This window comes from Raphanus sativus, chromosome 8 (assembly GCF_000801105.2).
Source record: "Raphanus sativus cultivar WK10039 chromosome 8, ASM80110v3, whole genome shotgun sequence".
NCBI lineage: Eukaryota > Viridiplantae > Streptophyta > Magnoliopsida > Brassicales > Brassicaceae > Raphanus > Raphanus sativus.
In genome coordinates, this window is record NC_079518.1 from 23,271,209 (window position 1) to 23,340,932 (window position 69,724).

A 69,724-nucleotide genomic window follows, 5' to 3' on the forward strand; every position below is an offset into this window, starting at 1 on the left:
GAGGTCTAATTTTACAATAATTTGAGGGAAATCAATTCATCATATTCCCTAAAGCTAAATAATATTGCTTTATTTTGTCTTTTTTTGTTTCATAAATTGTTTTTTTTTTTTGGTTTTCAAGGTAACCTTATTACTTATATTTAACTCATATTAATTAAGATAACTACTATATATATTAGTTTCCTTTTGTATACTATATATCTAAACATGATTATTTTTTGGTGTTGTAATTGAGTAAAAATTAGGTGAGAATTTCAAAACCACAATCTTTGTGAAACATAGTGAAACATATCCACTATAAGGTTTCACTTGTGAACACTAAAGACTTGTCTTGGAACATGTGTATCTCTATGTCGACTTATGCATTTACTATCTAAATTAGAGGAAGCATATAGTTATAATTAAGAATATTTTCATTTCACTATATCTATTTTAATAACTAAATTGTTTCTATATTGAACCCCAGTACTCATCTCCCCCCACCAAAGATCACGCATATTAATCCAAACAATCTCCCCGATATGAAAAATTATGGTCACCAAATCAAGATTGATTCTCAAATCACACCGAAATATCCACATTTGCTATCACTTTCTATTGCTTCTTCTCTTACGCAAAGATAAGAAAAGGCTTAATTTGGTTTTCTTCTGTATCCTTAATGGCGCAGGGTCAGTTGGTTGGGTTCTCTGGAATTGGTACCAATGGTGAAGGGACTCGAAAGAGACTGAAGATTTCGGTGCCCCATTTTGACAACTCGGCCTTCATCAAGAGCTTCTCAAAGACTCTTATAGGGAGGTGCATGAACCCACCTGAGCAGGACATGAAGGCACTGTTTCAGAACCTGCCGAAGATATGGAAATTGGAAAACATGGTAACTGGATCGGACTTGGGTTTTGGCAGGTTCCAGTTTGTGTTTGAAAGGGAGGAAGATATCGAAGTGGTGTTGAGGAATCAACCTTACCATTTTGATTACTGGATGCTAGCATTGGCTCGCTGGCAACCTATGAAGGATCAAAGCTTCCCTTCGGAGATACCATTTTGGATAAGACCGGTGGGGGTTCCAATGGAGCTTCGTACAGCTCCCACTTTGGAGAGCATTGGGGGTGCTATAGGCAGGATACTTGGGGTTGATGCGGAGAATGGGAGGGTTCAGGTGGTGGTCGATAGCTCCAAGGAGCTTTGTTTTGAAACAAGTATGGACTTTAAAGGGGGTGAATTCTATCCTAGTGTCGAGGTTCCGGTTTCACTCCGCTATGAGAAACTCTTTGGGTTTTGTAAGGGTTGTGGTAGTCTTTGCCATAAACACAAGGCCGGAGAGAAATGCCCGTTACGCAAGAAGAGCCCGGAGAGAAAGCGAGATATCAGAGATGGGGCAGGAGGACGATACGATGGGGAGAAGCATGAAGATCGGGCTCGTAGTTACAAGGGAGTTCTGCTCAACGGTAACGAGAGTTCACAGCCTAAGGGGAGAGAGACTCGTGATCACTATGGGAAGGGGAAAGGCAAGGTGCATGATGATAAGGAGGCGCAATGGGTTAAGGTAGCAGAGAAGGGGAACAGGTCAGGTTACAATAAGAAGGTATTCTACAATGGTAGTGGTGAAGGCTCTCGTCACAATGTTCGTGATGAGGAGCAGAGGGGAAGGGATCAGGGCGATGGTGGTGGAGTGAGCAATGGCAAAGCTTACACAAGCGGGACTAAAGATGATGGACCGGAAGAAGGAGAGATCAAGCTGGATGAAGCTTCTCCACAGCGCAGGATGGCGCAGAATACCCCGTCGCAAGAGCTTCAAGACGCGCTCTCTAACACACAGGCTGAAGGCACCGAGGTAATTTCGAACCTGATTGATATGGAAAAGGGTCTACAAACGGTTAGGGAAATGGTAGAAGAATTCGAGGAGGTAACCGATGATCATGTGATGGATATGGACGAGATTAAGGCTAGCATGCTTGAGCATGGAATTGATATGGATGCGGAGTTTGATGACCAGGAGTTCTCAGAGAGTTTTCTGGAAGAGGAGAGTAAAGAACAGGAAGAGGATTCAGGGGTTTTAGAGGCGGTGCTCGAGATGGGAGTTCCGCAGGATAACTTGGAGACAGTGGGACTTGCAGGCTTAGAAGTGGCAAAAACGGAGGGTACTCGTAAGCGGCTGTTCAAGCAACAGGGTGGAACGATGGGAAGCACTAAACTGAGAAATGCTACTGCTCTGCTCTCTCCACGCAAACGCGCTGCGGCTAAGACGGGTCCCCGTGCTGGGGGAGGTAACAAACGTACGGATGGGAGGGGCACATCAAACCCGAAAGAAGGAACTCAAGGCTTTAAATGATAGATTCGCCATTTTATTTAATGTGTTGCCTGCAGGTGGTAGCCTGTGTTTCTGGCTTTTTTTTCATTTGGTTTTTAATAAGCTCTAGGAGCATTGCTGTTTTAAATGGTTGTCAGTTTGTTTTTGTTATCGTTTGGTTCTGTTTGTGGGCGTCGGGTGTTTCCCGGCTTGGTTGTTTTGCAAGGAATAAAACTGGATACGTTCTTTATTTGGTTTGGTCAGGTTATTATGGTTCATGGAATAGAACAAACCTATTTACTGCTTGCTGTAATTTTATTGTTATGGGGTTAACATGCTGGTTTCAATTTTATTATGTAAGGAGAATGGCTTTATTACTAGCATGTTATAGCAGATGGTTGATTCAGGTTTGGTACCAGGTTGCAAATAGAAGATGGTGCTGGGTCTCTTTAAACCTAGCACTCGCCAAGTTCACATGGCTTGGGTCATGGGCGACTGGTAATTCTGGAAAGGCCAGACAGGTGTGGAGGAAAATATGTAGGGGACGAATGGGCGATGCTATTTGGGTTATAGGCATAGGTTTATGGGTTCTTGTAGACACTGAAAGTATCTTTGGTTTACTGCGGGTCTGCAAAAACAATTATAGCTATTACCAAATTTTGGATCAGTGGAACGTGGTGGGATTTCAAAAGCAAAGTGGGCAGATTAAATTTCAGATATTTTTTCATATGAAATTGTACGGAAGGTCACGGACTTCTGTACGGATGAGTGAGGTTGAAGGCAATAGGGTCTCTTTATACCCGATGATAAGCTCGGATGAGCCAAATAAAAATAGTTTTTTATGAAAGTTTTAAGCTGGAATTGTAGAGGTGCAGGGAGTAAATGGACGATCAGTTATCTTCGTGAAATATGGCAAATTCACAAACCAGACTTTCTTTTTCTCTCGGAAACAAAGCAAGATTTGGTCTTTCTTCAGGGTTTTCAATCTCATTTTGGATATGATAATTTGGTTACGGTGGATCCTATTGGAAAGAGTGGTGGTTTAGCACTCTATTATAATAACGAGTATCAACTTAAAATTTTATACACGAGTAATCGAATGATAGATGTGGAGGCAGTAACTCTGGGAAAAAGAGTCTTTATGACCTTTGTATACGGCGAGCCGGTACAGAAACTGAGGGAGCAAGTATGGGAGAGACTGACCAGATATGGCTTGGCAAGATCGGAACCGTGGTTCATCATAGGGGATTTAAATGAGATAACGGGTAATCATGAGAAGGATGGTGGAAATTTACGGAGCGCGGAATCTTTTGTTCCTTTTAATAATATGATTAGGAACACCGGACTACTGGAATTTCCGGCTAGAGGGAATAAATTGTCTTGGCAAGGGAGGAGAAATAAAAAAATGGTTAGATGTCGACTAGATCGAGCACTAGCGAATGAGGATTGGCATACCCTATTCCCGTGCTCATATACAGAATATTTACGAATGGTGGGTTCTGATCATAGGCCAGTGGTAGCTTATATGGACAATAAATTCAAAAAGAGAAGGGGGCAGTTTCGATTTGATAAAAGATGGATAGGTCAGGAAGGATTATTAGACACAATGGAGAGAGGCTGACGAGAAAGGACAGGGGGAAATCCGGAGGGGACCGGGGATTTTGTATCAAAAATCACCAATTGTAGACATGAAATTTCTACATGGCGAAAGAATAATCCACCCTATGGAAAGGAGAAGATTGGTGAATTACAAAAGGCACTAGAGGAAGTACAAATGGATGATAATAGGACCCAAGAGGAAATTATAGACGTTTCACGGAAATTGCAAGAAGCTTATAAGGATGAGGAAGAATATTGGCACCAAAAGAGTCGCAACACGTGGAATACAGCAGGGGATCGCAGTACGGCATTCTATCATGCTCTCACAAAACAACGGCGGACTCGAAATAGGATTGTCGGGCTTTATGATAATAATGGAAATTGGATTATTGAGGAACAAGGGGTGGAGAAGGTTGCTGTGGACTATTTTGGAGATTTATTTGAAACAAATTCCCCTATTGAATTTGATGAGTTTTTAGAGGAAATAGTTCCCACAATTACGCAACCGATGAACGACCGGCTGATTAGGTTGGCAACGGAAGAGGAAGTGAGACAAGCTTTATTCATGATGCATCCAGAGAAAGCGCCTGGACCAGATGGCATGACAGCTCTTTTCTTTCAGCACTCTTGGCATATTATTAAAAAGGATATTTTGGATATGGTTAATAACTTCTTGACCACATGAGTTTTGGACGAAAGATTAAATATTACAAACATATGTTTGATCCCTAAAAAGGAGAGACCGACAAGGATGACAGAGATTAGACCCATCAGTCTTTGTAATGTAGGGTACAAGATCATTTCGAAGGTCTTATGTCAGAGATTAAAGGCGTGTCTGCCGGCTCTGATCTCGGAAACTCAATCGGCTTTTGTTCCTGGACGTTTGATTTCAGATAATATTCTTATTGCTCAGGAAATGTTTCATGGACTGAGGACAAATAAATCATGTCAGGGAAAGATTATGGCGATCAAAACGGATATGAGTAAAGCCTACGATAGAGTGGAATGGAATTTTATTGAAGCGCTCCTCTCTAAGATGGGTTTTGCTGCACATTGGATTCAATTAATGATGGGCTGCATCTCTACAGTACAGTACAAAGTACTTTTAAATGGACAACCAAAGGGTCATATTATTCCACAGCGGGGGCTTAGGCAAGGGGATCCATTGTCTCCATATCTGTTCCATATGTGCACAGAGGCTTTGGTGGCAAACATTAAGAAGGCAGAAAGGGGGAAATTATTGACGGGTATAAAGGTGGCGAGGGCTTGCCCACCGATTTCTCATTTGCTGTTCGCAGATGACAGTCTTTTCTTTTGCCGAGCACAAAAGGAGGAGTGTCAGACGATTCTTCGAATTTTGAAAGAATACGAGGCGGTGTCTGGACAGCAGATAAATTTTGAAAAATCATCAATTCAGTTTGGACATAAGATTGAGGAATCTATGAAACAGGATCTTCGGGATGTTCTTGGGATTCAAAATCTGGGGGGCATGGGATCTTATTTAGGAATTCCAGAAAACCTAGGTGGCCCAAAAACACAGGTGTTTGGTTTTGTCCAGGACCGCTTAAATAATCGGATAAATGGATGGACTTTTAAATTTTTCACCAAAGGAGGAAAGGAGGTTATAATAAAATCAGTAGCGACGGCCTTACTAAATCATGTAATGTCCTGTTTTCGTATTCCGAAAACAATTATAAAGAAGCTTACAAGTGCAGTAGCTCAATTTTGGTGGAGTCCTTCAGGTAACACAAGGGGAATGCATTGGCAATCATGGGATAAAGTGTGTAGCCCCAAGGAGGATGGTGGCTTGGGATTTAAGGATTTTACGGATTTTAATACGGCTATGTTGGGGAAACAATTATGGAGGTTAATAGAGAAACCAAATTCTTTATTCTCTCGTGTTTTCAAGGGACGGTATTTTCGGAATGCATCGCCCTTGGAACCAATCAGATCGTACTCGGCGTCCTACGGATGGCGTAGTATTGTCTCTGCTAGATCTCTGGTTAGCAAAGGACTAATCAAAAGGGTGGGAACAGGATCTTCTATATCTGTATGGAACGATCCTTGGCTTCCATCCACTCGCCCGAGACCAGCAAATAAAAATAATCACACTCTTTATCCAGAACTCACGGTGGATGCTCTTATTGATGCAACATCGAGAACCTGGAATGTTCAGGCTATACGGACACTGGTGGATCCCCTTGATGCGAAAATAATTGAGACTTTGCCACTGAGCAGATCAAGGTTGGATGATAGAGATGGTTGGCACTTTACTATGAATGGAAAGTACACGGTTAAATCGGGTTATCAAGTAGAACGGGTTTACCCGGACAGAGATAGAACACTACCAATTTATGGTCCCTCGATCTCTACTTTGAAGGCATTCTGCTGGAAAATAAAGTGCCCACCAAAGATGAAACATTTCTTATGGCAATTGCTCTCAGGATGTATAGCGGTTAAAAAGAATCTAAAGGCACGAGGTTTGAAGGGAGATATAATTTGTGATAGGTGTGGGGCGCCCGAAGATTCGATAAATCATGTTTTCTTCGAGTGTCCACCGGCAATTCAGATATGGGCTTTGTCGAAAATCCCAACAAATCCGGCGATTTTTCCAACACATGCACTGTTTACAAATATGGATCACTTATTCTGGAGAGTCCAACCGGCACTGGAAGATCATCAGTTTGCATGGATCTTGTGGTATATATGGAAAGCACGAAATAATAAAGTGTTTACTAATATGGACATTGATCCACTAGAGACCCTTAAATTGGCGGAACGAGAGGCATTATTATGGGCTGAGGCACAAGTTTCTCTGACTAAAGGTACATATAGTACTATAGCACCACCCCAGGTGACAATCCCAACCAATCCGGGTAGATGGTGTTTTACGGATGGATCATGGAAAGACCAGGATAATTTCTCGGGGCAAGGATGGTATAGTACTTTGGAAGGATTTGATGGACTTATGGGAGCCAGGAATACAAGAGCAACTACTTCTCCATTACATTCAGAAATGGAGGCTCTTATTTGGGCGATGGAATGTATGAGGAATTTACGACAATACTCAGTCACGTTTGCAACGGATTGTTCTCAGTTGGTGAAGATGATTTCGGAACCAGAAGAGTGGTCAGCCTTTGCAAGTTACTTAGAGGATATTAGATCCTTGAGAAGGAGTTTTACTAGTTCAGAGCTCGTTCATATATCTCAGACACAAAATAAAAGGGCGGATAGCTTAGCACGAAGTGCAAGGAAGCAAGCGTCTTTTGTCGTCCATATGGATGCGGTGCTCCCAGTTTGGTTTACAGAGTCTGTATGAGTCTGTTGTTGCTGACAAAAAAAAAAAAAAACTAAATTGTTTCTAAATAAGGTTTTTTTTTCCTTTTAAAGAATTCGCCACCTAAAGAAGCCAATGTAGTTAGCCTGTTTAAATGGTTATTTTCTACAAAATTATACTAAAACCATATTATTAAATCTTGTATTATCATGTTCTCTCTCCTCAAAAATTAATTTATTTTGATAGTTGAAAAATAGTTTAGAGTTTAAGCATATAGAGAGCCAAAATACCATCAAAACTCTAGAAATTGGTAGATTACCCCTGACTTCAAGAGAGAGCGAGAAAGGTAGCTATTTGGCTTAGACGGGAGATGATTTGAAAGAATAGTATTAAGGAAAAATAAAACTGTATACTTTAGACTAATCTGATCAGTTTTTTTCATGACTTAAGAGTCCACCAGTTATATGTTATTAATAATGTTAGTCTCATCGGTTTCTGCTTTGTATTATTTGAAAACAGGTAATTAAGTTTCACATAAAAGTACAAAGAGGTTTCTATGGCTTATTTCCTTTCAATATAAATAGACAAAGGATTGTACAATATGTTCATCAATCAAAATACAAACTCGATAAAGACTCATATATTTGAAGAAATATATCTTCTTTTTCCCTTTTCTCATAATGTCTATTAAACATGTCTGGTTCCTAATGGTGGTTGTGGGTTTTGTAGTCTCTGCCAATGCTCAACTGCCGCAGTTTCCCATCCCATTTCCTTTTCCACTCCCATTCCAACCAAGTCCCGGTATTCCAGGATTACCTGATGTAGCAAAATGTTGGTCTTCAGTGATGAATGTTCCAGGATGCATTATAGAGATTTATACATCCATACTCAGAGGAAAATTCGGACATATAGGCCCCGCTTGTTGCAAAGCATTCTTGGAAGCCGAAGCCAATTGCTTGCCAAAAGTTCCAATCTATCCACTTTTTCCTCTCAAAGAACAATGTTCAAGAGTTGGTAGCGCAGCTCCTCCTACCACAAAATAGATTTTACATTAATAGAAGTAATAGATATGTTGTTTTTATTTCACAGCTGATTTTCATATTTTAGCTAAATTCTACGGTGTTACACTCCAAACATATGATTCTATAAAAAGCATTTTAGAAGTAATAAATTTCCGGAATTTCCTTTTAAATTAACCATGTGGTTCATGCCTCTGAAATTTCAAAACAAATCTTAACTACAAAACATACTTGAATTAAACTACAAAATAAAACAATACTATTTAATATATTGGAAAGTACATGGGTTGCATCTAAAAAGTAATTATAAATAACAACAAAGGGAGGATCATTACATATTGAGGTCTAATTTTACAACAATTTGAGAGAAATCAATTCATCATATTCCCTAAAGCTAAATAATATTGCTTTATTTTGTCTTTTTTTGTTTCATAAATTGTTTTTTTTTTTGGTTTTCAAGGTAACCTTATTACTTATGTGCCCATTTAACTCATATTAATTAAGATAACTACTATATATATTAGTTTCCTTTTGTATACTATATATCTAAACATGATTATTTTTTGGTGTTGTAATTGAGTAAAAATTAGGTGAGAATTTCAAAACCACAATCTTTGTGAAACATAGTGAAACATATCCACTATAAGGTTTCACTTGTGAACAAAGACTTGTCTTGGAACATGTGTATCTCTATGTTGACTTATGCATTTACTATCTAAATTAGAGGAAGCATATAGTTATATTGAAGAATATTTTCATTTCACTATATCTATTTTAATAACTAAATTGTTTCTAAATAATGTATTTTTTCCTTTTAAAGAATTCGCCACCTAAAGAAGCCAATGTAGTTAGCCTGTTTAAATGGTTATTTTCTACAAAATTATACTCAAAACCATATTATTAAATCTTGTATTATCATGTTCTCTCTCCTCAAAAATTAATTTATTTTGATAGTTGAAAAAATAGTTTAGAGTTTAAGCATATAGAAAGCCAAAATACCATCAAGACTCTAGAAATTGGTAGATTACCCCTGACTTCAAGAGAGAGCGAGAAAGGTAGCTATTTGGCTTAGACGGAAAATGATTTGAAAGAATAGTATTGAGGAAAACAAAACTGTATACTTTAGACTAATCTGATAAGTTTTTTTCATGACTTAAGAGTCCACCAGTTATATGTTATTAATAATGTTAGTCTCATCGGTTTCTGCTTTGTATTATTTGAAAACATGTAATTAAATTTCACATAAAAGTACAAAGACATTTCTTTAGATTCTTTCCTTTCAATATAAATAGACAAAGGATTGTACAATATGTTCATCAATTAAAATACAATCTCGATAAAGACTCATATATTTGAAGAATTATATCTTCTTTTTCCCTTTTCTCATAATGTCTATTAAACATGTCTGGTTCCTAATGGTGGTTGTGGGTTTTGTAGTCTCTGCCAATGTTCAACTGCCCCAGTTTCCCATCCCATTTCCTTTTCCACTACCATTCCAACCAAGTCTCGGTATTCCAGGATTAGCTGATGTAGCAAAATGTTGGTCTTCAGTGATGAATGTTCCAGGATGCATTATAGAGATTTATACATCCATACTCACAGGAAAATTCGGACATATAGGCCATGCTTGTTGAAAGCATTCTTGGAAGCCGAAGCCAATTGCTTGCCAAAATTTCCAATCTATCCACTTTTTCCTCTCAAAGAACAATGTTCAAGAGTTGGTAGCGCAGCTCCTCCTACCACAAAATAGATTTTACATTAATAAAAGTAATAGCTATGTCGTTTTTATTTCACAACTTATTTTCATATTTTAGCTAAATTCTATGGTGTAACACTCTAAATATATGATTCTAGAAAAAGCATTTTAGAAGTAATAAATTTCCCGAATTTCCTTTTAAATTAACCATGTGGTTCATGCCTCTGAAAATTCAAAACTAATCTTAATTTCAAAACATAGTTAAATTAAACTACTACAAATTAAAACAATACTATATAATATATGGGAAAATACATGGGTTGCATCTAAAAAGTAAATATAAATAACAACAAAGAGGATGATCATTTTCATATTCAGGTCTAATTTACAGGAATTTGAGGGAAATCTATTCATCATTTTCCCTAAAGCTAAATAATATCCATGAAATAATAAAAAAATCACAAATATTAAAAATATAAATATTTGATCTAGGCAACTCACCCTAGCTAGGGCCATGGTAAACGCAGCTCCAACTATAGTATTAGGAAGGAGTTATAGTTTGACCCAAAAAAAGGAAGGAGTTATAATACTAAAAAAATATAAAATCAGAAGAATAAGAGAGACAATTGGTAAAAGTTCTAAAATATAAGTTTTTAGGACCTCTTAAGAAATTAAAGTAACAGATGTCACTTTGTTAATTTAAAAATAAAACTAACAAATAAATCTCCTAGACTATATTTGCGAAGTGATTTTGCTTTTTCTACAATCAATTTCACAAAACAAATATGACATTGCTACTAAAATTGACGACATGGCTTCCGGAAAAATATGACATGGATAATTTCATTTAATGTTTTATATTTTTGGCAAACTTATTAGAAAATGGTAGTAACTCATATATTACATTTAATATTAATATTTCTTTTTGGTAAAATTTTTTAACTATGGTAATAGCTTATACATCATCTATAAAATAAATATATTCTTATATAACATTTCAAATTTTGAAATATTATTATTTTGTATAATTATACACGTACTACTAAAACTTTCAAAAATTTCTACAATTTAAAAAAAATATCTAATCATAAGATTATTAGTTTCTTATATATCAACAAATTTTATAAATATTGTTTAGGATATTTTTTATAATTATACAATTTTATATCATTTTTATTAGTTTTATACAAATTTATTTAATATATATCAAATATATATTAAATATTAGTAAGAAAATTGTAAATTTATAATATTTAATAAAATATATTTTTAAATATAAGTTAGATTTATAAAATTCCGTACTGCACATGGTGTAGGAAAATACCTAGTAATATAATTATATGATTAGAATATTAATTTTATTTTAGGACTCTTCACCATTTTTCACGGTTAATGGTGTTTGTGAAATATATAGGGAAATTTGGAGACATAACCATTATTGGAAAAAAATTAACTCTATAACCATTACAAGGCATATGCTATGATATACCATACATTTTCTACAATATATACAGAAGTATCCTCACATATTATCAAGTTACACACGCGCTTCTTCTTCTTTTTTTCTTTTTCATCACAAATCATGAAGCGTTTAGTTTCGTGACGAACTTTGCATAGATTGAAACGAAGGAATCAAAGTAAGTCATGTTAGATTGCAGAATCTATCTCATCATTTTCGAAGCCATCCCACCGTGAAGATTAAGAAACAGAGAATACACAGAACCATTGGAGAAGATAAACAGTACACGTTGTATTGTATTATTCTATTTGGTAAACATAGAATAGAAATATTTTCTTAGTATTTCCTCCTCTTTCCCTCCCCTTCCCCTCCTTCACGGCCCCCTTCCCCCTCCCCTCCTTCGTGGCACCCCTCCCCAAACCCCCTTCTTCCCCTTCGCCGAGGCATGACATCACTGTCATTTTTTCTTAATCTATAACTGATTTACATTGTGATGTTTTTATGTATTAAGTTGTCTATACTATTTATTTACTCTAAATAGTACAGTATAGTATGTTAGTTATGCATAACTGTCAACTGACTACAACTATGTTTGGTTATATACGAGTGTGCCAATTGGGATCTCCTTATGGTTCGAATTAGTTTCATATGGTTCTTCTACCAGCAGATAACACACTCGTCAACCACATAATGGGTTAGAGTTAACTCTCTAGGTTTGGGTTTAGAGTTTGGGTTTAAGGTATATGGTTTGGGTTTAGGGTTTAGGGTTTGAGTTTAGGGTTTAGAATTTGGGTTCAGGGATTAGGATTTGAGTTTATGGCATATGGATTTGTGTTTGTATGTTTGTCTTTGCCTATACTATATAATATTTGTAAATAGTACAGAACAAATTATGGTATGGGTTTAGAGTTTAAGTTTTGGATTTATAATTTGGGTTTAGGGTATATGGTTTGGGTTTAGGGTTTAGGGTTTGAGTTTAGGGTTTAGAATTTTGGTTTAGGATTTAGGATATATGGATTTGTGTTTATTTGTTCGTCTTTACCTATACTATATGATATTTGTAAATAGTATAGAACAAATTATGGTATGGGTTTAGAGTTTAGGTTTTGGATTTATAGTTTGGATTTAGGGTATATGGTTTGGGTTTAGGGTTTGATTTTAGGGCTTATAATTTTGGTTTAGGATTAGGATTTGAGTTTAGGGTATATGGATTTGGGTTTAAGGTTTAGGATTTGGGTTTAAAGTTTGGATTTAGGGTTTATGGTTTAGGTTTAGGATTTAGGATTTGGGTTTAGGGTTTATGATTTGAATTTAGGGTATATGGGTTTGTGTTTGTTTTTTTATTTTTTCCTATACTGTATGATATTTGTAAATAATATAGAACAAATTATGGTATGGGTTTAGAGTTTAGATTTTGGGTTTAGAATTTGGGTTTAGGGTATATGGTTTGGGGTTAGGGTTTAGGGTTTGAATTTAGGATTTAGAATTTGAGTTTAGAGTTTAGAATTTGGGTTTATGGTATATGGATTTGGGTTTAGGGTATATAGATTTGGGTTTAAAGTTTGGGTTTATGATATGGTTTGGGTTTAGGGTTTATAATTTAGGTTTAGGATTTAGGATTTGGAGTATATGAATTTGTGTTTGTTTGTTTGTATTTACCTATACTATATGATATTTGTAAATGGTATAGAATAAATTATTACATAGTGTTATGGTTTATGCATTTGTTTCGAGTATTCTATACTATGTTATAATATGTAGAGTATAGTCATCTTATGGATGAAACACAACCTCGTAGTTAGTTGATTTCTTTGTCTGGGCTATAGTACATGGTACATAGTATAGTATCAAATTTTTTGTTGTGGAGTGCCAAAATCAAGCGCACGCGCTTGGAATGAGATTTCAGTCAAATTTAGGTACAAATTGTCCCATCCATTGCTTGCATCTGTAGCATGGCTATATTCTTATTTTTTCTCTTCCTTATGAATATACATCAAAATTACCCAAATATATACCCGTTGCAAAACAAATAATCGAATTTTAAAAAGAACGAAAAAGGCTATAGAGCGGGTCCCACTTGTAGATCTAAAACAAAAAAAGAGAGGTCCCACTTTAACAACATCAGCTTTCCTATATAAACACATGAAAAAATTAGCAAATTGGGCAAATCACAAGTTTGAAATTAGGGAATTGGGTGACCTCAAGTTTAAATTAGCCAATTGGGCAACTTTTTGCATTTGCCCATGTAAACTTATGTCTAAATATCCTTTGGGACCTTTGTCAGATTCATTATTTACATCTTTGCCATTTCAATTAAAATATATCTAAAATAAAATTTGTCACATCACCTCTCTCATTCTTTAATTTGTCACACCACCTCTCTCATTCTTTTTCTTTTTCCTTCTTTTTCTCTCTCCTTCTTTTCCACACCACCAACCATCATCTACGAAAATCATCTTCCTCTCCTTCTTTTCCTCTCATCTTCTTTTTCTCTCTCATTCTTTTCTACACCACCACCTTTACAATTAAATTAACTGAAGAAGAAAAATCATTTTTTCTTTAACTGAAGAATAAGAAACCATTACGCTCATGTACACTCCAAGCCCCTGTTTATGAAATTTATACATATGACACCTAAATGTAATATTTATACACTAAAAATGATTAAAATGAATGCTTAATATCATACAAAAATACTATATATCATTTATTAATTATTAAAAGTATAAATACTAAAAATGTTTATTAAAATTTAAAAATTGATTTCTTAAAAGTAATCTAATGGGAAAAATTATCTAGGTTAGATTTCGATTTTATTGAAATTTATTGTAACTGTATTACATATTACATTCTCTTAATTGTTTGGTTTTTAAAAAAATATTTCATTATATTTCATTATCTTTTAATTGTTTAAATTATATTTCATTATCTTTTAATAATTTAGTTTTTAAAAAATCTTTGAATAATACAAGATAATATAATGTCTATTTTCTATTAAAACATCTTATATCCATCTAAAATTCTAGTTTTCATGGCTGTGATTTTATTGAGAAAAACTAAACAATTAATAGAAAATGTCTTTTTTCTATTGAAAAATTATCTAGATTTTATTTCGATTTTATTGATTTTTTTTGAAACTGTATTATATATTTCATAATAAAAATATGATGTATTTTTTTTAAAGAAATCTTTCATTATATTTCATTTTAGGTGTCTTTAATGTCAATTATTTATTGTTTAATCTTTAATTGTTTAGTTTTTTAATTGTTTAGCTTTTTATTATAAAAAATATTTAATTGTTTAGTTTTTTATTATAAGATGTATTTCACTTATTTATTTCAACATTTCATTTCTAAACAATCTTAAATTTTATATGAAAAATTATGTTGTCTAAATGAATGTGCTTCACATATATGAAAACACAATTAAACTAATATGTTAATTTATTTTATTGAATTTAATGAAAATATTTTGGTATATCAGCTTTTACAAATGAAATGTTGTTATAAATTATTTCATTGTTTTTACCACCTTTTAGTTAATTAGATCATCTATAATGAGATTGACAAAATTTTAGATTATAATACCAATAGGTTATTAGCAAAATATTTAAATTTTATATAGATTAAAATGTGAGTTCTAAATAATTAACGTATAATTGTTTTGGAGAGCACTGTGCTCTCGTTGTATTCGTAGATGTATTTAAATTTTATACTTAATATGTATTTAAACTCTCCAATGCAATAAGGGATATAAACAAAAGGTATTCATAGATGTTATGTATTCGTACACCGATGTATTCGTATACCTTAAATATATGTATACTTATGTATACATATACTTGTGTATTCGTACACCTTAAGTATTCGATGGGTTATGTTGGTATTCGTATATTTTATGTATTTGTACACCTTATGTACACCTTATGTATTTGTACATCTTAAGTATTAGATGGGTTATGTTGATATTCGTACACCTTATGTATTCGTACACCTTCTGTATACCTTAGGTATTCGTACACCTTAGGTATTTGTACACCTAAGGTATTCGTACACCTTATGTATACTTATGTATACGTACACCTTATATATTCGTACACCTTAGATATTCGTACATCTTATGTATACGTATACTTATTTCTTGAGTTATAGTGAATTAGATTGTATTAAACGTTAGGCATAGGGTTCCGGATTTACCCAAGGGTTCTAGATTGTTTCGGATTCTGGATTTACCCAATGGTTCTGGATTTACCCAAGGGTTCCGGATTTAGGATTCAAGGTTTAGAGTTTAGGATTTTAGGTTTAGTGTTTTGTTGATGATTTTTAATATTTAAGATAAATGTAGACAAATTTGTTCTTCCTACCATTTTGACAAAAAATGAAAGATCCATGTAGGTTTCCAAGTTTATTAAATTTACCCAAATTTATGAAAATTACCCATAAATTTATATAATTTTATGAATAATTTATCATTTATTTGGGTAAATTTCATAAATATGAAAGTTTCTTTTATGGGTCAAAATGTATAATTTATTCGGATTCTGGATTTACCCAAGGGTTCCGGATTTACCCAAGGGTTCCGGATTTAGGATTCATGGTTTAGAGTTTAGGAGTTTATGTTTAGTGTTTTGTTGATGATTTTATATATTTAAGATAAGAAGTTTATGCGAGAGAATTTGGTCAAACTCAGGTTGAGTCTTAACTTTTTAAGACATAAAAATCACTAGATACTTGACATGGAGGCACCAAATTATCCTATATTTTTTGGACTTAATCTTGGTGTACCCCTAGAGTAAACCTTAAGGTTCACCAACCAATAGAAATCACTCATTTCACAATTGATATCTTTTAAAAAAGTAAACAAAATATTGTCGAATTATATTACATTTTTAAAATAAAAATATTAAAAAATAAAAATAATAATATATGCAAAAAAAAAGATTTTTAAAAAGATTTTAATTTTGTCAACAAAACACTAAACTCTAAACTCTAAATCCTAAACCCTTGGATAAATACTAAACCCTAAATTAAAAACATTAAACCATAATAGTATTTTTAAGATTTAATGTTTTAGTGTTTAGTGTTTTTGATTTAGAATTTAGGATTATCCAAGTGTTTATAATTTATCCAAGGGTTTAGGGTTTAGAATTTAGGGTTTAGGGTTTAGAGTTTAAAATTATCCAAGGGTTTAGGGTATACCCAAGGGTTTAGGGTTTAGGATTTAGGGTTTAGGGTTTAGAATTTAGGATTTAGGGTTTAGGGTTTAAAATTATCCAAGGGTTTAGGGTATACCCAAGGGTTTAGGGTTTAGGATTTAGGGTTTAGTGTTTTTTGACGATATTAAAAATAGTTTTCAAAAATTCATTTCTTGTAACGGCTATTATTTTTATTTGTTTTTATTTTATTTATTTTAAAAACATAATATAACTTGACAATATTTTCTTTTCTTTTTTAAAAAATATTAATTATGAAATACTTGATTCCTATTGGTTGGGTGAACCTAAATGTTCACTCTAGGGGTGAACCTAAGGATAACTCTATTTTTTGGGGTGAAATAGCACTATAGCGGATATATTTTTCAATAGATTATAAGCACGGCTCTACCTATGACTAATCAAGAACTTGGGATGATTGGAAATCTGCAGGTTGTACTCAATATGAGATTATATTGGTTCTAGCAAGTAGATATGATCCTTGAAAATTAAAGTTATTAGATCAGTTCATCGTGAAAGGTGTAAGGTTTGTCATTTTATTAACAAAATTGTCATTTCATTAACAATTTTTGTCATTTTATAAACATAAAAATTATAACGAATGCACTTTGCTGCCAGATCTCAATTTGTCATTTTATTTTTGGGAAAAAAATGTAGCATTTCGTGAGTGTTTCTATTTTTGGCAAAAACAAAAAGTGTGAGATCAATTTTGACCAAAAAAATGTAAGATTCACGTAGGTTTCCAAATTTATTAAATTTACCCAACTATATTAAAATTAAATGTAGACAAATTTGTTTTCCTGCCATTTTGGCAAAAAATGAAGGATCTATGAAGGTTTTCAAGTTTATTAAATTTACTCAGATTTATGATAATTATCCATAAATTTACATAATTTTATGAATTATCATTTATTTGGGTAGATTTCATAAATATGAAAGTTTCTTTTATGAGTCAAAATGTATAATTTATTGGGTAACTTTCATAAATTTTAGAGTTTACATCGATTTTATATTAATTCGTATAGATTTATGTTGACTTTATATATGAAAAATATGTATTATATTAAAAGTAGTTGCTGATATATGATTTTTAAATATTAAATATGATCCAAAAGTTTAATGAATAAAGAATGTTTATGGGTCCACAAAAGTTAGTTGTTAAAAGTTAGTGGGAAAAAAAATTATTTTTTATAGGCAAAGTGGATTTTGGGTCCCACGAAATTACTTTTCCAGCTTGCCAAGTTTAATAGGCAAAAAGGTTAAAAATGTCATAAATTTATTCTCTCTCTACTAGGTTGCCCAATTGCCTAATATAAACTTGAGGTGACCCATTTTCCTAATTCAAACTTAAAAGTTGCCCATTCCCCTAATTGACCCTAAACACATTGACTTGAGCCTACGGAAATAATTTTTTTACACACTCTACGCTCTCCCAAAAGAAACAACAAATCCGAGTTTTAGGGTTTCTTTTCCTCAAAAAATTGATTTCTTCGTTACTGCTGTTTCGATTTCGATCTCTCCCATTCTCTGTTTCAAATCCGAAAAACTAGGGTTTAGCAATGGCGACAGCGACAAGTCAGGGTCGTGATCCGCTGTTCGTGTCTTCTTCCTCCTCCTCATCAAAATCTGTTCGAGTGGCAGCGATAAGGATTAGGTTTGCGGATATCATTGTTAAGTCGAGTCGTAACAAGTCTGAGGCAATGACGAAGATCAGAAGAGAGAAGCAGAAGAAGCAGCTTCAAGAAAAATCAAGAATGAAAATCAGACAAGAGGCAAGGCTTGCGGTGCTGAAGGTGGAAGAAGAAGAAGAAGCAAGATCCGATTGTAAGTACCAAAATCCTCTGTCTGTCGAAAAAGAACTGTTAAGTCTCATTGGCGGTTCCCGTCGGGCAAGAGATCGATCTTTGCTTAAACAGTTTGGGTTGGTTTTAAAACACGATGTGGATGATGATGTTCTTGATGATCTTGAGGAAGGTGAAATATTTTAGAGTCCTCTAGTAGAAGAGTATCGTGACTAGTGAAAAAAAAATATAATCTTTTGCATAGAAACAGAGTTTGGGTTGGTCTTAACGAGTGATGATAATAATCTTGAGAAAGCTGAAGTCGTTTAGAGTCTAGTATCCTGAGAATCATCTGTTTCTTATTTGTTTTCTCTGTATTCCTGTGATCATTGTATAGAATTGTTTGTTGGCTAATGGGGTCTTTTTCTCTATAAAAAGTCTTGTTTCTTTTTACTTGTCTTCTCTTCTTTTCTTACTCTGCTTTCAAAGTTGTTAAAACAATTAGGAGTTTCATAGTCTTCTTGGCTTCATTATAACAATGTAAGTTACCCATCGTCTACTTCAACCAATTTTGACCATTCATCGCTGAAGGTGTCTGTCTACATTTATTCAATTTGATTTATTAGATAATTAACATCTACTTGAGTTCACTGCTCATGTCATTGCTTAAACTTCTCTGGATATTACACTGACACGCTAGTGGACATTGCCTTAAATTCTTTGTTTCTGTTTTTTATTTGGTCCTTTCATAAATCATCTCTCGTTGATCTTTCTTCTTTCTGTTTCAATGACATTTTTCTCGTGATTCTGTTACACTGTTACACTATCTTCTGTGAATAACCAACTCTGTTTCTTACGAAGAACAAATATGTCTGAATTCGCTTTGACCATTTTTAAATTTATTATTCGGCTTCTTTCTAACTGCTTTTTTGTTCATCAAATGCGTTGCAGATCTAAGGGATGACAAACTGTTCTTGATTGACCACCATGTTGCTGTACATGTTTCAAGTGCTCAGGTACACATAATTTTCTGTCATCATTGGTTTTGTTTTAACCCCATTCCTGGATCCTTTTGGTAGGACAAAAGATTTAACTTTGTTTCTCTGTATTCCTCTGTGATCATCGTATAGAATTGTTTGTTGCCTACTTCTTCTTAAAGTGGATGATCATCGTGTAGAATTGTTTGTTGGCTAATGAGTTCTGATCTGGTGGTGCAGGCCGAAAAGGTGTGAAAGGAGCTCAAACACTGTTTTCTACTTGCCTCTTTTCTCACAGTTGAATTCTAGAGCTTAAACATTGTTGGGTTATGTGTTTTCAGGTACGCAATGACTGGAACATTGAGCACAAAGAGCGACGTGTACAGTTTTGGCGTTGTTCTGTTGGAGCTCCTTACTGGTCGTAAACCAGTCGACCATACCTTACCTCGTGGACAACAAAGTCTAGTGACAATCTTGGTTCGAGAAAGCGAGCGCTTTAAGCGCCAAGGCGCAAAGCGACCCTAAGAGAGGACATCATCGCTTGCGGACCTCATGGCGAAGCAAGGTACATAAATCCCTCGCTTTCCCTCGCTTTGTATCGCTTTGGAGATATTCGTAAAGCGCTAAAAACGTCGCTTTGTTGTACCTGTAGAAAAAAGTAGATTTTATTCAAATTTGTGAAATTAACAAAACCGTTTAAGAAGAATATTTACCATATCTAAAAGTATATACTCTTTTCACGTATTAGACGTGTAGAGGAGGGTTTCCACGATCTCACTAACCTAGGATACAATCCCACTAAACCCTACTTATGCTCCTATATAAGAACCTCCTAACTTTAAGTTAAAATCATCAGCTTCTCTTCTCTTAAACACACAAACACACGGCAATAGCTTATTCTTTGCAAGGTTTTTACTTCTTATATAAGATCTTGTCTTGTTATATATGATCGTCTTCTTCTTACTTCTTAGTTATATATGATCCTTCTTCTTACTTCTTAGTTATATATGATCGTGTCTTAGCTTCTTATATATCAAGTTGTTCGTACGTCTTAGTGTTTAAATCAATAGCTTTTTCTTAAATATAATATATGATCATGTCTTGTACTCTTGTTTATCTAAGCTACTTCTTGTTAAATGTTTGTTTATGTTTATGTTTATCTAAGCGACTTCTCATTCAATGTTTGTTTATGTTCATGTTGTAGTTGTGATCATGTCTGACGTTGGAGCTGGAACATTTCAAGGAGGAGGGTCTCAAGGAGGACAAGGTGATCCGGGGAGAAAATATGGGATGATGGTGAACAACAACATCAACCACTGGAAGTGTATCTTCTGCACTAAGATACTAACTGCTGGAATCTCATGTTTGAAGCAGCATCTGGTTGGCGGGCACAGGAATGCAAAGAAGTGTTCTCTCTGTCCAGAGCATGTCAGAACCGAGTTTGGGAACTACATGGCCGCAGCAGATGCAGAAAGAGCAGCTCGCTTAATGAAGTATCAAGCGCTGGTGATTGAAGATGATGTGGAGGACTTGGATGGTGAACAGCCAGTACGAAAGGCTTGCAAGAGGAAGAACCGTGGTCCTTTGGACAAGTTCGTGACATCGTTGCCTAAAGACGTCCTGAATGGAAGAAAGGATATGAAAGCGGTGTTTGGAGCCTGTGACAAGGAGTTAAGAGACAAAGTGTGGGGAGGCATAGCAAGGTGGTTCTATGATGCTGGGATTGCTTTCAATGCGGCCTCACATGACAGCTTCAAGGAGATGCTAGAGCTGATCGGACAGTACGGGATGGGGTTAAAGCCTCCTTCGATGTATAAGCTCCGGTTCTCTTTGCTTCAAAACGAAGTGGCCAATGTTCAAGCTCAGCTGGTTCCTAACAGAGAGGAGTGGGCTGTGAAAGGATGCTCGATCATGTCCGATAGGTGACGCGATTCGGTGGTGCAGAAAGACATCGTGAACTTTCTGGTTAACTCACCAAAAGGCTCTGTCTTCATCAGGTACTTCTTTTCTCTTTTCTCGGGTCATTTTTTTCTCTTGTTGAAATTATAGCCTGAACTTTTTGTCTTTATCAGGTCAAAAGAGGTCTCTGAAGTCGTCAAAGATGCTACTCTTCTCTTCCAGCTACTTGATGATATGGTTGAGGAAGTTGGAGAGATGAACGTGGTTCAAGTTGTTGCTGATAATGCGTCCAACTACGTGAAGGCTGGGAAACTTTTGGAAGCAAAGCGTCCACACCTCTTCTAGACTCCTTGTGCTGCACACTGCCTTGATTTAATGCTGGAGGACATTGGCAAGATAGAGGTAGTGAAGAGTGCGATGAAGAAGTGCATGTTCATCAATGCTTACATCTATTGCCGTGTCCCACTTGTGAACATGATGAGGAGGTTCACAGAGCAAAGGAACTTGCACAGACCAGCTGTAACAAGATTCGCAACATCTTTCATCACCATGTCTCAGTTTCACCTTCAGCAAGCTACTTGAAGAAGATGGTGACCTCAGAGGAATGGAACCAATCGAAATGGCCTAAGGAAGCAGGGGCAAGGAAGCTGAAGCAGTATATTCTGCAAGATAGCTTCTGGAGGAACATTGCTTATGCCTTGAAAATAAGCTCTCCGTTGGTGAAAGTGCTCCGTATGGTGGATGGTGAGAAGAAGCCACCAATGGGGTACATCTATGCTGCTATGGATAGGGCGAAAGATGCTATTGCTAAGAGCTTCAAAGGGAAGAAGGAGAAGTATGCGAAGGTGTTTGAGGTGATAGACAAGCGATGAGACTGTCAACTTCATCAACCACTTCATGCTGTAGGTTACTTCCTCAATCCAGCTGTTCATTATGAACATACTGCTGATGTTTGTTGTGAGGAAGTGGAAACTGGACTGTACCAATGCATCACGAGGTTGGTTCGAGACAGTGTGACTTAATACAGAATCATGGTCGAGCTAGAAGTGTTTAAGAATGCCACTGGACTCTTCGGTCTTCCCATGGCTATTAGGCAGAGAGCAACAAAGTCTCCGGGTAATATTTCTCTGTTTTATTTCTGTCCATGTTTTATTTGAGCTTCTAAACGTTTTAAAAATGGCCGTGTATTTTTTTTTTTGTGTTACTAGCTGAATGGTGGTCAAGTTATGGGAGTTCAGCTCCTAATCTCAAAGATTTTGCTGTTAAGGTCCTAAGTCTAACGTGCAGTGCATCAGGCTGTGAAAGAAACTGGGGAGTCTTTCAGCATGTAAGTGTTTTAGAATCTCTATATAGACATATACACAAAGCTTTACTCATATGTGTGTTTGACTTACTTTGATCATATGCAGCTTCATACAAAGAGAAGGAACAGATTAGCTCAAAGCCGATTGAATGACATGGTCTTTGTCAAGTACAATCGTGCTTTGCAGCGTAGGATGAAGAGAAACGATGCAAAGGATCCAATTTTGTTGAACGAAATTGATGATAGCAATGAATGGTTGATGGGAAAGATGGATGAGAACTCCTCCAACGATGAAGATGATGATTTCGTCCATGATGATGAGGACCTGACTTGGAGTGTGGTAAGTGAAGCAGTAGGAGCTGAAGAACCAAGCTACACTACTAGGGGAGCAAAGACTCCACTTTCGGCGATGGACAAAGGAAAAGGAATAGCAAGTTCTTCAACTCAGAAGAAACGCTATGGTCCATCACCTTCTCATCTCGAGTTGATAGATGAAGAGGATGACATTGAAGGCGAGGAAGGTGTTGGCTTTGAAAAGGAGTTGGAGTATGAGGACTCTGAATCCGAGTAGAGCTTTGTCTACTGCTCTGTTTTAATTTGCTTTTGAACTTTTATTTTGGTGTTTGCATTTGTTATTTTCAGTTTGCATTTGGTATTTTCAGTTATATTTTAAGTTATGGATTTGGTTTTTTATTATATGGATTTGGTTTTTCAAGTTATGTTGGCTGATATACATATAGTGTTCTAGAGGTTACCTTTTGGTTGCAGGATACACAAAGCGCTCGCTCGCTTTATGTCGCCATGGTGCTAAGCGCTAAGCACCCATCTCCTCGCTTCGTCTCGCCATGTGCTTTCTCGAACCAAGGTGACAATATGCAGAAGTCCTCCAAGTCTGGCTGTCTGGCCGGTAGTTTTGTTTTAAGAAAGTTTAGCATGCTCTGTTTTTGAGTTTCTGCTCTGTTCAAAGTAGCTAAAAGCTGTAAAAACTACTTTTTCTGAATTAATTTTACATATAATTAAAAAAAAATGTTTAGTTATAACTTAGAAGCCACATTCTGTTTTTTCTTACCTTGTACTTGAAAATGCCAAATAAAAAAAAAAGCGATAGTTGTTGTTGTCCACATTCATCTCTTTGACAATCGAGTCTGGGGTCTTATATTTTTGCCATATGATGGATGATCAGCTAGCTGCAGTGGCTGCCCTGTGCGTGCAGTATGACGCAAATTATAGACCAAACATGAGCATTGTGGTGAAGGCACTTCAACCTCTTCTAAACCATCCTCGTTCTACTCCACATAGGAACCCTTATTGATCATCAGGTATCAAAACCACATCTCAGCCGCTGCTTCACAATGATTAATCAAATGTGTATTCATTTTGGTTTTGCATTTAAGTCCCACTTTTGAAGAGCTGTGTATGTATTTCTCTAAATTATCTGTATTCTGTTATGTAATTTCCGAGGTGGGAAAACTTAATAATGATTTCACAAATCTCACTATTATATCTTGACTAGAGAAAAAAAAATCTTGACTAGAGATTTTCTCTTTTAGGATTAATGTAAATTGTATTTAGCCAAAAAAATCATCTTTTACAACTCGTGTGACGTTCGCTTGAGAAAGAAACATATTACATCTGGAAGATTGTTCTTACATCATTTTGGCTCTGCATACACGGCGTAGAAGGAACCACCGTATGGAAATATTAACTTTTATGAAGACGAAAACTAGATTTATCTTAATTCAATCCTAATAGTGTTCTAAGAGAAAAAGAAAGAAATATTAACCTTGATCAATGCTTAGTTAGGCTTACCATGGATAAAACTCCACCAGTTGATCTTCTCTATGCATAACCTTTCATTTTTAGGATTATTTTGATGGAGAGGAATCAAACCTGTCTTTCTCTATTTGATATTGTAACGTTAGTTAATTACTAATGGAAACATGTCGTTTATATATTTATGCTAATAGTTGTGATGGTTCACGACAATTACCATGTAACCACTTTTTCTATGTAACACCCTTTTATGTAATGTATTTGGCATCATCTTTATATAGTTAAATATTAATTAACTATAAATACTATAAACATATAATAAATATTAGAGAAATACATTTATAAAAATAATAAGGTAATAAAAAGGGTTATCAATACACCCGAATTCTAATGACTTTAATTGAAACCAATTCATCATATTATCATCTTTAATTTTAGAATTTATAAACATTTTAAAATTTGCAGTGAACTTTCAAAAAAATTTATAAACTATAAACTTATTAAAAATCGTACTTTGAAAATTTTGGTATCGATGATTTAAAAAATTGTTATAAGAGATACGAATGATTATAAAGTCTCATGTCATATTAAAATATACTATATATCTATGTTAGTATCAATTAAATTTAAAATGATACAAAATAGATAAATGTGATTATTTAGTGTACTTACCATAAAATGATAGTAAGTAAACAATAGTGCTTTGTCTGGTTTATGTGTTTACATATATAATTAATAATTAATGTTTCTCAATTATTCAATATATAATTATTATGTTTTTATTACATATGTAAAAGAACGTAAAATAAGTAATAATATATAAAATAATTTGTATATACAACGTTCATCCCGCTCAAAAGTATATATATATTGGTTAACTATTATTAAAATGCAAAAATATAGTAGAGTTTATAATTACCAAATATAATTGTTTTATAAATTTATCCCGCACATGGTGCGGGTTATCACCTACTATCTAATAAATCAGAAATTTAACTTTAATTGAATTCCTAGGTGTCAAAATGAGCATTCCTAAAAATAATAGAAAGTCTTTATCAATAATACTATACACTCTAAATTACCATTGAACACATTGGGTGGTAACGCATTGGGTGGTAAAGCTTTAGTTTGCGGATCCGCTGTCATTATATTCTTTCTTATGTGCTCAACTGACACTCTATGTTTCCGAAATTCTTCTTAGATAGTTAAGTACTTTAATTTAATGTGATTAGCACCATTCTTATATTTTTCATAAACTCTCAGCGTCTTGACTATAATTAATGTCGACAGTTTAAAATCTTCAGATAAATCTTCGAAGGCACTATTCATGAATTGTGGTCTCAAAGTATGCCACAATTCAACCTTAATAGTGGAAGTAGCAATGACAGACTGCTTTCCACTTTTCTTTATATTGTTCCCTCAAATAATATGAACAATAGCCAAACATGGAACTGCAAAAGTAACATGAGACTACTTACATAGAAGTCCTCTAGTTAAATGTAATATTGAAGTTCTATTTTTATGGTGGAAGACTTCATTGTAAGTCTTCTATAAAAAGTCAAATTTATGACACAATTTGGTCGATTGCAAAACTAACATTTTTATCCTAGAAGACTTACCGGAAATTATTCTCTGGTATTTTCAAAAAAAATTCAAAAATGAAAGTAAGCCAGTATTTACGAAGGAATATTTCCATGTAAATCTGCTGTAGAGTACACTTCTCTAGAAGTTTTCTTTTGTAAATTTGCAATTTCCAAAAAAACCTAAACGGAAGACTTCCTAGAAGTCTTCTGCCGAAAGACTTCCGTATAAGCCTTCTAGTAGAAGACTTTCAAGGTCAAAGCTTAATAATTTTTATTTTCACTAAAATTATAAGGAACTTTAATATTTTCTTATTAATTTATGTATATTAGTCAATATTGAGACTACTTAGTGAAACTGATAACTTAATTGGTAACCTCATAATTATCACCAATTAGATTTTGTAATTGACACTAATGTGGAAGATAAGAACCATGTGACAAAAAAAATTACAAAAACAAGATAAATTAGTAAGAAAGACATGAAACAAAAAATTAGAAATTAATGTAAATTTTGGTGTTTTCAAGACCAAAGAGATAAGAGAGAGATTGGAGAGTTTTAGTTTGGGCAAAAGGTAAGAACTTTATGCAACAAAAGCTTACAAAATGAAGAAAATCAGACATGAAAACTTACCAAAATACTCAAATCTGTTATGAAAGAGGATACATGCTCAGAAGACTTCCAGGAAGTCGTCCATAAAGTCAGAATTCTTCTAGAGTCTAACCAAGATCTAAAAAAATCTGCATATTCAAACCCATATTTGAAAGACCACCATATTTAAAAACGTTCAAATAGCTTCAAAACAGAGAAAATGAGTGGAAGATTGGATAGATCTACTTTTATGGAACACACAAAAATATATATCTGAAATTTATAGATCTACCTTTAAGAGAGTGGAAGATGGGAACCATGTAATAAAAACCTGCAAAAACAAGATAAAGACATGAAAGAAAAAAAATGAAAAATTCATATAAAGTTTGGCGTTTTCAAGTTCAAAGAGATTAGAGAGAAGTTGGAGAGCTCTAGTTTGGGAAAAAGGTAAGAGCTTTAAGCAATAAGAGGTTACCAAATGAAGAAAAATCAGACATAGAGACTTACCAAAACACTCACATCTGTTATTAAAGAGGAGGCATAGGAGAAGACTTCCAGGAAGTCTTCCAGTAAGTCTAAAGACTTCTATGAAGTCTTCTAATGCTGTATATTCTAGTGTTGAGTCTGACTCAGATTTGAAAAACATGCATATACAAACCTATATATGAAAATCCTGCATATCCAAAAATGTTTAAATGGCTTCATAACTGAGAAAATAAATGTAAGTTTAGATATATTTATCTTTATAGAACACACAGAAATATAAATCCAAAATTTATAGATCTATCTTTAAAGGAGTGGAGATGAGAACCATGTAATAAAAAAAATTACAAAATAAGACAAAAAATGAAAATTTGATAGAAAGGTTAGTGTTTTCAAGTTCAAAGAGATTAGAGAGAGGTTGGAGTGTTTTAGAGTGAGAAGCATTACATTTTTGTTGTAGCCATTTGAGAGGAAAATAGATAGTGTACAATTTTTCATTATATATGAAGACAAAAATTTCCATTTAGGTTAAATATTTCCGATTTAGAAGACTTTCAGAGCAGTCTTTAAAAGACTTCCAGAAAGTCTTCTAACCCCTAAATATACTACTCGCCCAGAAGACTTTCAATAAGTCTTATAACCCTTAAATATATACCCTAAATTCAAATAAGTAACTAAATGAAAACAAACACTTCATTAAACTTAAAATAAACATTAAAAGTGTTTAATATACACAAAACTAATCACATATAGGTCAAATTTTATTTTTCTAAGAAAATGTTAAGGTTCCAAACTCTAACCCTAAATATACAAACAATACTACAACATATGTCACCAAACCCTAAACCAAAGAATGCAATGACTCACTACATTCACTCATTTGTGCTTAAAACTTTTCAATTTTATTACATTTTGATTTATATCATTTATAAATATTTATAATTACATGATTTAAATTTTTCACCCATCAAAATGTTTTTTATAAAATTTATAAAATTATTTTTAAAATATATGAGAAGACTTCTTGGAAGTTTATCGCAGAAGACTTACAAAACCTCAAAATACTTTCAAGGGTTATTCCATACAAGTACATTCTTTTTTTTATCATAAGGAGCTACTTGTAATTTCACTAGCCTTTTGAGTTAGTTTTACATTTGATTCAATTTGGAGTTTATATTTGTGTTTAAAATTTAGTCGTGGATCATATTTGACAATTTCCCCATATATTTATGTATTTTTATATTATTATCCCACCCCTAGTTTATACAAATAATAAGGTAAGAAAAAAGATTATCAATACAACTGAATTCTAATGACTTTAATCAAAACCAATCCATCACTATGTCATCTTTAATATTAGAATCTTATAACATCAGTGTAAACTTGAACTTTATAATTAAACGAAAGATATAAATGTCACAGAAGAATATAAATATTCTTACATCTACGACAGTGAATCAGGCATAGAGGAGCAACACACTAAGCTGAAAAGTGAGGCCGAGTACTCTATCTGGAAGAGCTCTCCAGATTAGTACAAACCAGTTTCAAAACTAAAATACTTGGAATCTATTACGCCAGTAAGGGAACATGCTTGACTGGTGAAAAGGGTGCATACACCAAATTTTGCCTTCTTTACTTGGTGACAATTCAGAACCTTCTCACCACATGAGATTGTATGCTTACTTGGAACACAAGTGTCAACTCGTCATGTGTTTTCTGCAATCAACTTGAAACTCGTGACCACTATTTTCCTTATGTCTTTACTCAGCTGCAGTCTGGACACAGCTGATGAGTGGTTTCCTTGAACCTCCTTCCACGATATTCTGGGAAGAACTAATGGTGCTCACTATAGATAACAGCCAGGATATACTCACCATGTTCCTTAATCGTAATGGTTTCCAGGTCTCCCTCCACTCTTTATGGTGTGAAAGGAATGATAGGAAATACTATGCTACTCCAACCACTGTCTCACCTCTTGTTACCATGCTGGATAGGCATATCCAAAACCGCTGTAGCTCATTTAGAGAGTTGGGTGACCAGAAGTTCGCAGCAAGTTTAAGATTTTGCTTGCTTGCCACACGATAAAAAAGTATCGACATTAGGGTGAGGGTAGGGGTGGGCACGGATAACACCATAATTTTCAGGTGATTTTCTTCGTAGTTTACAGATATCTGATTTTTCGATTTACTTTGATTCGGAAAACTAATATCCAGTTTTCTGGATATCCAAAATTGTTTTACAAATATTGGAGAATATTTAAGGATATTTACGAATATTCATTCATTTTGTTCAATACAAGTAAATTTTTTAAAAACATATAAGTCTGATTTCATGATTTCAAAAAGTATCTTTTACATAATATAAAACATAATATGTTCTATAAATTAAAAAATTAATTAATTTTCTTATAAAACAGAATATTTTTTTAAAAATGTAGTTTTATTAACATTTTATATTTCTTTCTTAATTTAATAATTTTATAAGTAATTTTTAAAATAAAATTATTAAACTTATATGTTAATATAATAACTATATAAAATTATATATTTTATAACCCTCTATTTAGTAATATATATACTTCTATATGTATAAAAAAGGGCGGATCGGATATCTGACCATGGTTTTTTTTTGCATTTGTAATTTGCTTTGTTTTTAACAGTTTTATAATAATTATATTCACTAATTTAATCTTGTAATTATTTAATTTTATTAAAGTATGCAATTTTTTATTTTTGTGATGAAATATCATTATTTAGTGTTGAATTTTTAATTTTAAAAAAGAAAATATTTTATTTTTGTGGATCTTATTATTAAAAAGATATTTATTTTAATCGATACTCGGTAAAAGTAACTAATTTTTAACGCAAGAACTCTTCTCACTCATCGCTTAATTATTAATTAGTAAATTAGTTTTATTTGTAAGACTAAAAATAATGTACTGTCGGCCAGGAAGTGTCTGTAGCCATAACAGCCTTGTTCTCTTTATTCTTCACCGCAAGGTTCCTTAATAAGACAAAAGCAGTCATGCTGGTGTTTCTTTTCATAAAAGATATCTCTACAGTTGCACCTCAGATATTTGATCTTCTTATCAACCTGGCACGTCTTGTTTTGATCAGGGCCACATTTTCCAGGAGTCCTTTTTAACCGGTCACAAGCGCCATTCACTTCTATAATTTTCCGTCGATCAATAAAAGAAACAAAATAGAAGTTAATATTGGGTAAATATTTTGGCTGAACAATGATAAATACGAGAAGTGTTCAGGAGGGGAATCAATTGTTAGTCTTTTGTTCTAAATTGGTTTTATATTCAAGCTTCCATTGTTTTTGGTTAAGGCTGAACATAATCTATTTGTAGTTTAGGGGTTGTTCTAAACTTTTATGCATCTCTAAGCTTTCAGAATGAATGAAAAGCAGACTGTGGTTGCACTAACATGTAACCAAACCATCACTATTGCAATGACATTTACAATTTTGCAAAAATTGGCTAAACAATGATAAATACGAGAAGTGTTCGGGAGGGGAAGATCAATTGTTTGTCTTTTGTTCTAGATCGGTTTTATATTCAAGCTTCCATTGTTTGTTGTTAAGGCTGAACATAATCTATTTGTGGTTTAGTGGTTGTTTTAAACTTTTTTGCACCTTTAAGCTTTCAGAATGAATGAAAAGCAGACTGTGGTTGCACTAACATGTAACCAAACCGTCACTATTGCAATGGCATTTACAATTTTGCAAAAAAAAAATTAAACAACGATTGGCATTTCGTAACATTTTTTTTTTGAAAATGGGTTTACAATTTTGCTCTTTTTTGTTAACACCATCTTGGTATCTCAACTTGCGGATACATAGTCAAATAAAAATAAATAATGTATTTACCTTTCACAATGTTGGAAACGTAAAACATGAGAACGCATAAAACAAGAACTGAAATAAAACACTTCATGATTTAAGAAATTGAGAAAAAAAAATATGTTTTTTTTTTATCTGAACTTCTTTTTTGTTTCTGTTATATGTAGAAACCTTTTTGTTTTCTCTTATCTATCTAAAAGAATGTGCTTTTTTCTTTGTCCATACACATCATATATATACCCAACATGCACTAAAATAGATCTTAGTGTTAACCTAAACAGAATAAAAAAAACTGAACAGATTAAAAGCGTATGGTCTGGCTGATTCAACGAAACCAATGATCTCGGTAGATTATTCTTGGAAAGAAAAAAAATACCTTTCAAACTTTTTTGTCGGATCTGATGAAAGTTTTTGTAACGCTTAGACCGCTCATGGCTAATAGGTCTTCCACATCCGTTCATTCGATTTGTGGGAAATTCCATTCTGTATAACGGTTGGTGCGTTATTTTTTTAAAGGCATGAAAATCTTGTTTCACTGACCCTGCAAGGCATGGGCGTACGGGTTTTCGGGTCGGGTTCGGATCGGATTTTTTTCGGGTCCAGGTTCTTTCGGGTTCTAAACATTTGGACCTAACAGACACTTCTAAATTTTTGGTACGGGTTCGAGTCGTTTTTTGAGTCCGGGTCGGTTCGGGTCTATAATTATAATACTTGTAAAATACCCATAATTTTTCGGGTGCATATCGGGTTCGGGTCGTGTTCGGATATTTAAGATCTAAAAGCACAAAAATACACAAATTTCATCAAATTTAGTCAAAATAAATCATGTATATCTAAAATCTTACAAAATAACTTAAAATAAATTATTAAAAATTAAAAGAAAAAAATTTGAATTTTACATTTAAAACTTTATATTACTTGAAAATCTTACAAAAATAATAACAAAGATCGTTAACAAAAATATATTTTAACTAAATCATAAAATAAAATATCGAAAATAGAACATAACAAAACATAGTTTTGGATATTCACGTTTTTAAGTCGGGTACGAATCGGTTCTTTCGGGTCAGGTCTATTCGGGTCGGTTCTTTTCGGGTCCGGGTCTATTCGGGTCGGTTCTTTTCGGGTCTGTGTCTATTCAGGTAGGAAATTTTTGGACCCAACAGGTACTTCTAAACGTACGGGTCGGTTCCAGTTCGAGTATTTTTGGGTCGGTTATGGGTCGGTTCTTCGGGTCCAGGTTAAAATGCCCAGGCCTACCTGCAATCACCACATGATATTTCCCGTGTTTTGTTCTCACTCACACAGTATCACAAATTACTTTCCGATAAGTCACCTATTCTTCCACTATTCCAGCTCAATCACGTTTAACTTTGGAGTTTTAAATATATATATATATATATATATATGTAAATTTAAGCCACTTTGATGATATATGTAATTAAATCAATTCTCTTAAGCCTTTTCACATATACCACAAATCGGGATATTACAATTCACCTCCTTTCAAAGACCACAACATCCTCGTTGCCCCCAAGATTGTTAACCATGTTAGTGTGACTCCACACATGAATCCACCCTTGTTTGGGTTAGGCTCTAATACTACTTGTAACTACCCGACCGTCCATGAAAAATGGACTTTCCACGCCCGCTTCACTCGGCCTGTGGGCTTCATTTTGTCAGACAGATGGTGCGTTATTTTTTCCAAGGTTCGGAAGTTTTTTTACTGACCCTACAATCACCACATTACATTTTCCGTGCTTTTGCCTTACTCACACGATATCGGAAATCACTTCTCAATAGATCCCATCCTTCCATTACTCTAACTCAAACACGCTTAACTATGGAGCTTTAAATAGATATGTGCCCTAAAAAGTAAATGCATTTTCGTGAGATAGATAGCTAAATCAATTCTCTTAAACCTTTTCCATATATACTACAAACCATTATAGTTCTTTTTGCTCAAAATCAAATTTCATTAACCGAAAGGTGATTAGATGATTACAAAAAAAAAACGATTAGAACCCAAAATATAAACAATGAGATCTAGTATAACACCCATAATCACTTAGGCGAAACTTATGCTACCTAATCTAACGCTGTATTTTCACCACGACAGAGCCGTGTACATATCACGGCTAGAGTTGACTGACTCTTAAACCCTAAAATTTGACCACAAAGTACAAAGACAGTATTAAACTAGTGGACCATGAAGCTTAATCAGTTCCAATATTGCTCCATATTAATCTCTTAGTAATGTGATTTCAGTTCGTGTACTAACAAAACTTCACCAATGGCGCATTCCGACCAAAATCATCCCTCCAGCAAACACCATACCGACCCTAAGCCATATACCGAACAATACAATCCGGACTGAAAATATGGTCTTAAAGTCGGAAAAAACGAGGATCACCAAATTGCAGCTTCAAGTAGTGCAAAGCTCGTCCACTGAACCAACTCAGGGGTAACTCTGGCGCTAAGCGCCGACTCTAACCTCCGCTATGCCTCCTTTAATCTCATCTCCACTCAATAAGATTCTGGGAACCGTCTTCCTCTGAAAGAACTTTGGGAGAGGCCTCGACAACACAAAATGGTGAGCATTGATAGAACCGTATTTTATAAACTACGGATTACTGAATATTGTAAAAAATAAAAAAATGATAATACTATACCAAAGAGTAAGAAAAGGATGATACAACTGCAGAGGCGAGATATTATCTCTTTCCTTAACTCAAAATACGTCCCGTAGTGCGACGGTTCGATAACGTAATGAGTCCCAGGATACAACTGCAAACAATCTTCTGAATTTGCGTCACTCTATCAGAAGCCTGGCGAAACTAATTTTGTGTTGTACTCTCAGACACAAGAAATAAAAAATACTAACATAACTTTTCAATATGGGAGAATGTGGTTTTTTCTTTTGCTATTGATGTGTGTACCTTTCTACATTGCCATGAGGCTTTATATAGAAAATAATGTGAAGCACAAGTTTCATTTTTCAACATAAAAATGAAACCTCCATGGTGCACTAATGGAGACTTTATTTCTTGTCATTATTATGTGAATTCATTTCACATTTTGACCAAGAAAATAAAAAATATAATTATTATTATTTGACTCATTCAAACAAAATAATATACTTTAAATGGATTTCTTTTTTATATTTTATCAATATAAAAGATCACATATATTTGGTTTATAAGATTAAGTTAATGAACATGAAGTCCAACTAACAAATCAAAACCCAAATCCAAATATCTAATGTGTATATTTGTAACTCTATACAAGTTTTTCAAATCACACACATTAGACCTCCATTTCTCATTCACACTAACTCTATTTTTAGCATATGAATACATTGCTAAAAAAGTAGTTCCAACAATCCCCCACATGAATAGAAATGCTTCTAAACACTAGACGACTCGACAGACTTGACTTCCTAGACAAGACTCGACAAGACTCAACAAGACTCAACTAAGGACTTTTGAGAGTACAAGCGAGAAATTCACTGTATGATGAGTTGGTAGCAATTTTTCAGCCTTGAACCAGTCATTGTTAATAGCTATCGGATTTACTCGGCCAAGAGGTGGCCATGATGTCTTGAACCTCCCGGGCTTTGGTGTAAACCTAGACAATAGCCAAAACACAGTTTCATTCTCTCACAAAACCAATTTCTCTATTGTGTTCATTTTGGCCGTGAACATTCCTGGTAATCATGAGTGAACTTTAGAGAATATAGCCATTTTATTCTCCTAGAAACTGCCCCATTTCACACCCACAAGGTGATTTGCCATTAGTTTTTTTTAGAGGAGTATCATGTACTACTCCATTCATATCTCAAAACAATTGGCACAAATCATTAAAAGCAAATGCTTATCCTCTATTCCTTACATGTAGCACTGTTTAATCATCCTAGGAACTGGGTATAGACCGAAGTCTTACAGTGCTTTGGGCAGATTTAGTTTGACTTAGTTGTCTCCTTGAACCTATTTCTTGGGATCTCCAATCTGATAAGTAGAGTTACCGCCAAACCTCATCTTAGTTCATAGGCTAAACCCATTCCTCTTGATGATATTTACAATTTGATCTCATGACACACCTTTAATAACAGGATCCTAGGTTGTCATCACATTGAACATAATCTATTGAGATTAGTCGAGATCAATTGTCTAATGATTTTTGTCATCTTTTTTTTTCCAAGATACAAACAACCATTATACATAAAACTCAGTGTATAACACTAGTTTTTTTTTTTTTTTTTTTAATCATATTTTGATAACTATCACAAAGTTCATTTGGCCTCTTGCCAATGACTTTATTTGGTAAGCAAAGCTTCCCCCACATTTCTTGAGATAGCTCAAAACCATGCATATTTACATTTAACATCTCTTAAGAGTTTAGAAAGTTAATCTACAACTCCTTTAGATTTAAATGAATAATAAAAACAATTTCAAATTGTTACAATTTTCTTTAGAATGTAATTCATTCTCGGAAAATCACATTTTCAATACAACTATTTTCATAGTTCTCTCAAGTTGATTTAGAAATCCAACTTGTATATATTTTGCTTTTTTTTTTTTCAAAATATATTTTTGCTTTATAGCAAATATACATATCAATACATGATATTTTTGTACCATCAAAACCACCATTTTCTATGGTTATTTTCAAACATATTGACTTTAGAAACTACAATACACATGTTAGTTTCAGTCATATTGGTCTGAAAATTCTCATTGGTTTTACATGGTCAACCTTTTTTAAAAAATGCATTTAAGCACTGATGAAATACAAATGTTTTGATCAATATCAACAAACATTTTATTTCTTATGGCAAATGATTTATATGTGGCAGACCTCTCCCAAATTTAATTTGGGGCGTCGACTCACAAAATTCATTTCCATCCATACAACTTGATCTCAAAAGATCAAAAATGTTGTTTATAAATATGTTTTCACCATATTTTTTAAACTTGACTCTTTTTTGTTTTCTCATGGTCATCCATCCATGTGCTTAATAATTAGATTAAGTTGTTCCAGAAAAAAAAATCTGAAACTAGAAAACAAAACGTTAGACATTCTCATTCAAATAAATTGTCTTTAACCAAGTCAAATCAGTAAAACACTTTGAACAAAATAAATTATTTGATCATCTTAACGCATGTGTTTGACCACACTTAAGAAATGCTTTCATGACCAAAATCAATGCCAAAAAATAGTTTCACTTTACACAAAAGTGAGACTCAAACCAGTAAACAAGGTCAAAGCCTTAGAGACTAATAACAAATTCTTTTGATATTTACCTTTATGAGATAGTAAATAATCAAAAACCAATCCTTAGAAGCCTAATGAATAAAGTTCAGAGATGAAACCAATAAAATATTCAGAACTAACTTCCCTTTTCCGGTTCAAGTAGAGATTATAACAAATGTTGATTGTTAAAACTCACGATAAGCACATAATCATTCAACCATCGCCATGAGTTTTTTGTTTCCTGTGCTCACAACAAAACACTTTAAAAAAAATCAGTTTTTGTTAGTAAAATAATACAAACAAAAATTTACAGAAAATTAAGATTGAAATAACTTATAGATCTGACTCCGCCATCTTTTTCCAAAGATAAATTAACCTGTTCTTACAAAAAAAACATACTTTTTTACAATAATCAGTACGGTTAGTGCAAAGCAATAAACATATATTTTGAGTTAAGACTGATAGAACCGTATTTTATAAACTACAGATTACTGAATATTGTAAAAAAAAAAATGATAATACTATACCAAAGAGTAAGAAAAGGATGATACAACTGCAGAGGCGAGATATTATCTCTTTCCTTAACTCAAAATACGTCCCGTAGTGCGACGGTTCGATAACGTAATGAGTCCCAGGATACAACTGCAAACAATCTTCTGAATTTGCGTCACTCTATCAGAAGCCTGGCGAAACTAATTTTGTGTTGTACTCTCAGACACAAGAAATAAAAAATACTAACATAACTTTTCAATATGGGAGAATGTGGTTTTTTCTTTTGCTATTGATGTGTGTACCTTTCTACATTGCCATGAGGCTTTATATAGAAAATAATGTGAAGCACAAGTTTCATTTTTCAACATAAAAATGAAACCTCCATGGTGCACTAATGGAGACTTTATTTCTTGTCATTATTATGTGAATTCATTTCACATTTTGACCAAGAAAATAAAAAATATAATTATTATTATTTGACTCATTCAAACAAAATAATATACTTTAAATGGATTTCTTTTTTATATTTTATCAATATAAAAGATCACATATATTTGGTTTATAAGATTAAGTTAATGAACATGATGTCCAACTAACAAATCAAAACCCAAATCCAAATATCTAATGTGTATATTTGTAACTCTATACAAGTTTTTCAAATCACACACATTAGACCTCCATTTCTCATTCACACTAACTCTATTTTAGCATATGAATACATTGCTAAAAAAGTAGTTCCAACAAGCATATCGACCTAGGAAGGAAGAAGAGGAAGAAAACAAAGAAAAAACGAAATTAGAAAGAGGAGGTGTACGGCGTCCGGAGCTAGGATTTGCAGGTTTGCACTCAATTGGTGTCTGCACGAACATGAGATAGAGAGGGAAAATGTTTGGCATTTTATAGACTTTTTGGTTTCTTAGGAATTCAGGATAGTTAGATCACTCAAGTTGAGACTTTAACTATAAAATAAAATAAAAAATCGACAGAAGTAATATATGATTTGTACGAAAATCTATTTTCTCAAATTAAATTAACTTAATTCTACATCTATCTATCTATATATATAAAGAAGCATTTTCATCCCTCCTGGAGCGTCCAGCTAGGATTCCACCTAGATAATTCGTTTTCTTTTGCGCTGACACGTGTCCGGTGTCCAAAGTGCGCCGTTTCATTAACTTGCAGATTGTGTGGGTTTTTAATCATACGTGTTTGTTAGACATATTGGGCTTATTCTGTGATTTCGGCCCAGAGTCCCGTGAGTCTAGCCCTAATCTGATGAAGCGGAGAAATGTTCTCAAGTCTTCTCTCTTATGCGTTCGACGGAGACAATGACTTTCGAGCTTCTTCGTGATTTCTGTAACGGAGTGCGTTATGGTTTCATCGTGTTAAATCCCATTAAATCAGATGCCCATGCCGTGTTCTTTAATGCGTTGCTTGCGTCGGCAAGACGGTGAGCTTCTGGGTATAAATATGTCACCTTCACTCTCAGCTCCAATATATTAAAAGTCGGAGGAGGAGGAAGAAGAGACGAGAGCACCACTTCCATCTCCGGTATTACCAGAGAGTTTTTTTCCCGTGGCTGGAGACTGTAGTCACCTACGAGGTTCGAGCTCCAGAAGTTTGATGGATCTCTCTTTCGACACGAAATCGGTGTCTCCGGTACCGGCAGCGGCACCGGCTGAGGTGAGAAAGAGCCGGAGAGGACCAAGGTCAAGAAGCTCGCAGTATAGAGGAGTCACCTTCTATAAAAGAACTGGAATGTAGGAATCTCATATTTGGTAATACTCATTTTTTCTCAACGTTTATTGTTTTCTTTGTGAGATCAAATTCAAGAACTCTTTTTTTTTTATTTTTTTTTTAAATGCAGGGATTGTGGTAAACAAGTTTATTTAGGTAAGATTAATAATTTGAAGTAATTGTTGATAGAACGACAGCAAGTGTGTTGATTTCATCTTCAACTCTCTTCTTGATTTCAATTTATAGGTAGATTTGACACTGCTCATGCCGCTGCTAGGTACCTCTACATTATTCTTTGGGATTAGGTTTTGTATATGAATCAACTTTGATTTTGAGTTTTTTTTTTTATTTATTTTTAATGTATATGTAGAGCTTTTGATCGAGCTGCTATCAAATGTCGAGGCGTTGATGCTGCTATCAACTTTACTATTGGTGATTACGAGGAAGATATGCAGCAGTTTTTTTTGGTATGATTGTAGTTTTGGTTTCCTCTTTCCTCCTAAAGCTGAAGCTACCACATAGCATTGTAGTACTTTGTTTCAACAATAATTATTGGTTTATGATAGAACACTTACTCTTGAAGAACGGCCATATTATAATTACTAGATTTCTTCGCCGCGCTACGCGCGGCTTATGCTTTTTAAATTATTCTTTATTAGTTTATATATACCGTTAGATCTAGTATATATATTTGGTGAAGTAGAAATAAAATAATTATAATCAAAATTTAAAATACTTTTATTATGTGTGAAAAATCCAAATATAATTAATACTTGAGAAATTTATAATCACTATACGTTAGAAAAAACTTCATCATGCAGTTCCGAATTGAGCTAAAATAAAATATAACAAATTTTGATAAGATTAATTTTTTTGAAAAAACTTATGTAAATATATGTTCATAATATAAATATAAATTAAAATTAATGTATAAAAATATTATATAAATATAATCATTATATTTTATATTTTGTTTTCTATTCACAGTAAAGTATATATTTAATTTTTCTTAATATTTTTATTTTACACTTAAAATGCATTTGCATTTATTGTATACCTCATATAATCGAATAGGAACGATATAGAACTTGTATCTATAAAATTTAATTAATACACATACCGTGAAATCATATGTTCTTCATATTTTAACATAAAACACACATCAATTTTTATAAATCTAAAAAGGACATATTTTAAAATTAAATAAATATGAAAAACCTAACATTATTAAGTTATAGAAATTTTACTGTTTTGGAAATGGAAGGAATATAAATTAAACCTCAAGTTTTAAAATAAATTAACTTTTTTGTTTATATTATATCTTTTTGTCATCATTATATCATTATATCTTTTTTTGTTTATATTATATCATTTATTTTTTTTGATATAATATTTGGAAAATTTAGAGTGAAATATTTTGAAAGATATTTTTTTTGTTTGGAATATCAATAATTTATATGTAAACATAGTTACAGTTTCTATTAATATTATAATAATCATGTTTAATCTTTTTTAAGAGTTCACATACTATATATTTATTAAGTTTTTATTTTTTAATTGTTTTATGTATATAGTATATTTTTTATACATCATCTGATTTAATTTTAAGTTACTATTTAAAGAATGGATTAATAACCTTATTTCGTATACATATAGATATTTTCATAAATGTGTAAGTATTTTGAGTATTGAAATCTGCAAATTTTATGACCAATAAATATGTTTCAATAATCTTTAGATTTTGAAGCTATAATTTTTTTTCAATAGATGCCAAAAAAAAATTTATTTTCAATAAACTTAATAAAGACAATACTTGAACAACAAACAATACATATCACCATTTCCAGAAAACATTGGAACCACACTTGTACGTTGGAACCACACTTGAAACGTTGGAATCTCATATACCAATTGTCAAAGATTAGATATGCAACTATAACACACCTTTGGTTATAAACACACACACACACACACACACACACACACACACACACACACACACACACACACACACACCTTTGGTCATTTTTTGAAAGTTTTCCATTGATTTTACTATTGTTTTCCTCCAAAGCGAGAAGCTTCTTCAAATAAGCTGTCCAAGTTATTAATGTTACAATGGCTATAGGACGCGATGGCCGTTTCTGTGAATTTGCCTATGTTGAGTTTGCTTCGATTGAAGAGTACCGCCAACAGAGTAACAGAGTACCAGACTCATCAAACCAAGCTTGATCGGGGCTCCAGACAGACTGGTGTGGCTTAAGATTCCATCAGGAGATTATAGCACTAAATCTGGGTATCTTTCTGCGCTGGAATGCAAAGATCAAGAGTCCCTAACTTCTCAGAATCATCAAACCAACTGGTATAAGGACGTCTGGAACATCAAAGCAGCACCAAAAGTTAAATTGTTTGTCTTGGAAGCACTTCACAACGCTTTTACCTGTAGGGTGAAAGTCTCCAGCGTCGCCATATTGTCATCGATCCTTGTGTCCTGCTGATGATCAGCCTTCTTTCCTCTTTATCAGTTTCGCTATGTTGGCTCCATGAGACCAAGCGATCTTGGTTCATGTCTTGTTCAAGGCACTGTGAAACATGATGCTCTACATAACTAAATATAACTCAATTTATCTTCTCCTTCCTGAACACCCTGCATAACCCAATACCGACAGCCATCAGAAACAAACAATAATAATAGACAGAACAATTTTCTATATACAATGCAATCAAAAATCAAATCATGTAATCGATACAAATCAAAAATAAATACTCCCACCTTTCCGGTGGATTTTATTTTATGTATTGAAAATTGATTAAAGCAACAAAATAGGAACAAATACGGAACTACTAATAAGATTTTAGTTGACATCTTTTAAAACAATTTGCATAACTGTCTGAATATAGTAAACTAATCATCACAAACTCTATAAAACTTCCATTACAAACGCTTGACATTTTCATTTTAACAATGTGACACTATTGATTCATACATATGGTCTTTAACATACCTTCTGAACATTATTTCTAAAAACATATATAGAGTTAAAATATTTATGTTAAAATATGTTTTTAGATCAATCTCATCTCTCTCAAGCAGTAACACTTTTTGTAAAAACAAAAGAGAGGAGACATGAACATACCTTAATCCATATCTGAAACCACTGCTCCAATCATGCTTGTAAGATTTAAGCCTCCCAATGACATCATATCTTATGCCCTGAAAAAAGACAAAGCTCTTTGCCTCGGCCATTAAGATTAAGTGAGTTCAATCTGAAAGCTTCATAGTAGTCCTACAGGTTTAAAAAGAAAGATTAAGACAAAGCACTATAAACAAAGATTAGAATACTAAATCTAACTAATTCAGATTTAATACTTTTCTAGTATCTGAAGCTGGTTTGTGCTCTGAAACTAAACTAAACAAAGTTGGAATCAACTATTTTAATCACTTTATGAAGTGAATATTCAGTTTACTAAGAAACTTAGATCCAACTATGATCATCTATGTAAGTACCTAAAAGAGAACCCAAAGGAATGTTCTCAAAGCGTTGATTGCTTTTGAATATTTAAAAGACCTTCATTAAATTTTATTTGGCAAAAAGGAGAGAGCTTTACAACATACTTTTGCTGGAAAACTCAAAAAAAAACATTAAAAATTGGTTGGGACCAAAAAATAAAATAAAAAAAACTAAACAAAGTAGTAAAGACATGGGCTCACAGCTTGGATTTACGAATGACTCTTGAAAATACATCCCAAAAACACAAAACAGGTCAATTTGTTCAAAAGAAGACAGTGAGGTTGAAAGAAGAAGCATGCAGCTTCCAGTTCTCTGCTCTTGGCATCTTCAAGAGAGTTCATGAGAAGCGTTTTATTTAATGGAAGGGACTAACTTAGAGTTTTACCTGCGGTGGAAGTTGAGCACATAATAATCCAGTTCTGACACCATCAATGATTCTATCTTCTTGAGGACAAACCCTGTCTGTTTCTCTGAACCATGTGGAAAGCTCAACGTTAGGGTGCTGAACATGAAACCAAATTAAAAAATATATCAAACATATCTGACCGAGAAACCCTTACCACTGCAGGTAACTGGAGTTCGTGGAGCTAAAGAGTAGACCGATCCCGCTTCCAGGTTAGGCTGGTGCGTCGCAAGACGGTTGACATTCACAGTCGTCGGCATCATGGTCGACTGAATATAAAAAAAAAACAGCATCAAACATGATTAAATAGTATTACATTTAACAGAATCAAAATTCAAGGCAACAGAGAATTAACAGAGACGATGAATACACATGAACTTCAAATCTTTTTAAACAATAAACAAATCATAAAATAATAAGAGTTACATAACCTGAGAGTCGATTAAAAGCATGTCGATGCCCATGAGCTCTCCACCAGGTCGGACGTTTCAGGCCTCCCAAAAGCGGAGTAAGCGAACTTCAACGGTGGAAAAGGAGTGGCCAGCCTGCAGAGCGGAGAGGACCGATACGTTAGCCATTTTACTGAGTAGTCTAGAACGTATGTGATGATGTGTATGAAAGAGGATAGCTTACATATTTATAGTCCAACTCCACCGTCTCTACACCATCTCTGAAACCTTAAAGGTCGCATGGAATCTAGATCGTGCCTTCTCGATTAATTGAGGACTTTAAGGTGATGAATCGGTTACAGAATTCGCCAGGGGAAGAAGATGGAAGGTCAGCCGCGCAGACAAAGTCGCCATAAGATCTGGAGTCGCGAAATCTAACTCACTTCAGGCTTAATCTATTACGCAGCGTTTCATCACTTGATACGTGACCTGATAAATCTAATATGGGCCAAACGAAATAAAGCCCAACTGATTTGAGTGACCCATCTGACGTGGCGCAAAGGTCTTTTCCTATTGATCTATTTAATTTGTCGACGTGGACACTTCCATAGAGCTTCGTATTGCCCTTTTAGTAGTGTAATAGATTCCTTAACTTTTTCCATTCAGCTAATTGTTCCATACTTCAACATAGCTGATACTACTCTTTTATTATATAATATAAATTGCCTCAGCACATGTCATTAACTTTCTTCTCTACCGAACCACTCTATATTCACCAAGAACAGAGTGTTGTGTGTGAGATAGAGCATGTGAATTTTTTTGAGTAATAATGCATTTGCGTAAGTTGGGATATTGTTTGTTCTACTCCTCCTTGATGCTCAGGTTGGTTTGATCTTAAATCTCAAAATCATAGTGTTTTAGCAATTCCGGCCACAAGTCTATTAACTTTTTATTCATTGCAGTATCAAACTTTTTATTCCATTCTTTGTGGTTTCTCAGATCTTAAATCTCTTATTCATCTCATAATCTTCACTGAGATCGTCTTTTCAAACATTTGTTGATGATGCTTTTTCTACAACTGTTTCAGGCCACTGTCATTGTTCACCGGCTCCCTGCTTTCAGGCAACGACGACTCAGGCTACTCTCATGCCGGCCACTGTCATTGTTCACCGGCTCCCTGCTTTCAGGCAACTTTGAACCCGGCTACCACTTGGTATCTGGTTCTGTCAACGGTTTTGTCTGCTTAGTACGTGTTGTTCCCTGGCTCCGTGTTTGTAGTACGATAATCGTTTATAATCCCACTACTAGACAAGTGGTGGAACTGCCTAAAGTTACGTCCAACTACATGTACGCACGTCTTGGGTACGATCCAGTCAAAGATCAGTACAAGGTGTTGTGTGTGGTGATGGCCCCGAAAATTAGCCAATCGGAGCATGTCGTTTGCACTGTGAGTTCATCTGAGAAACAAGAGTGGAGAAAGATCGAGAACACAACCGGAGGCAAGTCAACTATCACTCTGTCTACGGAGACACATACATTGATGATGCTATATACTACGGAGTTGGAAAGTCAGGTATAGTTAAGTTCGTTAGATCAGAGAAGACTGAGTCTATTAAAACATTCCACTCTTATAAATTACAACGGAAAATTGGGCGGTGTAGATTATCATTGCACAGAAAATTCGATGACATTGTGGGTTCTTGAGGATGTGGAAAAAACAGGAATGGTCGAGCATGACGTGTGACTTACCTTTTATGTGGGAAGATTTATTTGGTGTTTACGTAAGGTCCAAAGGAGTGAGTCAAACGGGCGAGCTTATGGTGTTCTTTCCGGGGTTAAAGCCATCTAAGCCATTTCATGTTTGCTATTATGATTTTAATAAAAGCGTATAAGAAAAGTAGAGATCCATGGGATCGGTGAGCTACTGATATGGAGATATTATATTTTACAGGTTGCACTGAGAATATTAGGTGTGCTGGTTTCTTTTGTAATAACTATTTTTCAACGTTTTATTAGTTCCATTCAATTTGATCATGAGTTTATTATCAGCTTTTGTTAAAACCGATTAAATCCTGGATTTTTTTTTTTGAAGATGTTAGGTTGCTTTTTTCAATTTTTCTAGCTGGGATTCATTACAACTTACTCTAAGCACTCACTGTAAACATGGCTTCACAGGTAAAAGAACATGCTCATCAAACAAGACACTGAAATAATTTTAAAATTGCATAATGACTTATATTTTATAACATATAAATACAATATATATGCTGCACAAAACAAAATACAAACATATAATCAAACTTATAGAAAAACCAAGGACGTAGCAAATTATAAGAACAATTACGAGTATTGGAAAATGTAAAATAACTACATAATAAAAAATAAAATTTCTTTATTACCTATATAAACATATGATTTTTAGTAAAAATAAAAAATTGAATAATAAATATATTTTAAAATAATTTACATAAATAGAGATGAAACGTAATTTTTTTTTTTTGCATCCCGCCCGTAGGGCGGACCAATCCTAGTACGTACATAAAAAATAGTTTTTCTTAGGTTCATTCCCTAGGATGAACCTACAGGGGTGAACTGTAGGTTTATCAACCAATATTATTTACTTATCTAAGATTTAATATCTTTTTAAAAAATAAACAAAATAAAAAAAAACTGTCCAGTTATATTATGATTTTAAAATAAATAAAAATAAGTAGTAATTACCAAAATAAATAATTTTTTAAGTATTATTAACGCTGTCACCAAAACAATAAAATCTAAATCTTAAATCCTAAACCTAAATCTCTAGGTAAACTCTAAACCTTTGGGTTAATCCTAAACCCTAAATCATAAACATTAAAAACTAAATCTTAGAAATTCTAAATCCTAAACATTCAACCCTGAACACTTGGGGTTTAAGATTTACCCAAGGATTCATGGTTTAGGATTAAGGATTTAGGATTTAGTTTTAATGTTTATGATTTAGTTTTAATGTTTATGATTTAGAGTTTATGATTCATCCAAAAGTTTAAGTTTTATCCAAGGGTTTAGAGTTTAGGGTTTAGGATGTACAAAAATGGGTTTAGGGTTTAGTGATTTATTGGCGGCGTTAACAATATTTTTTTTTGTAATTACTACTATTTTTTATTTATTTAAGAAATATAGTATAATTTGATAAATTCTTATTATTTTGTTTGTTTTTTAAAACATATTGAATTTTAAATAACTAAATCATATTTGTTTGTGAACATAAAGGTTCATCAAAATACAAAACTGGTTGATGACTAGCATTTTAGATTGAATTTTCTACAGTAGGCTCCACCTCGTTTTATCTCAGAGAATGTATAAGTCGTACGCTTGTAGTATTGGAGGAGAGATAGGTTACAGTCCTGGATGCATATGGTTAGTAGATAGTCTGTACGTTTTACTAATCATTCCCAAGCCGCTAGTTCGTAAAGCTATCTGTAAACCCTCCAATCTGAAATATTGTAAAAAACAAGATTTTTTTTCGAAATAATATTTGAGCAAACTTTTCTTATTAACAACTAAACATAAAACTATATAAAAGAAAGCATTTGAGCATTACAAATTAAATAGGAGACTAAATACCGGAGAAAATTACAATGTCACATACTTTGAAGTTTCCTCTTTACATCTGGATATACTTCAAGCATTTGATGCACTTCTTACTTATAAGTTGATTAAAATACCCTCATATCTAAACTAACTAGAACCAGAAGTTAGTATGTCTAATTAATGGGTCAATCCAAACCAAACTATGGATCTTAATGGATAGAAAAATTAACTACATATGGATTAATGGATAAAATGGATTAATAAACTTAATGAATGAATTTGATTAAAATGGTTTGAATTGTAATGGTAACTAGATTTTGACATGCACTTATAAAGCTAATGTATTATTTCTTGTCCAAATTTCATATATATATATATAGGCTTATCTATTTTATGATGCGTCCACGTCATCCTGGAGAGATAGGCATTTTGCGACACGTGTCAACACCTAAGGCTGTTTACGATTTTTGGTTTCCTGCTGGGTCACTTAATCCATTGATATGATCTGAGCTTTTATTTCTTTTGCACATTTAGCCCAAACCAGAAGCTCAAAGTTGAACACACATGTTAAAAACTCACGTTCATTAAGATTCCATCTACCGTCTTCTTCTTGCGCCGCGAACTCAACGACGAAAACACACAGAAGCCTAAGAGCATCTCCAACCCTATGCTATTTATGCCTCTATATACTATAATAGAGTAAAATCTATTCTATCCCACTTTTATTTCTTCCTTCAAAATAGAGATTGCTATATTTTCCTCTATATTTAGAAGTAAAAATTGCATTTCTCTATATTAGAGATATACTTTTTTTATTTACAAAATAGTCCTTCAACTTTTTGTAATTAGAACTAAAAATATGTTTATGGAGAAATTCAATTTCTTTTACATATGACAACACAGTTTTTTGTTTACATAATTTATTTAAAATTTTCAAAAGTAAAACCATAAATAGACAATATTAGTTTTTATTTTAAAAGAAAAAAATTATTTAACAAATGATATTTAAAGTTTTATATGTAACTAAAATTTAATTATTAAAGTTCCACTTAGGTTTTTCATATTGATAACATATTTAAGTTTAACCTAAATATCTTATCTTATTATATAAAGCTTGGTTCTTCAAAGTTACTAATTAACATGATCCTGACACATGTCAATCATATATTTAAGATTATGACATGTGTTAAATACTAATTTTTGTAAAATAACTATTTAATAGTAATTTTCCTTTTTTAAGTTTTAAACAAATATTGTAAGCAAAAAAATTCATTAAAAAATTATTTAATGGTATTTTCCTTTTCTTATATTCAAAACAAAGAAAATTATAAAAGCTATGTGAAGCTTGGTTCTTCAAAGTTATTAATTAACATGATTGTGACACATGTCAATTTTAAATTTAAGATTGTGACATGTGTTAAATAATTTTTTATATAAATAATTATTTAATAGTAATTTCCTTTTTTGAGAAAAAGTATCTTATTATAGTAACTAGATTTATCATAAGATATTTGTTTTACAATTATCTTTTTATGACTTTAGAAAAGGAAAATTAATGTTAGTATTATTGTAAAAATCGGTTTTGATACAGAATTTGTTAAAACGAAAATTACTATAACTTTGTTTTGCAAATCATGTTAATATGTCAATAATAAGATTGTAGTTTTTTTGGTTTATGATCTTTTAATTAGGATTTGAATAAAGGAAATTTAACATTAAACATTCTTTTACAATTTTTTGGTTTAAGATTTTTAAAAAGGATAATTACAATCAAATATTTTTTTGTTTCTTCAAAGTTAGTAATTAATATGATTGTGATACATGTCAATTTTATATTTAAGATTATAACATGTGTTAAATAAAAAAATTCATATAAAAAGATATTTAATAGTATTTTTTCTTTTTTTTTGAGAAAAAGTATTGTAAATAAAAGTAACTAGCTTTATCATAAGATATTTAAAAAAAAATATTTTAATGATTTTAGAAAAGAAAAATTAATGTTAATATTATTATACAAATCGGTTTTGAAATAGCAATTTTAAAAACGAAAATTACTATAACTTTCTTTTACAAATCGTGTTAATATGTCAATAATAAGATTGTAGTTTTTTTTTGTTTATGACCTTTTAATTAGGATTTGAATAAAGGAAAATAAAAATTAAAAATTCTTTTACAATTTTTTGATTAAGATTTTTAAAAAGGATAATTACAATCAAATATTTTTTTTACAATTATCTTTTCTTTATGATTTTAGAAAATAAAAATTATTGTTAAATATTGTACAAATTGATTTTGGTATAGGAGAAGGAAAATTAGTATTACATAGTCTTTTACATTATATATTGTTAAAAATACTTTATAGTAATTTTCAATTTAAAAAAAATCTAAACAAAAATTAATTGTAAAAAGGATGTGAATTTTATTTGTTATTTAAAAAAAACATTGTGACATGTGTAGAAAAATATGATACAACTCTCTTATGTTGATTTAAAGAGATTTAGAAAAGGAAAATTAATAACTTTGAAGAACCAAGCTTTAATTACTTTTTTGTGGTTTATGACCTTTTGATTTAGAGATTTAGTAACTTTTTCAAAAGTCTAAACAAAATTAGATTGTGAATGTGTCAATAAAAATCTGTCATTACTTTAAAATTGTAAAAATATTAATGATATTGAAAAAACAAATTTTGAAAATGGAACCTATTAAAAATGGCAAAAAGTATTTTTCATATTATATATGCAAAATCATACAATTTCATTAAAAATATTTTTCATTTTTTATGGTTTTCATAAAATTAAAACATTAAACAAAACCCGTTGCAACGCAACGGGCTCATATCTAGTATTATATAAAGCTTGGTTCTTCAAAGTTACTAATTAACATGATCGCGACACGTGTCAATAAAAAATTTAAGATTGCGACATGTGTTAATCTATATTATAATTAAATATATATATATTAAGATAATAACAAAACATAAATTTTGGTAAAAAGCAATTGTAAGTATATCTAATAGTAATTTTCCATTTTAAAATCCTAAACAAAACATAGTTGCAAATGATTATTTGATAGTAATTTTCCTTTTAATATTTTTAAAGAGGTTAAAATTTATAATGATATAAAATATATATACTAAGATAACAAAAAACGAATTTTGAAATACATTAATTTTGAAATTGATTTAATAGTAAAAAGGAAAATTTTAAAAGTACTTAATAATATTCTAAAATTACTTAATAGGAAACTTGGTTCTTCAAAGTTGTTAATTAACATGATTGTGACACATGACAGTTATATATTTAAAATTGTGATATGTGTTAAACTACTTCATAATTTAAAATAAATATATAAGATAATAAAAAAGATTTTTGGTAAAATTAACTATATTATAAATTTCCATTTTTAAAATCTTAAACAAAATATAATTTTATAGTAATTTCCTTTTTTAATAACGTGACATGTTTTAGAATATCTCATGATTAAAACAATATATACTATGAAAATAAAAATAAAAACAAAAAACGAATTTTAAAATTTATTTAATAGTAATTTTTTTTTAAAAAAATTACTTAATAATATTCTTTTAGAAATTTTATTTAATAGAAATTTTTCTTTTAATATTTTGAAGTTGTGTTAGAATATCTCATGATTAAAAATATATATACTAATAATTTGTTTTAAAAAATAATAATAATAATAGATAATTTAATTTTAAAAATTATTTAATAGTAAAATTTAATTTTAAAAACTATTTAAAATTAAGTTTTAGAAAATTTCCTTTTTACAAATCTTATAGAAGGGAAGTTTGTAAATAACTTATTTAATACTAATTTTCCTTTTCCAAAATCCAAAAAAGATAACTGTAAAAGATTATTTGATATTAATTTTCCTATTAAAATTTTGACATTTGTTAAAATATCTCATGATTGATAAAATATATAGCAGAATAATAATTTTTTTAAAAGTAATTTTAGAATTATTTTTTGGTATTTTTCTACACTTTTTATTTACAAATTGTTTTTGAGAAAACCAATTTCGCATATAATTAATAGTAAAATTTAATTTTAAAAATTATTTAATTGTAAAGTTTAATTTTAGAATTATTTAATAGTATTTTTTAGAAAATTTCCTTTTACAAATCTTAAAGAAGAGAATTTTGTAAAATAACTTATTTAATACTAATTTTCCTTTTCCAAAATCCAAAAAAAGATTATTGTAAAAGATTATTTGATATTAATTTTCCTTATAAAATTTTGACATTTGTTAAAATATCTCATGATTAATAAAATATATACCAAGATAGTAAAAACAATTTGTTTTTTAAAAAGTTATTTTAGAATTATTTATTGGTATTTTTCTGCACTTTTTTATTTACAAAAAATTTAAACAAAAAAACATATGTCAAATAATTATTAATACTATTTTCGTTTTCTAAATTTCTAAAGAGAATATATTGTAAAACAATTTGATAGTAATTGTTCTTTTCTAAAATTTTAAACATAAGAAAAGAAAATTGTAAGATGATGTTTAATAGTAAGTTTTTTTCTTCAAATCCTAATAAGAAAGATTTGTAGGATAATTATTTTAAGTATTTATTATTAATAATTAATTTCCTATTTAAAAATCATAATCCAAAAAGAACTATATATATATATATATATATATATATATATATATATATGTGTGTGTGTGTGTGTGTGTGTGTGTGTGATTCAACTCTATAATTTTCTTTTTAAAAATCATAAACCAAAAGAATTATAATTATACACATCTATATATGTGATTAAGCTCTCTCATCTATACATGTTCTTTCACATCTTCGCGTGTTATCTTTTTTTTGGTGTCACATGTTGAGGAAATAACTAGATATCCTGATATTTCACATTAAACTGATGTTGAATTTAAAAAATAAAAGAATATAATTGTCATGCTGTTATACATTAGTTTTTGTTACAATTATACTTAGGCGTTTGTACATATAGATGTAGGGGTGGACATGAATCGGATATTCAGATATTTTGAGATATTCTGATCCGACCCATTTTGTCAGAGTAATCAATTATTTGATCCAATTCGATCTGTATCCACACGGATATTCGGTGTTCCGGATTTTCGGATAATTTTATATTTTCGATCGGATATCCGATTCGATCTGTAAAAATAAATTAAAATTAGAAAATAAATCATTAATAAAATAAGATAAAATAATAATAACATTTTATTACAAAAAAAAATTATTACTTTTAAAATTCTAATAAATAACTTAATAAATTTATTAAAAAGTACTATAAAACTTATAATAAGATATAATATTTAAATAATTATATATATATACGTCTTTACATACATGTATATGTATTCATATAACGGATCAGATCAGATATTCATTCTTAATAATATTAGTATTTTTGTGATTTGCTTCGTTTCTTACAAATATTGCATATAAGTATTTTCTTTGCTTTGTAGAGTTACAGATATTTGGAATTTTGGTTCACATCGAAACAGATAAAATCAAAATTTACGGATATTTTGTCTAGATGTTATGCTATTGTGACTAAGTTAATGGGACTATTATGCTTATGTGTGATTATGATTATGTGTGTTTATTCTTATCAACCTATAAAAATTGGTTATGATGTTGTAGATAATGCTACTATGAAATTTAAATCAAAGAGAACGACTTTGCAATGGATTGTTGCAGGTCATGCTATTAAGGAATTTAAATCAAAAAGAAAGACTTTCCAATAGAATAATGTTACTAATAACTCGCCTATACAACATGAATATTGAAGCTGAAATCATAATCGGAAGTTATGTGGAAAAACAGATTTTAATTTCTAGAATAAGTTTCATACCAATATATGCAAGATGACATTTCAAAATGAAAAGACTTCAATTTCCTATAAGAGTGTTCTATGAAATGACTATCAACAAGAGTTAAGGTCAAAAATTAAAAGGTTGTTCTATTTGTCGAATCCAGTCTTACAATTATACATCGCACTATCAAGAGTCACTACAACTAGAGAACTTCAAATTTTTAAAACATAACGATAATAGTGTTTTACAAAATATTTTATATAGAAAAAGATGTTAAAGTCACACCATGAATGCGAAAATAAATAAATTTGATATTTTATCTAGAAATATATTCGATATTTAGCTGACTATCGATAAAACATACTGATTGGTGTTATTTAATATTAATATTTTTAATTGTGTCGTTTTTAATTTATCTTACACAATATAAACATTATCGAGAGTTCACAATTCTATATATTTCAGTTAACTATAGCTAATATTATTTTGAAAAAATAATAAAAAGTGATGTATTTATTAAAAAAAATAAAAATATTAATGTACTATTTAAAACACCATTATTAGTGAAATAGAATATCAATCAAAATTTATGTAAGAAAACAGATTATTGTTATTAAAATGTCACCAATATATACTGAAAATCCAAGAATTAACGTGAGAAAAATATTTCAAATTTTTTTATGTATTCGTAAAATTAAAACATCAAATAAAACCCGTGCAACGCACGGGTCCATGTCTAGTTATTAATACAGCATACTCCAACAACTTTGATAAAAAGTTCATTTCTCATTTTGTAATGCATTAGTTAATCATTTATAGCCAAATATAGTAATATTAATGGCTAGATAATTTCTATTTTATTTTATTTTATTTTGTATTATTTTTTTGGAGTAAAATGTCTACTTTAAATACTACTAGATTTTGACATGCGCGCCCGCACGGGTGTATATTTTATAAAATATATTACTATTTGTTTTTTCATGTCAATATTAGCGGTTGGCAAAACCCAATTCCAAAAAACGAACTGATCCTAATAAAAAAATAGTACCAAAACTGAACCAAAATCGATTAAATATCTGAATTATTCAAAATTTTGATATTTAGAGAACTGAAACCGACTCCGATCCGAACTGAAGTATTTCGGATACTCGAATGTACCCGAGATAGATTTATATACTTATGTACATATTTATTATCTTTAGATTTAATGTATATAGAAACATCCAGAATATATATATATATATATATATATATATATATATATGGTACTTTTAAGTTGGTTTAAATACTTGAAAATATATACAAATAGTCAAAAGTAAATATCTAAATATTTAAAGTATACTCAAAACACCAAAAATACTAAAACTAATTATGATTCTCTATCCAAATATTTAAACCAAATCAATTTATATGTTAAGTTTAGGTGTTCTGACATATGTTATTCAAATTTATATGTGATAAATTATTTTGTTTATAGATTTTGAGAAATTTAAAGTATATAATGAATTTTAAAAATTTAAAAATAATTTACATGGGTTTTCCGAACCCCCAAAGATCTGAACCGAATCCAATCCAAAATTTAGAAATATCCGAATTGGACTGAAATCGTTGATCCCTGAAACCCTTAACCCAAAAAAAACCCGAATGGATACCCGAACGCCCACCCCTAGTCACCATTATATATCATATTTTAGTCTTCACAAATTAATCGTATTTTATACCTACCATCATATAAGTAATCATATAATTAATAGTATTTAATATGTACTATCATATAAATAATCACATGTATTATATTTTTAAAGCTTAATATGCTATAAAAAAATAATTTCAGGTGATATATGAAATTGGGCTTTGTATTGTATTTTTCTTATATATTGAAAAAAGTTTAGTATTGGTTACTGGAAAATATTTTATTAAAAGTAAAATTTTGAATATATGTATATTTTTGAATCAATTTTTGATATAAATCAACTTCAAATTATTATTTTGATTTGAAATATGTATACAAAGTTTAAGTTTTGTTTTATGATTATTTTAGAAAAAATGTTTTTAGGTAATTAGATTAGCTCATTTTCGTATATTTTAAAGCTGGTCCAAATATATAGTTTTCATAATATAATAGACTTCCAATTTTTTAATAATATAAATGTATTACGTTTTTCTTAATATACTGATATCCATGTTTTCAAACAACATTATATTCCTTTTTAATATTCTTATTCATGTTTCCAAACTAACCTATTTTTTAATTTGCTATTTAATTTGTTATCCATATTTCCAAACAAACCTCATTTTTAAATCTGCTATCCATATTTCCAAACAAATCTCATTTTTAAAACTGTTATCCATGTTTCCAAACAAACTTAATTTGTACTTCAGTTTTAATAATATAGAATATAGATTACAATTTTATGAAAAAAACAAAATTTTAATGAATGGATCAATTTTCAACATTCAATAAGTAATAGGTGTTAATGGAAAAAAAAAGAAATATTGTATGAATAGAGAAATACATTGGAGCTGAATTCATCTTTATTATAGAGAAAAAAATAGGAAATACATAGGAGATGGTCTAAAGCGACGTTCCGAGCTACGTAACGTTTCCACCATCCATAACTCTGTTCTTTACTCCGCGTTGTTTGTAGTTAATCCACTCTTCCCACTTGGTGCAATCAATCTCTCTCTTCGTATCCACCGTAACCGGCTTCAGCTTCGGATATAAATATGACATCCCACCTTCCTGCGATGTATAGTCCATATCAAACAAATTATAGGCAGAGAGAAAGCGAAGGAGGAGGAAGATGCTGATGCCAACTGAGAATCTGAACACGTTAGGTTTCGCCTGCCAACTGAAGAAGTAACGAATCTTGGTTCCTTTCGTGGGAATGAGACAAGAACTAACTGTCATTTTGTTCTGTGTCCAGGATCTTCAAGAAGAATCTTGTATGCCACCTGATCTTCCTCTACTGCAAAGTAGAACCAAAGAGAGTCAGTAACATTTCTCGAAGTTTGTTTCTTTATTTAACTGTTGAATGTCTGTGTAATAGTCTTTCATGTTTCTTTCAGTTGTTAGAGCTCTGTCAAATTTTGGGTTTAATTTGCAGGTCTTCTCTTGCGAGAAGGTGACCAGTCTTAACTATCTAGATTGCTATTCTGCCTAACGAGTGTCCGCGTGTAAGACCTGTAAATATTTTTCGATGTTTTTTTCTTATAGCGTTTCAAGTTCATAGGTCCTTGAGCCTAGGTGTATGGTTTCGACTTAGTTCTGTTTTGCCTCCACTTTGCAGTGGTCTCTGGTGTTGATGTAAGTTTATCCTTAAAATTTTAGAAATGGTTCAAGTTTAATTTAAAATTTTATAAAGATTTAAACAGTTATTTATTCTTTCATAATTAAACTTAATTATTTAGAAATTAGTTATTTTATCCATTAAAATATTTTACAGTTAAATAAAATATATTAGATCAAATTGTAGATTATTTTAAAATATTGTATATATATATATATATATATGTATTTGTATATGTATATGTATATGTATATGTATATGTATATGTATATGTATATGTATTATTTAATTTGAATGAAGTATATAAAAGTTAGAAATAAAAGTCAAAATACAAAAAATTGTACATAAATACTATAAAAATATTAAATGGATAACATAATTATTGAATAGCAAATTGGGTATATCGTAAAAAGCTACATTAAACAAATATAAATTACTTTTTTTTCATCTTTTATATTAATAAACAGAAAGGTATGTTACAAGATGGGTCCATAAACGACCCACTTTTAAACTTAACTGAAAGCCCAACAACATAAAACACGGAGCTCAAGCCCAAAAAAGAAAACCCGAGACCCAACCTTCACCGCTCACCGCACACCACATCTTCCACGTGTTGAAACCTACACACCGAAGAGATGCGTGTCGGCCGCTGAAGCTTCGTCATCTCGAACGGCTAGAGCTCGCCACCGGGGCCGGAATCCGCTACACCACCGGAATTGCGAGTCACCAACTCCATCCCATGCAGAGGTCGACGCTGAACCAATCGAATACATAAACACCAGAAACACCGGTCCGAGAATCATTACCGCCGAAACCACCTCTAACGACTGTATTAGAGATATAGGGTTCGGCGATTTTCACCAAAGGCCCGATCTTCAGAGAGCTTCCACCGGAACTCCGAGATCTCCTCTGAATTCGGCCAACACCCACCGTAACAAGACACCATACCTTCAGCTCGAACAAACTCCGTGAGAATCAGAAGCCGGCGACCAATACCGAAGACGAAACGGTATGGCCCCAGAGTCAAGAGCCGTCGAACGACGGTGCGAACACCACCGCTTCCCGGAAGATCTACAACGAGCCACCACCTGAGGAGAAAGTGCATGTCCGTAGGCTAACTAAGAAAGAAAGAAAAACAGAGGAGATAAACAACAAAAGCTTTGACCGGACCGGCGGCGGCTAGGATAGCCGGAACCGCCGGCCGGAGACGGAAATCCAGTATTGAACTCTCTAGAGAGAAGGCAGAGGAGAATCTAGAGAGAGAATGTATTTATATAAATTACTTATTATTATGTTAAACTGTAGTTTGAAATTTAAAAAGACAGGAGGTCTGTGGAGATAGTACTGTAAAGGATTACTACTTGTATATTTGAACTGCAGGCAGGACAAAAATATTTTATTATTTTCTGAAATGAACTGCTTTTTAATTACTAATGTATCATGAATGACAATTAAAAGGCAGATCACCTGCTTGAGTGGACGTCCTGTGTTTCTACTGCCTATCCATTCTACTGCCTATCCATTCATATTATCCTATTTCATTATTAACTTTTGTTTTCCTCTCTTGGGCTGTTGCTTCTAGAGATATTACTATTTTCTGCCGGCTTTTGTATCCATGATAAATCTCATTGTGAAATATTTAATAAAATTTCAAGTTAAAAAAAATTATATTCTAAGGTACCACGGGGTGCTCAAATCTATAAAACTAAACTGATCCAAACCCAACAAAGTAAAATATGTGGTTTGTGTATAAACCCTTTGAATATTATTGTTAAAAATTATTGTATACAAACATGTGTCAGTTATAAATCAGTCAAACACAAAAAAATATAACAAAATGTAGTAATATAAATTATTAGATGTTTTGTGTGCACATGCATAATTATTTTACAGATATTTATTAATACATAAATATTAATTCAAAGATCAACATAATAAGTTTTATTAATGTTCTTAAAAAAATTAAATTGAACATCAAAATATTTATGCATGATAAAGTTGTTTATCAAATTATATACGATTTTTAATGAATTTATAAAAAATAGAAACACAAACGTAATTTATTTTTTGGAAATTCTCTTTATACATTCACCATATTCATTAGGCCTCGGCGTTCGGGTACCCTTTCGAATTCGGATCATATTTTTTGGATTTCATTTCTGTTTTGTAACACTTCATAGTTCCCATTCTAGTAAATTTACAAGTATGGTTTGGATTCGGATATAACACATCAGTTTTGGATCGGTTTGGATATTCCCGAAGTAACCATATATCACTCCGATTCTGGATATACCCAAAGTAAAATTTAATATTTAAAAGCAAAACATAAGAAATATATATATTTATAGTTTAGTTATTTGTTGTCAAAAAATATATATGTATATTTATTTATATATAATGGAGTATTTAAGATATTTATTTAAATTTTAAATAATTGTTGTTAGATATCGTATCCAAATAAATATGAAACTGAATATTTGAATTACATATTTATGTTTTAAATATTTATATCTTATTATATAAAGTTTGTTTCTTCAAAGTTACTAATTAATATGATCGCGACACACGGAAATTGTATATTTAAGATTATGACATGCGTTAAGTAATAATTTTTATATAAATAGTTAATTAATAGTATTTTCCTTTTTTAAGTTTTAAACAAAATATTGTAAACAAAAAATAAGTTCATACAAAAAATTATTTAATATTATTTTCCTTTTTTATGTCCAAGAAATAGAAATTTGTAAAAGTTATACAAAAATAATTTTCCTTTTTTTTAAAATTATGAACAAATATAATTATAATATTTATTTAATTATAAAGGTTATTTAATAGTTATTTAATAGTTATTATGAACAAATATAATTATAATAGTTATTTAATAGTATTTTTCCTTTTTAAGGGTTATACAAAATATTGTTAACGAAAAATACTATACTAATAATTATTTAATAGTAAGCTTCCTTTTTTAAATAATAAAAAAATAAAATTGTATAAGCTATATGAAAATAATTTTCCTTTTAAATAAATTATAATTTTGATTTTTTTTTAAAAATCATGAAAAACAGAATTATGAAAGAAATAGTAGTTTAAATTTTTTCTAAACGAATTATAAAAACCTGAGAATACAAAAGATTATTTAATGTTTTTTTTTAATAATCTAAATATATTTCCCTTATTAAAATTCTAAAGAAAAGAGAGTTGGAAAAAAACTTATTATTTTTCTATAATAAACTAATTTTCTGTGGAAGCTCCAATAGTTCATGTTTGAGTAAAGAGGTTAATGTTTTTACACTATGTGGTCTAGGTTTCGAGTTTCACAGAATGCAAATTATTAGTTTGTTGGCGAAAAGGTTTATAGGATATGTTCAGCATTTATATTAAACCATGAAAAAATAGAATGATAGTATTTTTCACAGAAGGCAAATATGTTCAGTATTTTTCATTTTTAAGTTTTAAACAAAATATTGCAAACCAAAAAAAAAATATACTAATAATTATTTAATAGTAATTTTCCCTTTTTAAATAATAAAAAAATAAAATTTTATAATCTGTATGAGTATAATTTTCCTTTTAAAGAAATTCTAATTTTACTTTTTTTTTAAATCAGGACAAAACAGAATTATGAATGAAAATAGTATTTTAAATTTTTTTTAAACGGATTATAAAAACCTGAAAATACAACTGATTATTTTATACTAAATCTAAGTATTTTTCCTTATTTCTAAGCAAAAGAGAGTTGTAAAATAATCTTATTATTTTCCTATAATTAACTAATTTTGTACGGAAGTTCCAGTAATTCATGTTTGACTAAGGATTAATGTTTTACACTATGTAGTCTAGATTTCGAGCTTCAGAGAAAGCGAACTATTAGTTTATTGGAAAAAAAGTTTAGAGGATATGTTCAACATTTGGATTTTGTGAAACAGCTCATGATAATGTAGTCAGACGCAGATCCTCATAAAACATGTAGAATTGTTAACTGTAGATACGTCTATGTAATGTTTCTCATAATTTATATCAACAAAATTAATCAACGTTAACAAAAAGAGATTTTACTTTATATTATCAATATATATTGATCAATAAGTTAAAAACTAATAGTTACAAAAAATATTTAGTTTTGTTTTCTTTATTAAAAATATTATATATATATATATCTATGTATATAATTATGTAATTAATTTGTTCTATACAGAAAATTATAATTTAGGGTTATATGCATATTTATTTTCAGGAAATTTTTGTTATTATAACTGCAGATCCAAGGTGAGAAAAACTGAATAATCATTTATTTTTTAAACGAGACTCCAAAATATATATCTGATATTTAATATCACATATCTGAAATGAAATTACTAAAACTTCTTAATGATTGTATCTTCTTCATGTCTATTACAACATGTACTACACATTATTTTCATAATCATTTATTCACACAAATGGTCTTTGGAATACACATATCACAAGAATCAAAGCAATATCAAACTCTATAAAGTATTAATAGTTTTATTACCTCTATTGATCCATAATGTTATCTATTGATCAAACTTCAAAGATTATTTCCAATTCACCTATATATTCATACTATATTCTCTTCTAAAATAGAGAAATTATATTATAGAGATGGACTTGTTTCAATATGTGATTATACAATAGAGTTCCTTTATTTTTAGAATAAAATATAGAGATATGGTATTTTTTATAAATAAAAAGATGAAAATATCATTCCATTACATTTCTCCTTCAAATATAGAAAATCTATAGCAGAATCATACAATGGAGAGATTCACATTTATAACATAATTTATTTTATGAGAAAAGATAGAGAAATACTCCCTCTGTTTTTTAAAGATACATATTCTAGACTTTTCACATATATTAAGAAATCACATTAAAAATGCATTGATTTTTGTGAATAACAATTTTCCATATTTTTTAACCAATAAAAATCCAATAAACACAATTAATTTTCTTGAAGTTAACAGATTTTCATTAAATAATACATTGAAAAAGTAAAAAATGTATCTTTTAAAAACAAATTTTTTTCATAGAATATGAATCTTTAAAAAACAGAGGGAGTATATAGAGCTGGGAACTAGAGATATTTTAAAGATGAATAAACCTTACAAACCAAAATATATAAATCCTAACGAATGCACAAAAAAATTCGAGATCTTACGATGACAACAAAAAACATTACTAAATTGTCATGGAAGCATTATGATATGTTTGAACAAGAAGAATAACATAGAAAATTAATACAAACATGCATTAAATTAAGAGCTTAAGAAAGTGTATGACGTTGTCATCAACATATCTTATGATATGTTTGATTCAACTTTTAAATTCTTTGTATTTTGTTTTATTTCGTATTTCTTTACGTTGAGTTCGATTTGAATTTTCGGGAATAACTCTTTTCTCTAACCTTTTGTATAAAGTTTCTAATACTGACTTCACTTATGCGCCATGATTGTTAAAATAGGAGTACTAACCAAAATTTATATGAGAAAAATAATTATTATACCATGAATAATTTTCACACAGTATATAAAAAAATCATACAATGAAATTAAAATATTAGTCAAAACCCGTGCAACGCACGGGTCCATATGTAGTTGTATATTAATTTGGACATTGAGATCAGTATCTTCAGATATCTTTTCAGTTTTTCAGGGTTTTCGGATTTTTCGCGTTATACGTTCGGGTTCGGTTAATAAAACTTGGGTTTGGATATGTTTTGTAACACCCTACAAGATCCAGAGTATTTTTTACGGTACTGATCAGGTTTTTCGGTTCAAGTTTGGTACGGATTTTGGGTTTCAGATTTTATGCTCAGCCCTAATATTATTTATGTTTTCTTCTTGTTTTTTATTCATCAGTTATCAGGATCTTCAATTTCGTCTTTGTTTTGGGAAAAACATAAACAACATGAAATTAGGTTTCATTAATACTCATTAGAAAAACATAAACAACATGAAATTACCTACATCTCATCTCACATGATAAAAATTCTTGTTTTAAAAGAAAAATTCTCCAAATAACAAAATGTTTTCCCTTTTACACTTAAATATATAAATTTTGATTATTTAAATATTTAAATTATTTATAAAACATTAGTAATATTTTAAAGTTGAATTTTTAATGATTCGGAATGTACAAAAAGTGAATTCTATTTTTTTGTCATCAACATATATAGATTCATACGGACTATGCAAACCAAACTAGTAACTCTAGAAAAAGTGAATTCTATTTATTATTATAACTATTAATAATAAAATATTAAAGTAAACCTGAAGATAATTAACTTTTAACTTTCATTATTGAAAAAAATTCTTTTACGATAACAATACAATATATATAGGGATTATCTTTGTACTCTAAAATACATCTTGTTTGTTAGCAAAAATTTATGGTATTAATTTATAATTGGATATCAAATAAATATATTTAATTAGTTACTAAGCGTATGATGATTCTTAATCCAAACCAATAGTACAATTTACACTAATTATTCTATATACAAAATTATAATAATTGTAATATAAGTTTGTCTCTCTACTCTTCAGTTTAGCGGAAGTAACATCAACTTTGGCAAGTTATGTTTTGCAAATTAGATTGTTCAAAAAGAACATAGTGAGTTTAATTGTTATATTTTTCCAACTCTTCAGCTAATTCATGAACTGTCACACAAATAAAAACAAAAATTGAACTAACAAATAAATAATAAATTTATGTAACTAATAATAAAAATTTAAATTATATTTTGGTGAATTTGCTCAGCACCAAAATGAGAAGCAAAATTAAGTCAGTGACAATTATTTTGACATAACGAAGAGAGTAACATTTACAACCCAAATAAGCCGTTTATACCCGTCTTATATACAAGTTACCGGTCACTGAGGAGTGGAGTAATTGACGTGCACCGATTAAAATATGGCCAAGAGTGAAAGAGCACTATTGAGAATCAAAGGAAGATAATACATCCACGTGATATCCATTTTTATCGCAGTAAATTTAATATATACAGTATAAATGAGTGGATAAAAAATATGTGAAAGCAAAGAAAAAGTAACTAAATGATCAGCTGATACATGGAAGAAGAATATGAAGAAAACGTACGGGTCGAAATTAAGTTCCGAATTAGTGGATGCTGTCAAAGGGAGTGGCGATGCCATACAAAAAAAGATGAGACTCATAGAGTGGCAGAGGCGGATATATATTCTACTAGGGGCATGTCCGTGTTCGCGGGATATTGTTTCATTGTTGTTAAGTATGATTTCTATATGATATAGTTATTTGGTCGTTTTTATTTGTTAAAAATATTATTTAGTATTTTTATTGTGTAATATAGTAATCTAATAATGTGTTGTTGTTTGTATAATAGTATTTGTTAGTGGTGGAGTTAACATGTGGTGTAAATCATATTACATTTCAATAACTTTGCATTAAGGTATGTTTTGATTATAATTTTAAAGATTTCAGCGTCAAATTGTATTTTATTTAAAAAATAATTTAATATACATTTAAGATTTTTTTGCGTTTTCCCCATATTTTGACATTAAGTCGTCACTATCATTGTTGGCTGTTTCTAACTGATGTTAGGGACTGTATCTCTTTGGGTTGGGTTAGATTTAAGTCATCTTTGATGTTGTCTTTCTCGTCGTTGGCTTGCCGTTGATAGTCCATGTCGTTTTGGTTTTCAAGATCTGGATTTTTGTGTTCTGACTTTTATACTCTTTCATATCTCGCGGACAGCTCCAATATTTGCTGATTTTGTTTTGTCTCCCCTTCACTCTTTATTATTTTGATCTAGTTGCAACTTTCACTGCTGCTCGCGTTTCCGTGCTTCTCCCTTTTGCCAGGTTTCCACTTCAGGTTTGGGTAGTATTTTCCTCCGTATATTCTTCGTGAGTTTAGAAAATTATTTCTGGTCTCAAGCTTGAACTCTAGTTTCTCAGTGGTTTCAGTATCCCCTCTCTCTAGTTTTTTTCTTCTTCTATGTTTCCCTTAGTATAAGTGTGTAGGGTTAATCTCTTGGAATTTAGGTCCATTCTATCCAAAGCTTTGTGGTTCTTCGCTGGCATGGATGCTTTGTGCTTGTTTAGTTTGTAAGAAGCTTCTTATTTCTTATCTAATGGTTGTGCTTACGGTGCTTTAGACATGTGTCTTCATGTTTCGTGGTGACATTGACCTTCTGGTAATTATCCTTCCTTTGACGCGCTTTCTTAGTTTTTGATCATGCTCTTTTATGTTCGGAAGATTGATTTATCTCATTTTTTCTGTTTTTAATCTATATTTATTTTGGCCAATACATTATATGGTAAGGTGAGGTAAATTAGTCTTTGATCACCTTTCATCTCTTATTGACTAAAACCCTAATTTAAAAAGGGCATACATAGAGAGAGTCTTAATTTATAAAGGTGACACCTCCTACAGTCTTCGGATTTATGCTAGTTGCAACAGAAAACCTTGGATCATCCCGGAAGCTTTCCACTTGTTAGCAAATGACACAGCTTGCAAGTCAAACAGACTCAGAATCACAGATTCATCACTGCCTACGAAAAACCATAATCTGAAATCATCACGTCTTCTCAAAAGAAAAAGGCTCATCATATATGTAAATATTGAATGTATTCATATGAAGTGGAAGTAGAGAGTAACTTACCCAGTCTGCTAGTTGCCATGACACGTTCTTTTCCATGGAGAATGTCACTAACTGTATTTTTCACAGCTATTAGCTCACCAATAACTTCCCGCGGGATGAGGAAAGCTTAATTATATATAGGTTACAATGATAAAACTAAGATAAACAGCTAATAAAAGGATGTACCTAGAAGATGTGTGTCCGTATTGGTTAGGCCAAGCAGCAAATCGTGATCCCTAGAATCCGTAGGATTCTCAAAAGAGATTTGATTCAATTCATAAACTAGTTTTTGCTTTATATCTTAAATTAGATTTGATTCAATTCATCTTCTTTAAGAAGCCTTGAATAAGATTTGATTAAATTCATATTTTCGAGTAGAAGGTCTCTAGAGATTTCAATCGAAATCCATAGATTGAGCTGAGTTCTTATTCTAACCCGCCATCAATAAGAAATGAAATATATTTTTTTTTAATTTAGCTAAAGCATTTGATGTACCTCACAACAGATATAGAGATATTCACTGTTATTTTTTTTCTTATGACAGGATCTTCACGGTTTTCCAGCACAAATAACTCTAGAACAATGGGAAGCAGGACTAAGTTGAAGGTCTATGTTTGAATTTCGCTGGTAGGATCTCCCAGCTATGAATTGCACTTGCGGAATTCTGAGTATTTGCTCCAGTAAATAATAAAAACATGAGGAATCATCTGCTTACTTTATCTATCAGCCCGGTCTTCACTAATTCATGGAAGTCATGACTTCCAAACCCTAAAAACAATCAATTATTGTCTCTCGCTCTCTAATGTAGATAGAGAATAGTTGCCGTATTAATCACAAAACAAATCTGGAGATATAAAACTTTAAGAATATGTAAAACAAAGGTTTATATCTCTTACCAGTTCGCCGAAGAAAGCTACAGAGATGATGAAGGAGATGTAGAAGGACTTACGGAGGCAAATGGTAAACATGAAGCCGTGGAGGACCGCCTGTAGCTTCATTCATCATGGACACCCCTGAAAAAGAAGTAAGAGACTCTGTTCGTGTGTATCGAAGAATTGTTTGAGGATAACGAAATAATCAAAAGGAAGAGTTGTTCATATTTTGTGGTTCTTTGTATCGATTTATAAAAATGTGAGGAAGGGGAAGTCGAAAAGCAATATTACGTTTTCGATTTTGTTCTAAAGAGCAGTACAGGTCCATATCATACCAAGGAAACAAAATCCAAATATAAAGTCCAATTAGAAACCCAATTGTAACAAAGATTCTAATTATTCGCCATCTTCTATGGCAATTAATTACAGGACAGGTAGCGGTTACAAAGAATCTAGTATGATGAAACATGCGATGTGATAACTACTGTCCAAGATGTGGAGAGCCAGAAGAAACTGCTACTCATGTAATATTTGAATGCCCACAAGCTCTACAAACATGGGCATATACAATAATATGGATTATTTGTTTTGGAGGAAAAATAGCATCATGGAGCCAGAAGATGATAGGGATCTATATCCATGGACTATCTGGTACATATGGAAGACTCGCAATGATAAGCTATTCAGGGGAATAGACAAAGATCCAATGGAGTTAGTTAGGCATGCAGAGAGCGAATGCCAAGTTTGGCATAATGCTAAAGAGAATATGAATACGCTTCAAGTTATTCAAGAGCCTCAAGTCTTAAGCTTGGGTCATATATGCATGATAGATGGTTCATGGACCTCTACGCACTACAAAAAAGTTTACATTGATAGCAGATTATTATAGCACGTTTTACTGAAATGATGTCGTAGATAATTTCGAATTTTTTATATTATATAACAGTATTAAATAAATGCTATGATAGAGTAATTGCTATAATATCACTAAGCGGAAAATAAGTTCGCTAATACGTGGAAGAAAATTAGGCAAGCGCTAAATAGATAATTTTTCGGGAAAATTCCTTAAAATACACAGACTGAATTTCATTTGCTGAAAAAATACACGAACTTTTTAGACTTCCTCAAAAATACACAGATTAATTTTGGTTGTCCATAAAATACATGAACTTTTGAATTTTGAAGGTTTCACGCCTTGATTTTAACGACGTTAACTCTGATTAACAGAACGTTAAGACACCGTTAGAAGACGTTAACTCTGATTTAAAATTTTATGTATTTTATGGACAACCAAAATTAGTCTGTGTATTTTTTTGGAAAACCTAAAAAGTCCGTGTATTTTTTCAGCAAATAAAATTTAGTCTGTGTATTTTTAAGGCATTTTCCCTATTTTTTGTGCAACATCATATATCTTTTATTCAAGATTTATTATAATCAGGTTTAACAGTTTAGGTCTAGGCATTTTAGTCGGATTCAAAAACTTGAACCAGAACTGATCCGAAAATATTCGTTCCAAAACCAAACCGAAAGTGTACAAGTATTTGTTGGGTCGAAAATTCTTCTACTCGAATCGAAACCGTAATGAACTGATCCGAATAGACTCAGATCCGATAAAATCGACCCGGATCCAATATAAACTATATGTATTATTGGATCCGAGTCTACAAATAGTTTATATTGGATCCGGATCGATTTTATTGGATTCGGGTCGATTTTAATGGATCCGAGTCTATTTGGATCAGTTCTTTTCGGTTTCAATTCTTTCGAGTAGAAGAATTTCCACCCAACAAATACTTGTACACTTTCGGTTAGGTTTTGGACCGAATATTTTCGGGTCAATTCCAATTCAAGTTTTTGAATCCGGCTAAAATGCCTAGACCTAAACTAACAAACCTAATTACAATAAATCTTGAATAAAAGAAAAATGACGTTGCACAAAAAAATAGGGAAAATTCCTTAAAAATACACAGACTAAATTTTCTTTTGCTAAAAAAATACACGGACTTTATAGGTTTTCCAAAAAAATACACAGACTAATTTTGGTTGTCCATAAAATACATAAACTTTTGAATCGGAGTCAACGTCTTCTAACGGCGTATTAACGTTCTATTAATCAGAGTTAACGTCGTTAAATCGAGGTGGGAAACCTCTAAAATTCAAAAATTTATGTATTTTATGGACAACCAAAATTACTCTTTGTATTTTTTGGGAAACCTAAAAAGTTCGTGTATTTTTTCAGCAAATTCAGTCGGTGTATTTTCAAGGAATTTTCTCTAATTTTTCCCTCCTCTCTGTCGACACTTTGGGTATTTAGATTGAAAAAAAAAATTTTGTCTTATAGACTTGAAAAAAAAATCTCACTCTCTTTTGAAACACAAACCCTATTTAAAAAAAAAGACAACGATACTCTTTATCTCTTTCTCTTCTTCTCCCCCACCACAGAACAACAACGAAATTGACAAGAGCAGGATGACCAGAAATTGTGAACGGCTCAGTTGGGTCGGATCGAGGAAGAAACCCAACGACTCTCCACCATTGTCAAGGTCAGATTTGCCCTCTCTCTCTCTCTCTCTCTCTCTATCTCCATCTCTCCCTCACTCTCTCTGTTTTGAATCTGAAGGCGTTTTGACAGAGGCGAACCCACGGCGGAGCTTCTCTTCCTTGGTAGCGGAGACGGAGAAGACAGAGGAAGAGTGGTGACGTTCTGGTCCAAGGAGTGCATATCTCATGGGAGAGAAGAGCATAGTGATGGACGTCCTGAAGTAGATGATGCTTGTCTCATGGGGGAGAAAAGCATGGTATGGTGCACATCTCGTGGGGGAGAAGAGCACATTAAGCGTGGAAGTTTCCAGGTGGGGAACGTGGTTGTTGAACCAGAAGAAGGTTGTGCTTGAACGGCACACAAAGCTAAAGGGGAAGATTGTTGATGTAAAGATGTCCACCCTGAAGTAGTCGCTGACGTAGTTGCTGAAGCAGACGTCGTAGTGAGTGGTGAAGACCATGTGAAGTCGAGATGCTGAGCTGGAGTCGTGTAGACTTGGAGAGCAAGGGAGTATCTTGAGAAGAAGGTGAGCGAGTTGAGGGAAGTTGTCATTGGGGAACGAGAGAGGGCAAGGATGCTGGAACGTGATTTAGCTGACAATCGCAAACAGATCAGGATGCTCAATAGTGGATCCAAGGAGTTGGATAATATACTTTCGATGGGACAACCAGCCAAGGTAAACTAGGGTCTAGGATATCGAGAAGCTGAAGGTACTAAGGAAGTACAGAAGGGGCTGTCACATTTTGTGCGTGGAAGCACATCAAAAGGTGGAGCCAAAGAGACTTGCCAGGAAGTGCGTCGGGACGTACGACAAGGAGTGCGGCAGGAAGTACTACAGCGCGGAGCTGTGAGTAACAAGTCGAAAGTGGTACATCAGTGAAGCTGCATGAAGTCCACACAGGAGGGTCTGAAGCATGGGTGTGTAACTGGTACGAGGAAGGAGGCTGATAGGTGCATCAGCAACTGTGTCAGGCCAAAGAAGAAGCAACATCGGGTGTGCTGTTGGTTCTGTGGGAAGGTTGGACACAAGAAAGTGGAGTGTTTTGCTCGTGAGAAGAGCAGAAACATGGTCAAGAGGGTGAACAAGGCGTTCACTAAACCTAAGAGGGTTGAAGAGGTGTCTGTAGCCAAGAGTGGCTTACTTGATGAGATCAAGAAAGAGACATCAGAAGAGGGATGCAGCTCTGGTAGGAGTGATCTTGAGGAAGATCAAGAAGCATCAAGTCTGGAGCTAGGACACGGAGTTGTCCGTAGCACAAAGGGGAAGGAGATCGAAGTGCGTCAGGAAGTGATGCGAGAGGATCTTCAGGAGGGTGATAGCGAAATCACTCCAAGGCTATAGCAACGAGTGCAGAGGACACTCGGGGTGGTTGAGAAGAGGCTCATGGTCAAGGAGACGACACATGAAGGAAGCCTGGTCCTCAACAGAAGTGGGTCGAGAGGTAGCTCGACAAGTGCATCAGATCGTGATGCAGTAGCAGACAGGTGTGTCTGTAAGGCTTGACATCTAAGTATATGTTTTAGCTTAGTATGCAATCAAGCAGGGGGAGAATGGTGACGTTCTGGTCCAAGGAGTGCATATCTCATGGGAGAGAATAGCATAGTGATGGACGTCCTGAAGTAGATGATGATTGTCTCATGGGGGAGAAAAGCATGGTATTGTGCACATCTCGTGGGGGAGAAGAGCACATTAAGCGTGGAAGTTTCCAGGTGGGGAACGTGGTTGTTGAACCAGGAGAAGGTTGTGCTTGATCGGCACACAAAGCTAAAAGGGGGAGATTGTTGATGTAAAGATGTCGGCCCTGAAGTAGTCGCTGACGTAGTTGCTGAAGCAGACGTCGTAGTGAGTGGTGAAGACCATGTGGAGTCGAGATGCTGAGCTGGAGTCGTGTAAACTTGGAGAGCAAGGGAGTATCTTGAAGAAAAGGCAAAGAGGAATAGTACTGCAAAGACGACAGAAGGTAAGTGCAAAGACGACACAAACAGGGTGTGTCTGTAAGGCTTGACATCTAAGCATCTGTTTTAGCTTAGTATGCAATCAAGCAGGGGGAGAATAGTGACGTTCTGGTCCAAGGAGTGCATATCTCATGGGAGAGAAGAGCATAGTGATGGACGCCCTGAAGTAGATGATGCTTGTCTCATGGGGGAGAAAAGCATGGTATGGTGCACATCTCGTGGGGGAGAAGAGCATATTAAGCGTGGAAGTTTCCAGGTGGGGAACGTGGTTATTGAACCAGAAGAAGGTTGTGCTTGATCGGCACACAAAGCTAAAAGGGGGAGATTGTTGATGTAAAGATGTCCGCCCTGAAGTAGTCGCTGACGTAGTTGCTGAAGCAGACGTCGTAGTGAGTGGTGAAGACCATGTGGAGTCGATATTATGAGCTGGACTCGTGTAGACTTGGAGAGCAAGGGAGTATCTT

General features: G+C 32.2%; 4 protein-coding genes, 1 long non-coding RNA gene and 3 pseudogenes across 5 annotated transcripts in view; 7 read left to right on the plus strand and 1 right to left on the minus strand.

Moving 5' to 3' along the window:
* The first annotated feature begins 4,634 nt into the window (after positions 1-4,634).
* Positions 4,635-7,687, plus strand: LOC130499090 (uncharacterized). Its single transcript, XM_056992991.1, has 4 exons — positions 4,635-5,430; positions 5,626-5,797; positions 5,909-6,927; positions 7,680-7,687. Exons 1-4 carry the CDS (start codon positions 4,635-4,637, stop codon positions 7,685-7,687), a joined length of 1,995 nt encoding a protein of 664 aa, XP_056848971.1.
* A 153-nt stretch (positions 7,688-7,840) lies between these two features.
* LOC108820313 (uncharacterized) lies at positions 7,841-8,203 on the plus strand. The gene has a single exon (XM_018593271.1). It carries the CDS (start codon positions 7,841-7,843, stop codon positions 8,201-8,203), a length of 363 nt encoding a protein of 120 aa, XP_018448773.1.
* Positions 8,204-9,567: 1,364 nt separating this feature from the next.
* LOC108820314 (uncharacterized) lies at positions 9,568-9,929 on the plus strand (annotated as a pseudogene).
* An 8,176-nt stretch (positions 9,930-18,105) lies between these two features.
* On the plus strand, positions 18,106-19,829 carry LOC108822527 (probable serine/threonine-protein kinase PBL25). Its single transcript, XM_056992992.1, has 5 exons — positions 18,106-18,520; positions 19,279-19,343; positions 19,407-19,432; positions 19,545-19,553; positions 19,646-19,829. Exons 1-5 carry the CDS (start codon positions 18,106-18,108, stop codon positions 19,827-19,829), a joined length of 699 nt encoding a protein of 232 aa, XP_056848972.1.
* A 228-nt stretch (positions 19,830-20,057) lies between these two features.
* On the plus strand, positions 20,058-23,221 carry LOC108835355 (uncharacterized; annotated as a pseudogene).
* A 20,375-nt stretch (positions 23,222-43,596) lies between these two features.
* Positions 43,597-55,194, plus strand: LOC108820315 (F-box protein At1g30790-like; annotated as a pseudogene).
* Positions 55,195-63,555: 8,361 nt separating this feature from the next.
* Positions 63,556-65,018, minus strand: LOC130498493 (uncharacterized). The gene is made up of 3 exons (XR_008937392.1): positions 64,077-65,018; positions 63,912-63,962; positions 63,556-63,801 (listed from the first exon to the last, which is right to left on the minus strand). It is a non-coding gene; the product is annotated as an uncharacterized LOC130498493 (long non-coding RNA).
* A 2,139-nt stretch (positions 65,019-67,157) lies between these two features.
* Positions 67,158-69,724, plus strand: part of LOC130498508 (uncharacterized) — a 7,389-nt gene continuing 4,822 nt past the window's right edge. Inside the window, exons 1-2 of the mRNA XM_056991928.1 lie at positions 67,158-67,305; positions 67,395-67,451. The gene's annotated coding sequence lies outside the window, so the exon portion shown is untranslated. The remainder of the gene's footprint in view (positions 67,306-67,394; positions 67,452-69,724) is intronic.

What these genes read in the sequence shown, in the direction of transcription:
- LOC130499090 (XM_056992991.1), top strand. Translation starts at nt 4,635, where the DNA reads ATGACAGAGATTAGACCCATCAGTCTTTGTAATGTAGGGTACAAGATC. An exon ending in CCCAAAAACACAGGTGTTTG is followed by an intron (nt 5,431 to 5,625) that starts GTTTTGTCCAGG and finishes GGAGTCCTTCAG; the next exon opens with GTAACACAAGGGGAATGCAT. An exon ending in TCTCGTGTTTTCAAGGGACG is followed by an intron (nt 5,798 to 5,908) that starts GTATTTTCGGAA and finishes ACTAATCAAAAG; the next exon opens with GGTGGGAACAGGATCTTCTA.
- LOC108820313 (XM_018593271.1), top strand. Translation starts at nt 7,841, where the DNA reads ATGTCTATTAAACATGTCTGGTTCCTAATGGTGGTTGTGGGTTTTGTA.
- LOC108822527 (XM_056992992.1), top strand. Translation starts at nt 18,106, where the DNA reads ATGGCGACAGCGACAAGTCAGGGTCGTGATCCGCTGTTCGTGTCTTCT. An exon ending in TCTTGATGATCTTGAGGAAG is followed by an intron (nt 18,521 to 19,278) that starts GTGAAATATTTT and finishes AATGCGTTGCAG; the next exon opens with ATCTAAGGGATGACAAACTG. An exon ending in TACATGTTTCAAGTGCTCAG is followed by an intron (nt 19,344 to 19,406) that starts GTACACATAATT and finishes TCCTTTTGGTAG; the next exon opens with GACAAAAGATTTAACTTTGT.